Source organism: Coloeus monedula (genome assembly GCF_965178545.1).
Source record: "Coloeus monedula genome assembly, chromosome: Z".
Classification (NCBI taxonomy): Eukaryota; Metazoa; Chordata; class Aves; order Passeriformes; family Corvidae; genus Coloeus; species Coloeus monedula.
In genome coordinates this window covers 12,710,978-12,783,066 of record NC_138822.1, presented here as the reverse complement: position 1 = coordinate 12,783,066, position 72,089 = coordinate 12,710,978, and the positions used below count along the sequence as shown (strand labels likewise).

The 72,089-nt window shown below is 39.2% G+C and overlaps 1 protein-coding gene across 1 annotated transcript; it reads left to right on the top strand.

Annotated features, from left to right (window-relative positions):
• Positions 1–34,789: 34,789 nt before the first annotated feature.
• ZNF475 (zinc finger protein 475) lies at positions 34,790–45,638 on the top strand (the record flags this gene model as incomplete). The annotated part of the gene is given in 4 exon segments (XM_082301150.1): positions 34,790–34,969; positions 34,973–35,476; positions 42,103–42,283; positions 45,487–45,638. Coding segments are annotated over 4 exon segments (1,017 nt in total).
• Between the last annotated feature and the right edge of the window lie 26,451 nt (positions 45,639–72,089).

Sequence of the window (72,089 nt, the reverse complement as noted above, 5' to 3'; positions counted from 1 at the left end):
TGCAATACTTTTTTCTCTTCCCTACAAAACAAAACAAACAAAACAAAACTAACAAAAACCCCCCCAAACTATGCCTTGTTTATAATTTGAACACCTCCACTGAAGTTGTCATTTAGGACAGCACCTGTACTAAGAAAACATCTGTTAACACAAGCATGAATGAAAATGTTTTAAGCATGAAAAATATTGACTAGAAAACTAAGAAAAAGAAAGCAAAGTTTTATTTACTGTTCTTGTTCACTCATCTTTATAAGGTCCCTCACTTTTCCCTCCTGGCTGCTTGCTTCATGAGGGAGGATCAGGGTTGTGCTGAAGTGCTGCAGCAGCTTTGAAACACCTTCTGAAATGACCCCTGCTATTATCTGGTCTTTGGAGTTTCCCTGGGTTTCTAACTGAGAAAGGGGCAAGTTGCTGTAAAGGAACAGCTTTAGATGCAGCCTCTGTTGGGCTGCAAATGTATTTATCTAACTTTGCTTTCTTCCTGCCAAATGATGGAGTGATACTGGGCTAAGCAAACCACTAGTAAGTGTCAGTAGGGAGGAAGAGATCCACTTACTCCCTGGAAACATTTTGGGAAGTTTTTGTATCCATGCACCTGAACACAGTCTGATGTCTTTTTCCCAAGGAGTCATCAAACACATTAATTAGGACAAATTGCTAAGTCTTCTCTTTTGTTACATGGCTTTTGCTTGCTGAACACTGGGATCAGAATGATTATTGCATCGCTTGAAAAATTCAAATTCCTTCACCATTCAAAATTTATATTCAGAACACATTATCATAGCTGGAGTTTCTAAAACTACATTTAGGATCCACATTGTAGTCAAGAGGCGTACTGGATGGAGGGACTTCTCAAAAAAAGCCTGGTACGGGGGGACCACAGGGCTCCACATATTTAGTCTTACATCATGATTTGCAGCTTTTGCCCAGGTTTAAAAGATGTCAGGTAAACTATATCCCATACCTGCAGAAACTGGCCAGATTCCTTTCTCTGGGGTCAAAACATAGCAAACAGAGGCCTGAAACAAGGGAGAGATTTCTACTGCAGTTAGTGTGGCCCAGGTGGTCCTGTCTTGCCTGTCCAGTCCCACTGAGTCCTGTGCACCCATGACTGTCTGCTGCACCTCCACCTCTATGTGATGAAACCCTTACTGAAAAGTACTTCTCCCAAAAAGCCTGAAAATAAATATAGAGATTACTGGTACATTCTTTCCTGCTCTTTTGAATCACTGGTGACTGTGTAGCATCGGGAGAGCATGTCTTATCTCTAGGTTTTAAACTACCATTGAGACAAATCTGCCCTCCTTTTTATTTTTCTCCCTGTGGCAGCACCCCGATTGTAAAAGTAATTCTCTCATAAACAATAAATTTTGCCCTCTTGAAGAATGTAAGATTTAATTCAGTCATTTTCTGTGACCAGAAGAATGGTCATGTTGTTATTCATATCCCATGCAATCATGTTTTTATAAACAGGTATTTAAAACGTCAGAAGGACAAGCAGTGAGCAAACTGTGTAGGTTAAGTGTGAGAAAACAATATCCTGGAGAAACATGAACCCAACTCATCTGAACCCATAAAAAACTAAGCATTGAGGTTAAACCATAAAATGTGGTGGGCAGTTTCTCACTGCAGTAAACCACTAGACTATTAGGTATGCAGGCAATATGTGTTTGTTTGCTCCCGTGGATACTGAAAGTATTCTGAATTCCTCAGGACTTTAAATATTATGTTATAAAATATTAAACCAATACCTTTAAGACAAAAACAGAATCCAACACATGCCACCTAAATTACTAAGGTTGAAAAATAAAAAATCAGGACTCGAGCTTCTGAAGGATTTTTTTTTTTTTGGTGGAACATATTTCCAATTCAGCTATAAAAAACCCCAGTTTAAACCTCTGCACTTGTTTATACCTGAGAATAATGATGTACCTTATTCATTTGCTTTTGGAGAGGGTTATTTTTGTTTCTGCTGAAGCAACTTTTTTTTTTATTACAGCATCTTTGAAGTTAACAGTTACCCTGTCTTCTTAAAGGGAGTATCCTGTCAAAGAAAACTAAGAAAATTATATGGCTCAATCCAGCAGGACAATTTATTGTTGTTTATGTCTGCAGTGGACTTAACAGCAACACATAAAGCATCAAGCATTTTTTTTTCTGAGGAAACCAAACAAATGCTGTCCTCCTTTTGTTAATGAACACACAGATTTTTCAGAGTTCACCAAAAGTTAAACCTCCTGAAAGAGATGAAAATGAACTAAATAGGTTTCTTAAAAAGAACATGTGCTGGGAAAGAAGCAACTCAAGACTGCATTCATGTGAAGACTGTTGTGAAAGCAATTTCTTAGAACAAGATCTTTTTCAATGGGTTTTCCACTTCTAAATGCTGATTGTTGGGGTGGAGTGTTTTTGTTGTTTTCTAATGCAAATTTCTGTGGCATTAATTCTGGGAATTTTTCCAGTTAAACACATTCTTCCGTTTAGCGCAAGAGGAAATTCTCAGCAGCAATTCTGAACTGTTTTCTATTTTAGCAAGATGGATGAGAAAACCTTTGTTTTGTTTTGAGAGACCCTTAGACCTACTGGATGTAATGTGGTAATATTTAACCCCAGAACTGCAGCTTCTTCAGAACCAGTGATGGTGCAAATAAATATTTATCCCTTGGTAAAAAAGAAAAAAAAATGGCATACCACTCAGTAACTTGGGTCTTTCTAGCTATCAGCAATATTCCGTGTGCTCATTGCCCTCTCCTGGTTTCCTCTGGTAATTTTTCAGGTTTAATATATCTAAAATGGAACATTAAGCACTCCCTGGACAGATTTTTTGCCTTTGCCAGTTGAATATATCACTCATGAACACATTTTTTTCAGGTAGCACAAGCGGCTCCTCATCAGCGTGCAGGTAGCAGGCTAAGAGGTTTCACTGGAGTCAGACCTGTGAGCTTTTTGCTCCCTGTGCTGCTGCAGCACCTGTCTGCAACGCCTGCTTACAGCCATGCACACAATTCTTGAATCTTTTCTAAAAAGAGCTTTTGGTAACATCCTGCCTTAAATACTTGCAACAAAAGGAAGCCGTCATGAAATAATAGATCATTACAGGCAGGGATTCCTCAGAGGGCAAAGGTGTATGTTTCTTCATGAAACACATGAAGCCTGGTTTCAGCAGCTTGCTCAGGTCAGCACCCAGGCAGGTTCTGAGTATCTCCAGGGATGAAGATTCCACTTGCTTTCTGGGTCTGTTCAAGTGTTTCACAACCCTTGCAGTAGATAATTTTTCTTAATATTAAGTTTCCTAAGTTTTAATTTGATGAGGTTGTTCTTTAGAATAGGACCTTTCATTTCATAGAGGAGAAAGCTGACGTTTTCAGAGGAGCAACAGAGATTAAAAGTCATGACTGGTGCAGAGAAGGGGAATAGGGAGATATTTTTTTAGTACTCAAAAATATGACCATTGCCAAGTTTACACTAAAATGGTTTTTCTCACTAGCATATAATTACCTTGTGAATTTACTACTTCTGAGTAATGTAGAGGGCACAACACTACCTTATTTATACACATATTTCTTTTGTGTGTGGGTATTTTACGCATGCGTGTAGCATATATAAAATGTACAGTACATTTCATTGAGAAAGTTATTCTCTGACCTGCTCTCCCGTTTCTGTGAAATGAGAATGCTGAAGTAGTAAAAGAGACTTTGAAGGCCCACACCTGAGGAAAGACTCTCCCAGGAATGGAAGTGTGACAGTGAGCAAGCCAAGTGTCTTGCAAGGGCAGCTTCATAAGGGTCACATCAGCAAGCCTAGGGGTGTAACTGAGACATAGTAGAGTCTACATGGTAGTGAGTCATCCCAGATTTTCCTCCTTTGAATGACAAGACCCTGTGTTTTATAATGCAAAATCAGCATTTTAAATTTATCAAATCCCCAGGTATTTGCTCTGCATGAAGATCTACAATAATTTAAGCAGTTTTGGATCTCACAAATTTGTACACTCTCACAAACATGCAGACACAGTGTTGTGAAAGCCAAAATATTGGGACATTCTTGAAACTTCACTTTTCCTTTAGCTATGTTATTTATTAATCTACATTTGAAGATAATTCCATTCAGATCCCAAACTGTCCAGGAGGTATGTTGGTGGTTCCAAGACCTCCCAGGAGTAAGAAAAGTCTTTAACTTCTGATGGGATGTGACTTTAAACTGGCTGTTTAGACTAAAGAATTTGTCTAAAATAAATTCGTAGTGCTCCCAAAATAATCTGTCTGCCAGATTTAACAGACATTCTGGTAGGTTTTAGTGGAAATGTCCACATCCTGGAATCTGGCTTTTATATAACATGGTAACACTAAAAGGGGTTAGAACTCTTGGCTGTCCTACAGCTAAAGATACACAGTGACTATTAGCATACTAGCTACAAGGAATCATACCCTACGTTTTTCTAGGTAGATCCGTAGCCAGAGTACAAAAGAGGCTGTATCATGTGCCACGTAGAGGGAGTGGTTATCTAAGGCACATCAGTGTCTTTGAGTTCAAGGTGAGAGGCTCTTGTAGTTTAAATTGAAAATAAAGAGCTATTCCAGCAGTGGTTACAGGCAGATTATTTGTTATGTGTCTACATACTTCAGAACAATCCAAATCCATGACAAACTACATGACTCTGAAGGAGACCTAATGCATGAAAATGGTTAGAAAAGTATGTGTTACTTTGTCTTTCCTTCAGTAATCTTCATGTTTGTCCAGGAGTACACCCAGCACCAGATCCTCTTAAACACCTCCAGGGATGGTGATTCCATCACCTCCCTGGGCAACCTATTCCAGTGCCTGACCCCCTTAACAGGGAAAGATTTTTTCTGATCTCTAATCTGAATCTCCCTTGTCTCAGTTTAAGGCCATTTCTTCTGGTCCTCTCACCGCAGGCATAGTACAAGAGACTGATCCCCACCTCACCACAAGCTCCTTCAAGGAGGCACAGCAGGTCACTTACCATTTCCTCCTGGATTGTGGAGGCTTCCCTGATCTCCCCATCACCAATTTCCATCTCAGGGAGCTGGGTATCTTGAGGACAACTGGTTTTGATACTAAAGACTGAGGCAAAGAAGGCATTAAGCACCTTTGCCTTTTCCTCATGCCCTGTCCCTATAGTACACTTTGCTATCAACAAATGATGGAGACTCTCCTTGAGCCTCCTTTTCTGCTAATGTATTTATAGAAACTTTATTGTTATCTTTAACCATAGCTTCCAAATCAAATTCTAGTTGAGTTTTGGCCCTTCTAACCTTCTCCTTGTATGACCTCAGGACATCCTTATAGTTCTCCCAAGCTACCTGGCCCCCCCTTCCAGACATGGTAGATTCTCTTTTTCCCCTAAGTGGTATCCTAACTTCTATGTTTAACCAAGCTGGTCTTTTTCTCCCCACAACTTGTCTTTCTACACATTTGGACAGCCTGTTTCTCAGTATTTAACAGTTTCTTTTTAAAGCACACCCAGCCTTCCTGGATTCCTTCACCCTTCAGGAATGATTTTTGCTACTCTCCTCATAGCTCCAGGGCCACATGTATGTGTAAGATCAACTAATTCGATTTTTCAAATTGTTGCACCAAATTAATACTCAAGCAGAGATTTTCAATATTTCTAAAATATATTTTTAACAGAATTTTGCACTCTAGGCTCATTTCTAAGTGTTTGTTTAACTAAGAACAGAAAGCCCACTAGAGATTGAAGAGTGCAAATACTTTTCTGTTAAAAACTGTTTTAAGTGTATTTAAGAAACCATAAATGCAAAGCAATTTTAAACAGAGAGCTGAAGATTAGCTAAAACAGTACAAGAGAATAGGTGCAAAGCACTATCTTAAATGTAGCGCACAAGAAGGTGGGCAACATATGGTCAGCTCTCTCCAACTCTGTGGACGTTAACTACTAGAAGATACTGCATTATATGGTGAACAAAGCTCCATGGGTGACAGCCTTCTTTTAAACTAACTAACCCTGTTGCCCAGCACAAAAGTAGGAAGTGCTGTGCTGTTTAAAGTACAGCATGTTATGTGAGTTGAGGGGAGAATTAGGGTTTCAATAACTTGCAACCATTATATGTCTAGAAGTGTTTGAGAAAGAAAGGATGTTAGCCTTGGCATGCAAGACAAGTGATAATGTGAATGAGTAACTACACCCACATAAATTCCCCTTTATACTTGCATCATACTCATTGATGAAAAAACTATTTATAACTTATTTTCACATCAAAATAACATGCATATAATAGCAAATTACTTATCATGTATAAGCAGACAAACAGAATTTTGCAAGGCTGATAGTATCTATATTTATGCTGGTAGTATTTATATTTCACTTAGTCTTCACCTATACAACTTATTCAATTCAAATTAATAAGTTATCAGAAGAGTGTTTTTAACTCTCAAACAATTATATCTTGAAATGTCCCCAGTCTAAATTAAATCCAAGAATTTTTATATAGTTGAAACCAGACAAAATTCTATATAAAGCTTTAATTATACCTGTAAATGGTACCAAGTGTTTTTTTGGAGCTCCATTCAATCTGAAGGTCTATGATTACTCATCAGGATGATTCTATGCTCTTGGCTCAGTTGTGGTTATCCAAAATACAAATTTGTTCTGAACTGTTCATCTTTTTGGGGGCATAAGGTATTGCATTTTTTTTTTTTTCCATCAGTTCTTTTTCCTCTGGCTACTCTTTGCAATAGCACACCCCAAGTGTGCATCTCTGCTAAGCCATTCTATCAGCCTCTATCACCTTCATCCCAGCTTCATGGACATGATTCCTCCATTGGTTCATACTACTGTGATTCCCACAATTTGCCAATGAGGGATGCCACAGCTGGTGGCTCTGCCATTCCAGACTTTTAGTCAGTACAAACCATTTCCAAAAAACAAACAAAAGCACTAGTTACTTTAGTTGACTGCCTAATTTAACAGGAAGAGAATATTCCCAAATATCATTGCAGTTTAGAGTCAAAGTAAAGCCGAACTATTATTTGTGAAGCAAAACACACCTGTTTCAGCTAGATGTACAAGGATGAGTCACTAGATCCACAAGGATAAGATGGGAAAATCCTCCAGCAAGCAATATGAAGCAAAAAATGTTGGCGCACACAGTCTTGCTCATAGCTGTCATTCTTAACCTCGTTTTAGGACAGGACATGATGCTGTATGTGTATGGCTAAGTTTCACTTCTTTCCTTGCATAAGGGAAAAACAGGTAAACCAGACAAAACCAGGAAAACCAGAAAAATTAAATACTCAGCTTTTATTAAAGTAGGTCACCTTACATCTAAAGCAAGTGAATAAATCATAGTTTGCCGCAGCCTCCTCCAAGAGGAGGACTGATAGGTTATGGCCTAGACAAAAGGTCCATGTGGTGGGTGGGGAACTGTGTGAATGCGCCAAGAGGGTGGTAGCAAATGGTTCCTTTTAAAACTGGAATCCTGGCACAAGTGGGTTCCCCCAGGGATCAATACTGGGCCCAATGCTCAGTTTAATAGCTCTGTAAAATCACCCCAAGACAGTAAGTCACCCAGAAAATGGGATAAGGTGTACCTTGATAAAGTTTGCTGATGATTCTAAACTGAGTGGGGATGTAGACACTTTGGAAGAAAGAGCCACCCCTCAGGAATCATAAAATCATAGAACATGCTGAGTTGGAAGGGACCCATCAGGATCATTAAAGTCCAACTCCTGGCCCTGCACAGGACACCCCAAGAGTCACACCATGTGCCTGAGAGCATTGTCCAAACACCTCTTGAACTCTGTCAGGCTGGTGCTGTGACCACTTCCCTGGGGAGCCTGTTCAGTGCCCAGCCACCTGCTGGGTGAAGAACCTTTTCCTGATATCCAGTCTTAACCTCTCCTGACACAACTTCAGGCCATTCCCTCAGGTCCTGTCACTGGTTGCCAGAAAGACCAGATCAGTGCCTGCCCCTCCTCTTCCCCTCACCAGGAAGTTGTAACTGCAGTGAGGTCTCCCCTCAGTCTCCTCCTCTCCAGGCTGAACAGACCAAGTGACCTCAGCCACTCCTCACACGGCTTCCCCTCAAGGCCCTTCCCCATCCTCGTGCCCTCCTTTGGACACTCTTAACAGCTCAATGGCTTTTCTGTGTTGTGGTGCCCAAAACTGAACACAGCACTCCAGATCTGTACAGGCTGGAAGAGTGCGGTAACAAGACCCTTATGGAGTTCAACAGATACAAGTGTAAGGTTTGGCACCTGGGAAAACATAATCCATGAGTGCAGCAGGGGCTGGGATCTACCCAGCTAAGGAGCAGCCCTGTGGAAAGGGACCTGGATGTCCTTGGACAGGCTCAGTGAACAGGCCTGCTATGGCAGAGAAAGCCAGGGGGATGCCAGGCTGCATCAACAAGGACATCACCAGCAGAGATAGAGGAGTCATTACCTCACTCTGCTCAGCACTTGTAAGGCTACCCCTGGAACACTGTGTTCAGTTTTGACCCCTGCCATACAAAACAAAAGACATGGATAGGCTGGAGAGAGTCCAGAGAAGGGGCGCAAAGAGCCAGGAAGCCTGCCAGATGGGAAAAGACCTAGGGAAAACCTAATCACCATGTTCCAGTATTTAAAGGGTGGCTACAAAGAAAATTGTGACTCCCCTTCCACAAGGAGTCCCATGGAAAAGATGAGGGGCAATGGGTACAAGTTATTCCTGGGGATATTCAGTTTAGGCACTAGAGGAAAGTTTTTCACAATGAGAACTATAAGCCATTGGATTAGTCTCCCCAGGAAAGTTATTAATTCCCCCACATGATTGGGGAATTTGGCTGAACAGGTTTCTGGGTCATCTTGCCTACACTGTGTTTTTTGCCAGGAAAGTTGGTCTCCCCTTGGTCTTCCCTTCCAATCTTACATGATCGTTCTATACAATAGACAGTAATTCAGTTGCTAAGTAAAACGACTACTTAGCAATTTAATTATTTCTATGTACATTATTTCTGTGTTATGGTTTCAGCAGGAGTTGAATGCACAAAAAACCCGACCTAAGGAATCATTACTGTATTTTAATAAAGAAATTATTTTGATTGTAAACATTCTGGCAAAACAGACAAACAGCAACTCTATTGATATGAAATTTAAAAGGTTGACAGCCATATAAATTCTTTTCCTACTCTAGAAGAATTCAAACAGCATCCTCTCAATGCTTAGTCAATCTGACCCTGTCCTGACCTGCAGGCACTCTATAAAACTGATTTAAAATAGTTGGTACTTGATCCATTGCATCTCTCCTTGTGTGCTAATAAGTACTAAAAACTGGAGAGACTTTACTTTATATATACATTGAGTGGCTCCATACAAATCACAGGTCAGCAGGAAACTGTCAGAGAAGTTTCTTTAGGATTGTACCATTCTTGAGACATATTGGCTATACATATCCTCTTTTTCTCTTTCAAAAATATATTTTTCTCATTTCCTCCTATTGGTGTTTTTTGCTCTTTTGCTGTTTTGAGAAATATTGAGTTCTGAAAAGGCAAGAAAAAAGGAGACAAGAAAAAATAAATATCTCCTAGAATCAAATACATGAGAACTGGAAACCTCTTCCTCTGAAAACATTAAAGTGCTTCAAAAAGGCAATTAAATGTGAAAGCATTTCCTTGTTTACTTCATCATACTTCAGGATCTAGTGCAGCCACAATGTCTTCACATTGCAGATGTAATTTTTAACTTTCAGAAGTTTCCCAATTGTAGATTTTTCTGTTTTCTTGGCCATATGATATACTGCATTTTAGTGCTCATAATTTGTGTAAAGTTCAGGCTATTTAGTATTAAAGGGCTGATACAGGAAGGATTACTGACACTAGGAGTTCGGAACTTCTTTTAAAACCTGAGGATTCTGTAGTCGCCTTCAGAATTCCTTTCTTTAAAATTTGTTATAGGTGTAATATTAAACAGATGCTGATTTTTCTGTAATGTGTTGTAGGAGATTGGATCAAATACGCTTTAACCACCACTGTCCTCAACAGATTGCTTTTTTCTGCCAAGATCTGACACACAAATCACTTTCCATGCCTAAAATGCTGTTATTACTCCATTAATCCTTTTTATCTTAACTCTACGTTCCTCCCAGCTTTGGGACTCCAGTAGAAAAATGGAGGGATCTTGTATGATACAGATTTACTGGCTAAGTTACAGGCAGGTGAACACTCTGTCAGACTAGTTCAGTCTGCACCAGTGCATGGGAGTTTTTTTTGCCATAGATAACTGCATCTGAGGCTGTTTGAAATGCCTCATAATGTCTAGAGTGTGCATGTCTTTAAGTCCCCTTCTTCATGTCCAAGTTCTTTCTCTTCATGCTCTCACTCCCCATTTCCCTTTTTTCATCCCTCTCTTCTTTTACACAAGCACACAGACAGACAACTGACTGAAAATCTTTGTTTAGATGATTAAATTGCTGTAGATAAAGTATTTCCTTTCTGTTTAATCTTCCCACCTAGTTCAATCTATGATGTAATGTTTTCCATAATGTTTTCAGGAAGATGAGAGTAGGATGCAAAGAAATGAAATTTGCTGGGAAAAGAAGAATGCAAAGGGTAACTTTGCAAATCTTCAACACCAATACCACATTCCAATCATTAATTTTTGTCACTTTGCCTTGCATAATGTCACAGCACACAGTGATCCAGCAAAACAAGTATTATGGCAGGCACTTCTTTGCACAATTAAGAAATACAATACTCTATATTGGTACTGTGTCCACAGCAAGGTTTGGGAGTGGTCTCTGCAAAAGGAGACCAGGGCTGCCCCATGCTGGCCACAGTGGATCCATCACAGGACATGGCTGAGCCCTTCAGCCATGCTGCTGGTGTGTCTGGAAACACTTATTTTTAAAAGGGCAGAAAATACCGTAAAAAGAGAAGGAAAGAACAAAAATAGTGAGAAGGAAAGAACAAAAAGAGTGAGAAGCAGAACAAGGTAAAAACAAAGGTCAGACAAGCAGAAGGAGGTCCTCCGCGGCAGAGCAGAAATTCCCTGAATACCACGGAAAACCCATGCTGGAACAGGTTTATCCTAAAGAACTGGAGTCCATGAAGAGGACCCACACAGGAGCACAGGAACAGTGTGAGGAGGAAGAAGCAGCAGAGAGACAGCTGCTGTGTATTTACTGCAGCCCCTGCTGTGCAGCTCAGGGTGGGATAGAGGAGTCAGGAGTGAAGGAGTCAACGTGGGCCTTGGAATGGAGGGTAGGAGAGTGGTTTCTCTGACTGTCTTTGTATCTCATCATTTGGATCTATTTTAATTGGAAATAAAAGAAATTTATTTTCCCCAAGTATGTTTTCCCATGACAGGAACTGGTAAGTAACCTCCTATCTTTATCTCCAACCCGTGAACTTTCTCAACCTACTTTTTCTCCTGTCCTGCTGGAGGGGAGTGGTGAGCAGCTGGGTGGGAGTTTGGCTGCTAGCCAGAGCTAACCCACCACAATGCATGACTGTGTTACTGTGGCATGCAGAGGTCGAAGTTGTCATTAGACAAGGAATGACCCTTGACTGTAAAGATTATGCAGGAAGACCACCCTGGAGCAAGATCCAGAATTCCTGTGCCACAAGCTTGTGAAACAGCTACACAGCCACAGCCGTTTCTCTGATACGCTAGAATACATGTCACTGGGGAAAAATGAAACCTTGACATAAAGAAAACACACACACTTAATTGCTACCTCATATAACAAGTAATTACTGATGTATATTGCAGCTTTCAAAAAACTGGACTCCATGGACTTTCTGTGGTGAGACACTGCAGTCAGGATAACTCTGGCATCTATGAGCATTCATCAATCTAAAATTCAGTACAGGAAGAGTCCCTTTTCCTAAATTTTCTCTTGTCAATAGCAGAACATTGCAAGAAAATTTGACTCCACTGAGATCATGATAAGGTAAGCGAAGCCTGGATGTGAAGAATATTTCAGGGTTATGTAGTAATTCAAAACTCCTCTTTATTGTCCACTAATTTTCAGCTATTTTTATGTCCTTAAAAAAAAAAGAAAAAAAAAGAACCAGAGATGCTGAAACTTATCCATAAATGGCAGCATTCTTCCCATGCCCCACCCTGCCACTCAGCTTGTCCTCAGGAATAGGCTTTCCTTAACATCAAATAGAATCCAACGCAGCTTTAAACAAAGTCTTCTTAAAGCACCAAAGAAAGAAGAATGGCTCATACTGGGATTGTTTCCTTGGATTTAATGTTTTTAATTAAAAAAAAACAAAACACAAAAGTTTATGCTTAAAGCTTCATTCTAAGCATATTCAAAGTGCGTGCCCTCAACAGCTGGGGATGAAAACAGTTTTATCTTAGGGGGCACTGGGTAGGCGGCCAGTGTTGCTACTTGCTTGGGAATAGTTTTTCACTCAGGAAATCTGTCCATCAAATTTAGTAATGATCTGTGTTTAATCTGCTGAAAAAGAAAACAAGCTCAGATATCTTATGCTTCTCATCTTTATGACAGGTGTATCAGCATGAGAAGTTTATTTTTTTTTCAGTCTGAATTTATTGTTCCAGAGATATTCTTGCTGCGTACTAATGCCCTATTTTCATGAGAGGTTGCAAGTTCATTACCCTGGGATGTTTTTCTTAACTTTCACTGTGATAGTAAAAGCACCTACACCTCAGCTTAAATATGTAAATCATTCTTTATCTGAGTAGTGGCAAGAAGTGTCGCCTTAATATTTCAGAATAAAAATGTTAAAAAATGAAGAATGAAATATATGTAAAATCATTTTGTTTACCCAGCTGGACCAGGCCTTTGGTAGAAATCGTTTGAAGTGGCTGGATACTGATGTAATTTTGGAAAATGCATTAAACAGAGAAAAAATGTTTTTCTTTTGTTATAAGTCAGTACCAGGAGGGAAGGAAATACAGTAAAAATTGCCGCAAGCAGTCTCTCAGGGGAGCAACAAAAATTGACTGCTTAATGGATATGGCCTTCTAATAAATTCGAACAAGAATTTATTGAATTTTTTAGGGATATGCAGAGGCTGTTTGTAGACAAAGAAGTCTGAAAGAGTTTGTATTTTATGTAGATCTTATATGTAATTTTATTAAGGAGTAAGTTTAGTTATGAAAGAAGTCTTTCTCTTAATAATAAACAGTTTGATTTAGTAATTCTTCTGTAACAAAAAAACCTTGCACAGAGTAATGTACTGAAATATGTGATTTCCCATCTGATTAGTTGCTGTTTTCTAAATATGTTTGTTATTGAACCTTCAGTACATTTCTCTTGAGTATTCTTTTCATAATGAGGCTGCTTGAAGGGACTACCAGGGTCTCTGCTTGTACTTTGAGTAGACTAGTGTTTTCCAAAACAGGAAAATGTTTTGTTAAGCAATGCTGAGGTCAGACATAAAATGACAGTGGCTTCTGACTGACTGACTTTATGTGGTTGAGGAAATCTGGATGTTATTCTTGACGAGAAGATGAAGTGATAACCTACACAAAACTTTTCCTTGAGGAGTATTGCCAGGAACTGTCACACTGCACTCTGTAGGATAACTGACTCAAAGATACTGAGAATAATCACTCTTTTCATCTGTTTATAACATGGAATACATTTGTATTGTTGACACTCTTATATACCAGGGTCCCCTATGATGCCTGGGAGGATTACACTTCCAGAGAACCTCATCAAAGGGACATCAGATTTCACAGATCTAGTCAGACAGACAATTGCACAGGAGCTTACCCCTTATTGACAGCCATTTAATATTTTACTAATGGCATTATATCACCGTCATCCAGAAGTTTCAAATGAGAAACAGGTCCCTATATACCCTGGTGACAGCAGAGAGAAAACATGCGCTCTCAAGTTCACAGTTTGGGTATATGATTAAAGACAAAAGGTACAAGTGGAGAACTCCTGTCAGAAAGAGAAGTTACTCTTAAAACCCCACCTATCTGAGTGTGTGAGGATCACTGCTTTTACTGAAAAGTTAAATAACTTCTGATCCCAGGATTCTGCTGAATCTGGCCTGTTGGCTCACTGTACACCTGCAAAATGCTGAAGCAACAGGGAGAATGAAATGCTGGCCTTTGGTCTAATTTACACCCAGTGAATCTACGACTCCTCTTACACCTCCCTTACTGGCCAGCAAGGACTGCTTGTCCACTCAGAAGACAACTAAGAAGAGCTCAGTACTGATACTGTACTGAGTTGAATCCCACAGTTTTAAACTATGGATGGAACTCATCTCACTGAGATAATAAAAATGGCACTATCTAGAGTAAGAAGTTATTTTCAAATTCTTGCCTCCACAAGGAGTTGCCCTTTGTAAAAGCAATGATGATGGGTTTTGTGCAGCTTATTCTATAGGGACGTCATGGGCTCAGCATTTAATAAATGCAATGCTTAATTGTGATGCTTAGCTGCTTTTTATGGGATGGTACATAAAAGGAGGAAAAAAGCAGACATTTAACAAGACCTGACTGAGAATGGAGGAGGTAGGAGATAGAAAGTGGCAGGAAGTCATGGTCCAGTGTTGCTTTAGACACTAATGCAGCATGTTCATTACACTATTTTTGATTTCAAGCAAGTTTTCATTCCCCTATTCTGTCTGTGACCATGAAGCTATAGGATTACATATAGGAAAGCCAGACTGTGAAAAGTAAGAAATCAACCATGAAAAGATTATGAAAATTGGATGTAATACAAGACTGAAATAACATGAGAAAGGAACTCGTAAGAAACAGCATGAAACCCACAGTGCCATTCATTAAGTGCCTCAGGTGGAGTGCAATGGTTTGCCTTATGGAAGATAGAGCCCATGACTTTTAACTTGGTAATTTCCCTTTAAGGATCAGATAAACAAAAATGTCAATGACCTTGGCAACATGACCCAAGTGTCTTAGTTTCACTAGGATGAACTGTTCTTGGAAAAAATTCTCCCCTGTCTGAGTCACAACCAGGTTTTTCCTTCTGGAGTAGGAATGTGTGCTGTTCTTCCCCCTGCTCCCTTCCCAGCTAGCAACGCAGGCAAATTCCAGCTCACTAGTCTGGCATTTCAATTTCTGTAGGGTCTTCTCATGTTATGCCAGTGTAGAAGCTTTCACATTTTTTGTAACATTCTTTTGAAACAGAACTCCTCCAAAGCACCTTGCTAGAGTCCAGTAACTGAACTTTGAAAAGGATGGGGTTTTGTCTTTGTTCACAAAATGTGCAAAAGTAAATTTAATTCTCTGTGGCATATTAGAGAGGCCTGCGAGCAGTAATTGCAGAAGTGGTTACAATTAGGCTTAAGAATACAGTGGCAGGGATATTCATTTCGGAAACAAGGTGGTGCACACCATGCCACTTAAACATTAACTGCATTGTGTAAAAAGGTATTTTTACCTTCTGTTGAACAAAAAAAGCAAAAATGAATGTATTCTTCAGTTCAACTGCATTTAGTGATTTTTTTTGTTTCTTTCTTTCTGTTTTTCTTTCCACAGGCATATAGACTGCCCATGCAGGAAAGAAATCATGCAAGTATTTCACATGTTTTTGAGACAGTTAATGCCAATTGGCAGTGCTTTGAATCATTATGGAAGTGTCCAGAGCACTCAGTGATATGCAGGATGTAGATCTGGTGCCTCCCTCAGGTCACGGGAGTTATAGTTTGAACATTCTGAATCAAACAAAAACAACCTGCTCAGCAAACCAGTAAATACTGAGATGGCTCTGCTCTCAAACCCCCTGGCCTGACACTGCTCTGTCACAGAAGCAAGTCATGTTCATCTCCAGGCTGGAGTGTCCTTCCATCCCAGTAGCTGTCAATGCATTTTGAACACAGTAGGTTAAGTTCTTGTGCTAGGACACTGATGTGGTAAGTAGGTTCAATCCTTTCCCTGCATCATGCGATTTTTTACTGGGGTTTCTGGCCTCTTAGTCTGACCTTCAGGAACACCGTTTTCTCTAAACAAAGGAACGATACTGTATGAGCCGATTCTGCATTACACCACTTTGAAATAGCTTTTAATAGCAGTACTCCAGCCAAAAATAATTACGGTGAATTCTCCATTATCTGATGGAAAGAAACAAACATAGCAGAAAAACATGGATGATGCAAGTACCAGGAGCAGTCATGGAACCAGTTCTCACAAGATTAGCCAGACCTAGGAGTATTCCTTCACTGTACCCCCCTGACACTCCAAACTGGAGGAGGAGTGCACTCATTCATGCACAGCACCCGACCTTACTAAGTGCACCACATTTCAACAGAGCTAACAAGCTTTCTAAGAATCCAGAGTGCTCTGCAGCACAGTAGGAGACAGATGATGCTTGATGTGGCATGAGCACAAGTGCATAAAAGCTGCTGGCGTTGTGCTGGCAAAGAAGAGCCCCTTGGATGCAGTTTCAGAGGGTTCCACAGTACTGGTTTGGTGTGTGTTGCACAGAGACAACAAATCTGGCTCTCCACTGAGATAATCCCAGTCCAAGCTACTCTCTGCACAAACTTCATTATGCCCAAAGATAATAACCCAAGGAGACTGGGTAGGTTCTTGCAGAGCCAGCACTGTCTTGTCTTCTGTGACACAGTTAATCAGTAGCACAGATCCATTACTGGCAAATAGTCAAGGGCGAAGTATACGGAGAAATATGTCATGCTTGTGCCGCTTGATTTCTTGATGTTTGCTGTCTTGCCACCTGCAAGGAGGATATGAAAGTCGAACAGCAGTGTCTTGTCCATGAAACCTTGAGACAATTCTATTGCTCTCTTATTACCTTTAACAACATCCTTACGCATCTTGAAGGCAAATCTGGAAGAGTCTGCTACTGGCAATCCCTGCAAAGAAAATTAGGGGAGGTGAAAAGGAAAAAACAAGTATGAAAGGATGATAGAAGTAATGTAGCTTGAGTGTGTATCCAAAACTGCCAAACTGATACGCTGTCTTTAGGAGTCAAAGATCTCACATGTTTTATGAATAGACTCAAAACTTTAAATCATGGTATTGTACTGATATTATAACTGATGCCAAGTGAATAAAAGCATAAGCCCCACTCTGACCTCTAAAAAAATACTGACAGTGAAAATGCAAATGTGTCACAGCATTTTTAGAGTTGACAGCTAAGTATCACAAAGTGGTTGTTAATATTTTTGTTCTTTGTAACACAGGCAACCTCAAGAAGGCCCTCAGTGAGCTCTGAGCTCCTCTTCAAGTTTCTTTTGTAACACAGTTAAAAAATAAACAAATTCAGCATTTCCCAATAACAAAAATTATAAAACAAACTATGGAGACAGGATTTGCAAAATTTTCAGCTGTATTTCCAATCATCATAAGGTAAACTTTTCTAAATTATTTGATCATGCAATGTTCTTTAAAAATAACCTCATATGCCCTCTTTAATCTATATTGACAGCATTCATATCACAGAGCACAGTGAAATTAAAGTGAAATGGCTGAGCAAACAACTCATATTCTCAGTTTTCAGAAAAAAAAAAGGATTGAGAATAGTCTTTAATTTTTCCTAATTATTTCCTTTAAAAGTCTGGTTTCATGTATATACAATATCTTCCTTTTCTTTTCTGAAGCAGGTAACAAAAGTTCCATTCTTCTAAAGGCTCAGGAAAGGTCCTGTTAGTTATGGTAACACCAAAAAGTCCTGTTCATGTACAGCCAGAAGCAGAGCATAGAAGTCTGCTGCAGAACTAAGGATAAGAAAAAGAACTACAAGAAACATGCTGTCCATACAGCTTGTGAACAATTCAATAAAAGGCAACTATAAATTCCTGTCTGAAGTGTCTAGATAATAATACAGGTGCCCTCAGCCAAGTACAGAAAAAAGCAGAGCAAACAAACAAAATACTCAAACTGCCTACAAAATTAAGTGAAATATTGTTCTAAATCCTTTATTTTCTTGTTATTAATATTTCTGGTTTTGTCTCCCTCCTGCAGCTCTTGGCAAATACTGAACTAAAACTATTTGGAAAAGCAGCTCGTTCTTCCCACCTCATCTGTGCCTTTTCTTAAGCCCCAAAATCATTAAGCATTGTGGTCCTTGCTGAAATCCTGTTTACCAGCGTTGCTTTGTTACGTGGGTATTTTCAAGTTTTCAAAGGAACTTTTTGTTCCTATGGAGTGAGGTCTCCTCGTGTCATTCTGCAGTCAAGTTAGCCAAGGTGCTGATAGCCCCCTGCAGTGAAAGAACATGAGGAGAGTGAAAACCGGGGGAAACAGAGCAGTCTTTTCAACTGTCAACATTTATTTAAATGTAATCATGAAATTTGGCTGTTCCTTGGGCCATGTGGTGTCTGCCCATTCTGCAGGGTGGGGCTGGAATTACTGCTGGCATGAATTTGTTTGGCCTCTTATTTTCATAACCCTTCGGAGCCACACAAGGGGAAAACAAGAGGCTACATAAGTACATTTGAGGGCTAAATGTTTGTCTGGCATGCTTGCATCATACAGGACTTGGAAGGGCCGAGGAAATCCTCTGAGCTTAGGGAATGTGAGGTGAGCTGCATAGTTTAATATGCAGACAGACAGCTGAGGAGATATAGAAAAAGAAAATACTCAAGCAGGTACTGAAAGGGGTCAATACGTGGGGATCAATGTCAGAGGAGAAAATGGGTGAACGATTAACTCTATTGTCCTCCATAATAATGATTTCAAATCCACTTATGGCAAGAAGATTAATGGGACTTCCCCTTCGATGAGAAAGGGATATGCCCCTTCATTTAGCTCAGCTCTCTGATTTTCTGAAGCCTTTTGTGGCCACTTTTATTCCCCCGCAGACTCTGTGGTTTCTCCTATAGTAATCTTGGCCCCTCCCTCTTCATAAATCTTCCTGTTTATCTCTCCTCCCACGTCCTTTCAGGTCCCCTACTCATGCTTAGCCAAACTGTCATGCTGCCCAGCTCTCCTGATGAGGCTGCAAAGAGGGGTGTGGCTGCTGCTCCTGCTTCCCACCAACAGGAAGGATGACTTTAGCAGGTGACAGCAATTGGAAATGGCTCCCATGCTCTGTCTTCAACTCCTCTGCTTCTCTTCAGCAGCAAAAACTGACTACAAAATAATGAGAAGGATGGGAGAGCCTAGAGAACTTGCAGGCTGTGGTGGTATCTAGAGAGGCTGGGAGAAATCTAGAAGATGATTCCGAAGAAGTAGAAGAAATACTGAAGGAGAACTGGAAGTGTTTTTCACACGGGCAAATTAGAAGATCAACACAGTGCTTCCAGTTACAAGTTACTCACATATATTTAATAGTAAATGTGGATATGGGTCTGCATAAAACAAGTGTCTTGCAGAGTATCACCAACAAAGATCAATGGTAGGTGTAGTTTTTTGGGGACATGACCACACAACAGAAATAGATAAGTGGCTTAGAAAAGAGAGAGAAAATGCTCAAACAGTACAGCTGGGCAATGAGACAAAGGGTGAGCATGCTGAGAAGTGAGAGGGAAAGCAAACTGGCAGGGAAGAGAAAGAGGATGAAGAATGAAGCTGGCACTGGCAGGTTTGCCACAGAAGAAAACATTAGCAAAGTCAAGTGCTAGTACAAAAATTAAAAAAAAGAATACCAAAAAAAAAAAAGTAAGAGACGAAGATTACAATATGGGAAAGGAAAGAGGAGGCAGACAGAAGAAAGGGAGAGACCAATGTGGCAGTGACAGATTCTTTCATTTATTATTAATACAAAGGTGATGTTGATCTTGCAAAGTGGCCACTCTGCTTCTCCCACCAAGACTTGGTCTCTTTCAGAACATAAATCCAGGTCCTCAGGAGAGGGCTCAGTGGATGTTTTACATGTTTGGCATCTGATGCATTGACAGACTGCACATGGGAGGCCTTCAAGTATTTTCAGACCCATCTGAAGACTGGAGAATCTCTGACTTTCTTCACGATTTGGTTGAGTGCAGAGAGATTTTAAAGCCCATGTCCCATTTATAACATGCAGCTGTTGTTCTAGTGACATCTTGGCATAGAAGTATGGGATAAAAACTGGTCTAAGTGCAGCTCTTGACTTTTTTTGGCCGTAATTAAATTCTGGATCTTACTTGTGAGGGATTTTTAAGGAAGAACTGGAAATCAATCCTTTCTGCTGACATTATTCCTGGTTTATTTACTTCAAATGCAGTTAATGGAGGGAAAAAGGCAGAGGATAAAGAATCACTTGCAGCTCTTCTGCTTGGAGATCCATTTTGGTAGGGCTACTGTCATGAAACATGAAAGAAAAAGGCTGGTAGATTAAAAACCAAAAAACTTTAGCATGTAAATGCAAAAAGAAATGGTAGGGGTTTAAGTCACAGAGGCTCAAATCCCTGTGGGGGCCACTTAGGAAGAATTACTTGACTCACAGATTTTAGAGCCAGAAGGGATCAACAGATTGTTAATTTGACCTACTGTATAACACGGCCATAGTATTTCATCCAGCTAATTTTGCAGCTAGCCTAAAGCCTTGTCTTTCCTGAAGTCAGGTGGGCTTGATATAGAGATTTGAGTGGCTGAAGAACTCAATGCATGTTAACAGTTTCTCCTCTGATAGTTTATTCCTTCTTGTTTAAAATACGTTGATTTTATATTTAACTTTATACATATTCAGCCTCTTTTGTTTTTCTTTTTGTTGTTGTTGCTGTTAAGCTTTTTCTTCTTTGTTGGATGCCTTCATTACCTATTCTTTTCTTGATGTGAAAGATGCTTTTGAAATGAAGAGTGTACGCTAGGTACAAAAGACATGTGGAAAAAAGGGCATCCAGACAACACTAATATGAGTGACTGGAATGGAGAACATCTGTTGCAAGAAAATGGTCTCGTTCTGAAGTATACTGTTTGTATGTAGCTGGGCTCCCCTGCAGCTGATGCACTGCTGTTCCAATTTGCATCTAGGTATTGATGATCGGGGCACAAACTCGCTGATGGCTCGACACTGCAGTTGCAGGGTAAAGGGGGCTTCCCTGGAGGCAGGGTGATTCCAGCTCTTGAGACAGCTTTTGGCAATGGTGGCTGCCTATGTGGGATGTAATAAGAAGGGAAAGAGCGTGAAATGGCAGACTGTGTGAGGCTGCAATGAGTCAGCCCCTCCGAGGGGGCTGGAAGAAATGTATAGTCTGTATAAAGGAGCCCTGGGCTGCCCTGAGCTGGAGGCGAGGAGTTTGGGTTTCTGCAAATCCAATTCCTCTGATATTCTTGGCAGTCAGGGGAGGAAACTCACAGCAGAGAGCTCTGGTGTGTGCGGAGTGATGATTCTCAGGCTGCTTTCTGGGAAGGCAGGCCAATAAACGTGGCTACCATGTCCTGCAACAACAGTCCTGAAGAGGGAGCATGAACGAACAGCAGTGTCTAGGGCAATATAAAACGCATCCTATGTGATGGACTGAGCAGTGATAGACTAATGGCTACAGCACTGCTCAACCACTGACACGAATAATTCACATATAGATGTCTTTAATAACCAATGACTTGGTTATTGTGCTAATTAAAATTGTCCTTTCTGCGATATTTTTTTTTTTTTTTGAAGTTCATCATCTTACAATCTTCATGCTGACATTTATTCTTCCATTTGTTCTTCTAAATACTGGGTTTTTTCTTTTTCTGTCCAGACATAAGGGTCCTTCCTCCCTTTTACTGCATTTTGGAGTTTCAAAATTCTTTCTCAGAATTTCCCTTTCTCTTGTTAATGATACTAATTCCAAGCATCTGACATTTTTCCCCACCAGTCTTTCTTATTGAAAAGTATTATCAGAGGTATCGTAGGAGTATAATTGTGAGATAAACACAGTTCTGGTGAAAACAGCACTAGGTATTTTCAGGTGGTCACACGGGGAAATGTCATTAACACTGTGTAATTTGCTTGGAGTAGCCCAGCCTTGGAATGTGTGGCAGTATTTCACTGCATGAAAAATGATTGTTGCTTCAGCTGCAGCCATATCCATCTTCCTGGGAAAACTTCCAGCTTCAAAGGGAAATCTGGTTGTACAAGTTTGAACTGTGTTCTTAGCTGCAACATAATCTTTTCTGTCTTCTAGTTGTCCATTGGAAACGGTAATGAAAACATGGCACACGTTCCTTTCAGCCTCAGTGTAACCTTTCTCTTCTTCAGGAAAGAAAAGTTACTGAACCCAGAGGGCAATTAATTTACTGACATTCCTTCAGGTGCTTTGAAGATATGCTCTGAGGGAGGGCCTGCATGCTGATCCGTAGAGTAAAGCAAAAGGGTGGCACCTACCAAGGCAATGTCAAAAAAATAAATACATTGGTCTCCTAAGTAATGTCTTCACAACAACTAAATCATATTAAACATGGACTGATTTCATGGGCTGAATAGTCAAGTTCTTAAATCGTCAGTTACCAAAACACGTTGTCATAGGAAAATCTTCAGTGGAGCTAATGTTACTGCTTTGCACATAGGAGAAAAGAAATACTGGTAATGGGAAAGACATACAACAAACATTTCCAAACTTGCAGAAAAGCAAGCCAGAAAGTAAAAGTAATGTATAATGAAATAGACTTCCCTCATTTGTTTTCTCTCCATGAGCAAATGAGCTATAATAAACAGTAAAAATAAAGAAGTCCTAGCAATTGATGACCTCTCACCTCCACCCCATCCAAGCTACTTTTAAAGGCATTTTTCATACTCTTGGTTTATTTATTGTTCCTCTGCTGCTTCCAAGTTGACCTTCAGATAGGATCCCACCCAGAGTTTTGCAGGAAGCAAAACAGGGCAGCAGAAGCAAAAGAGTTATTAGTTGGAATGATGGTTACAAAAATATGTGCAAAGTAATTGTATCAGGGCTGTTCCTGTCTTGCTGGGATACAAATATTTTTATTGATGTTTGTCTCAGGCCCTTTGGGAAATTATCAGACTCATTGATATCCTATGATAAGTTTCCCATCGCTTCTCTATGATCCTTCCTCTTGTTCCAGGATGCCTTAATTGCACACATACATGAAATGTAAATTACTTCGTATAATAAAACCTGTTCTAGAGACTATCTTGTCCACTCTGGGATAGAGCCTGGCTTGAAGAAGATACACAACAGAAAGCAATTAATTTCTGCTGGTTTTCTTTCTCTGGTAAAAGTAATTACTGTGGTTTTTGTTTGTATTCTATCTAGTCAGCAAGAGTTGATAATGAAGTATGGAAAAGATACAAACCAGAAGAGATTAAAGGCAATTTTGTACTGTTCAATTTAAAATAACACAGATCTGTACCAGTCAGCTGCAGTAAACCACATGTATGGCATATGTAATATAGCAAACATTTTTTAGGGTTGTCCTTTTTTGTTTTTTTTAAATACCTAAACATCTACATACATACAAGCATACACACATACACACACACATAATACGCCAATCAGGAATTCAGCTGGAATTTTCTCACCAATTTTTAATATGGCATTAATACAAATTTATACAAAAAATTACCAGGTTTTATATACATAGTAACTTATTAAAAAATCGGTCTATTTTATTGACTGTACTTGTAACAGAAAATTGATTTCATCACCTTGATGAGAACTTTGTTAAGGATTTGGGGTGGGCTTTTAAATTAGGATAGAAGTATTCTTTAGTTTGTTCCTCATTTCTGATGATTTGAAAACACTTTTATTAATTCAAACAAAAAACCAGTAAGATGTTGGGGTCTTTTTCCTAAATCTTGTTCTGTGATTACTCTCTTGCTATTTTCAGACCTTTGAGTTGACATCTGAGACAGCTCATGTGGAAACAACAGTCATAACCTGTCTACCACCTAAAATCATACAATGGAGAAAAATATTTTTTATTTTCTGAAGACACATAGGTGAATGTAGGTGTTTACAACATGCAAACATACTTTTATTTCTATTTATAAACTTTCTGTTGGATCTGTGAGGCAAAGGGTAACTTTAATCTTAGCACTTCCTAGATTTTGACTCTGTAACTGCACTATTAATCTTTAGTGTTTATTTATCTGTCACATACAATGATCAGAGTTTTGTAGCCTCAAATAACTTGAAACTAACAGTCTTGGGTGATAGAATCAAGGCTGAAGGTGAAAAAATTTTCTTGTATTTTTGATGGCATCAAAGCATTCTGAAAATACTGTTAAAAAGAGGGTCAGCATCTTAATTCTGTCAAAAGCTGGGAGCTCTGTGTCATGCTGACAATAAATTTGGTGCAATACAAACTGTGTTTAAACCCTAAGGCAAAGTGCAGGTTAAATATAATTTGCTTTTAATCCAAGTGCTGCTCATTTGATGAACACCCTCTGCCATACGCAGCATAAAGGTGAATTAACTCTTGAGCTTACTGGTGCTGCAGTGTCAGAAGGCCTTGCCTGCTATCACTTTCCTTCTCTGCACACTGATGTTTTGAAATGCAACTTGTTCCAATCAGGCAACTTGATTTAGCTTCTCTGAAAGCTTTTTGTAATTTTAATTTTGAGTCTCAGGCCTGAGAATTCACATGGTTGAAGGATGTGGTGTTGTAAAACCCTTTTGACAGGATTGCTTCATGTTTGCCTTACCAGCATACCCGACACACCAAAAATTTCCAACAGGTACTAGAATTTGTTTGCAGTAGATCTCTGTTGCTTAGCAGAACACAAAGACTCTTGGCAAGACCCTATGCAAATGATGCCTGTTGTGTATTTTAAGGTCATCACTAAGTGACAACTGAAGTTTGTTATGCAGAAAGGGGCAGCATGAAAGTGGCACTGCTGGCTTGCTCTTGGCATTGCCACCAGAGAACACTTGCCATGGGAATGTTCGGATCAGCAGTGTTTTCTTGTACCAATCATTTATCATTGTTTCTGTAGAATTAACTTCTGTGGAAAATATGGAGCTTGCAAAAGTTCAATTTGGAAAAGTGTTGAACACAGTCTGGTGGAAAAGTGTGAATTTTTGAATGAGAAGAGTGCCTACGTGGGAGATGGATTTAGGACTCCTCATGCTTATCCTTGTCTGCTGCTCGAGCTTCACAATGATGCCATCTGTCCCTTCTCACCTAGCCAAGAGGCGAAAGGGATTGAGAGAGTGGTCCCCCGCATGTATGCAGACCTGAGCAGGGACACTTCCCACAGAACACTGGCCGGTGTTCAGCTGATCAGACGTTCCCCGCAGCCGCATTCCCTGGCAGCAAAAGACGGGGTTTGCCCCAGATCCGAGGGGCTCCCCGCGCACCCCACAGCGCCCGGCGGGCCAGGGGCGGGGCTTTCGTGGCTGTGACTGACAGCCGCGCCGGCCAATCGGCGGCCGCACCGGCGGCAGCGGTTTGCATGCGGCGCGGCGTTGCCGTGGTAACGGCGGCGCGCGGGGCCGGTGAGCGCCTTCCCCCCGAAACGGGCGCGCTGAGCCGCAGGGCAACGGCACAGAAACCCAGCCCGCGGGGACATGAGGGAATTTTGATCCGAGCGGAGGTAACAGATGTTTAGGAGGACATGAAATATTAGATGCTGGTCTCACGAGCCTTGGATCTGAATAAGCCTGTGAACAGGGCGGTGGAGAAGTGGTTGGGTGAGGCGGAACCGTGCTTTTCCTTCTCTCCCGAAGTCCAAGCCACTTTTCTGCCTGGCCAAGAGGCACGGGATCCTCTGCGCTCATAACCCAGTTCTGCTAGTTTGCACCTGATTTCCCCGTGAAGATGGTACTGACAGCGTGCTTGGCCTGAGCTTCAGTCAGCCAAGGTTTAAATAATGCAGCCCCATGTCCTGTCCTCATCCAGCTAAAACAGTGCTTGCCCTGAGTACCAGATGGCCGGATTCCTGCAGAGGTCAGGGGCCCAGTTATAAATAAGTAGAAAGATCAATCAACAAAGATTTGTGTGACTTTCTACCCTTAGACCAGCTAGCTGGTAATAAATTCATGCGTTTTAGTGCTTACTGTGATGATAATGCATTTGTTCTCTGGAATTTGTTTCCGCAGAGGCTTGCCTGGCCTGGCAAAAAGGGTGCATGAGCATTTTCCAGGTCAGAGGTTCTGACTTCTTGGTTCTCCACTCTTCTAGGGGAGTGGACTGAGTTCATTTATGTCTGTCTTTTAAGGGACAGGAGAATACAGCTGCAGTACTCATGGCCAACAATGTGGACATTGAAAGCTAGAAATGTTACTCTCTGTAAAAGACAGCCCTACCTACCTGGCACATAATTACTGATTGCCCTGTATAACAGAAATTATCTCTTTCCATTCTGTTCCTGGAAAACATGTAATACATAACAATAATGGAAAGGCTTACTAAAAAGCCATTTTACTTTGCTTTGTTTTGTTTGGAAAGCACAACAGAAACAGAAAACTTTGCTGTCCAAGTGTTTACCTTAAAGCTTACTACAAAATTTATTCTTAAGGTACTGTCTGCTTAAGCAACTGATTGCTTAAGTTACAAACTAATAGCATTTCTTTCATTACAAATTTTTGTATTTTACTAAAATTTACTTTTCTGTCTACTGAACTCCATCAGATATTGGTCTATAATAGAATGCACTGGTTTATAAACAGGTAAAATTATGGTTACACAGTAAGGAGCTCAGACATGTCTTTTCATTTAAGCCACATTATCTGGGGATATTTCAGGCTTATATTCCATATGTATTTCTGTTGGTACATGGAATTTAATCCTGTTCACTAAAGAATTATAAGACAGAAAAAAGGGCAATATGGACCAATGCTTCAAAAACAAGATGAGAAAAAGATCATTAAACATGACAAGTTACAGAACCACCAGGACCCAGGAGTATCAGGTAAAACTTGATGACCTTTATCCATCATGTCCTCTCACACTAGTTGTAAATTACTGTTGATTTAATCTGGAGGAGAAAAACACTAATGTAGAAAAATGTTGCTTTTAAGATTTTTTATGAACAAGGGCTTTCAAAATCCTGGATATGGTGAATGTTTTGATAGCCCTCCTAACATGCTTCTTTGTATAACAGATTTAGTGGGCAGCCTTTTTTTGTGTCACTACATCATGAGTGTTCTGCAAAGTATTAGGATGTGCTGTATTATTATTAGTGCAAAATACAATAATGAGTATTTAATAATGTCTTGTTAGGTTTTCCAACATTTCACAAAATAATTGGAATATCCAGAGTTTTGCTTTTCTAGACATTTTCCACTTCATCTGCTATTCTAGATTCCCTTGGTTTATCTTTTGTGGTATTGTGGCTCTCTGCTAACTCTGTTTAATTTTCGTATTTTAATAGCTGGTCTTTCTTGCTGAGTTTAGTAATTTCCATGGTAATCAGATTATCTATCTGAGTATCCTGTTCATAACAGAAGTACCAAAAACCTTAGTTATTGAATAATTTATTAGCAGATGCACTGTATTCTAAGATTATTAAGACTGATTTACACTGTAAAAAAAAAGAACATTTACCCCTTTGGATTACTTTATCCTGTATAATGTAACAGTGTTACTGCAGTTTATTGAGAAAAGTGTCTTTCCATCTCTGAATCACTTTACACTTGCAGTGACAGGCTCTCAGCACATGTGCAGTATCATCCTTCTTCAGATTTCTGCTGACTTGTGCCAGTTTGTTCAAGCTGACATTCTTGGCTTCTATTCTTTTTGTTTCAGACCCATAACTGAATATGCATTTATCCATCCACCTATTTTTTTTCCCTAAGGATGAGCTTCTTTCTTGAAATAATTGCATAGTCATCATCAAAATCACTAGAAAAAAACTGGTTCTGCACATATGAGTTCCAGGAATGGAAATGCTGAACAAAGGTACTGGAGCAAGAAAGTACAGGTAGCTGACTTTGAGCTGTGTAAGCATACTTGCTTCAATGTCCACTTGCTCTCATACTTCCGTGCTGTGGGCAGGGTTAACGTACCCAATCTGTTCATTATTTGGTGCATATCTGATATGCCATCTAGGATTTGCAGGGTAAATTTCACAGATACATACTAGTAACTGAAGATGATTAAGAATGTGATCTGTAAATATCCCCAATGTCACCCAGAAAGGGAATATATCTGCTGATTTTTGCACAAGAAAAAGTATGGAGGCAGTAATATTATTCCTTTGGAATATGACATGAATGTGTTAAATAATGGTGAGTAAAACAGGTAATCTTTACCCTGCTAAGTTGTAAAGCATCACTAAGTAAGATACAAAACCCAAGAACATTCTTTCTAGAGCAGAAAGGATGTCTGAGATGTGAGAAAATGGTGTTACTGGATTTTGAATTTTAAAAGTTTTTGAATTTTAAAAGTGTGAAAAGTTACATTATTTTCAGTAAAAATGTTTCATTTTTTCCCATGTATTTTAACTAGTAGCAATTATAATTTCTTCATATAATGTTAGGATTTCAGTCAAATCAAAGGAATTATTTCATATGTCTAGGCATAGGACATAGTAACATGAAAGAATTACTGGGTTTCTAGAACCAGTCTCCAGCTTTCTCTGGTAACACAGTCATAAAATTAAATCAGATAGGCTGATTAAGTAACATAAATGTAATTACTGCATAATTATGTATAGGGTCTTCTTAAATGCCAAGTATACACTGGCTGCTGTTCATGTCAGGGACTTTTTCATTGACCCATAAAGTTTTAGGTAGGAAGATAATCAGATACAAAGAATCACATGGTCATTTCATTGGTCAGAGGAAAATTACAAAAAGCTTTAACTAGGTTGATTGTCTCATTACAAAGAACACCTTAAGGAGTTCAATATAAGTATTGTATAGACACCTCTGGGTTATGTATTTTCTTTCTCTTATATTGTAATGGACCTTTGCACACACACACAGACACAGGCTCAGAGACACACACAGTTTCTCTCTTGTGCAATTCATACAGGTACGTCTTTGAGGAGACTTCCAGTTTTGTCTAACCAACACTTTAAACAGTGGGAAAAATGTTCACTAGAAAATTCCCAGATGGTTCTAGCCTGTTTGCAAACAATGGCTTTTTAACTTGACATACTTGGTTTTGAGTGTTCTTGTCCTGTCCTCCTGTCTGGCTGCATCCACTTTAAACAACGGCATAACCACCACCCTCTGGGCTGCAGGTCACATGGGGAAAAAGGTGTATGTGCACCTGATCCTCTGCTGGAGCAAGCTCCACACTTCTGAGGCGCATTACTGCTAAGGCATTTAAGCCAGGCTACTGTGATACTAGATACTAGATACTTTGTTACAGACCAACAAAGTCTTGAAGCTGACAGAAGTGAGGTATATGCCAATATTTGTATGTTTGGAGCTTGCAAGTAGTTTCTTGAGAGAGGAGGATGCATAAAAACAAGGATCATGCTCCACTGTGACAAGATGAAGCATCCTGACTAGTAAACTTTGGATTTCCTACATCTCAGTGATATTTATTTAAGTTCAATAAAATAATATATTATTCTTCTCAGATGACTGAAGGAAATTATTAGTCTCTAGGACTAATGAAGGGAGACTCCTTCAGCCATAAACTGTGGAGAGAATGTAGTGCTGAGCTGGAAAAATGTGAGGTTTTTAATATGTGGTTAATTTGCTAAAAATATTGTTGGACACATAAGAATGTTTTTTCCTTTTATCTTTCAATGAAAAACAGATCCAACAGTAAGATACTGCAAATTGTCCAATATTTTTGTCCAGCTTATGTTTGAGCACTTTTGTGTTAACGGATTTCTAAAATGATTTATAATTGAGTAATACAAAACATTTTGCACAAGAAAATATAAAGCTTAAGATGATGATTTAATTTCATTTGCTTTCCCTTAAAGAATAATGGGAAGCCTCATAGAAAACATTTTATTTGGAAAGAGCCTGAAGCAAGGTTTTCTGGGACTCAACAGAGGATGTCAGTTTGGTCCTTTCTGACACCTCTTTTACATGTAAATGTAATGAGAACCCAGGAAAGTGGAGAAAAAAGACTTACCTTTATCTTGACGGTAAAGTTAGGGATCAGCCTTAGAAAATCTTGTGACCAGACTGATTTAGTATTGGGGTGCTAGAAAATCTTAATTTAGTTTCCTTCTTTTTCAGACTTGCTGTGTTATTCTTGGCAGATCACTTATTTCATCTCTCTCTTTCTGTATCTTATGTCCTCTTATACTGAGTTTTCTCCTTTGTCTGTTTACACAATCCAGCCCAGACTGAAAAACAAGGATCTCTGGGTGCCCATATAGTACAAGAAGATTTTGCTTGTTGCTTCTCATTTAAAGCTATTCAAGACATTTCCAATTTATATAACAGTGAAGTTAGGTATTAAAAGTAAAATATTTTCTTTTAGAATAATTGTGAATTTATTCCAATGTACATAAATCACCCTTATTAAAGGACCCACATAACAACGTGGTGTCACAAACAGAAAGCTTATGGCTCCAATCACTGCAGGGTGAACAGGCAGAATAAGTATACAACACTGAGTGTAGTATTGAAGAAAGGGAAAACAAAGGGAAAACTCAGAGTGAAGTGAGGTTTTGTATAAATGAGGGTTCACACAGCCAAGAGTTCTTGAATCTGAAATGATGAATTAACCAGTTCCTTTCTCCAAGCTAAAATTAGTCTATTCTTTTTTTGGCACTGACAACCTGATCTGTTGCTGAGCTTCTGCCAGGCTTTTGTATTTGCCACCATTTTGGAGCCATATGTTTTCCTCTTCATTTAATGTGTGTCTGTGGCCTTTCATCCTCTCCCTCAAGCAGATCAACCCATGCAGACACTCCCATAACTCTGTTACAGGAGTCTTGATTGTGTAAGCACTCTACAGTTATAGATGACCTCTCAAAAGAGCCTCCTGGATTTAAGCCACTGTCACCTGAAGCAAGTATTCCATATAAGTCCTTCTCAGCTTTATCAAACATTTTTTCTAAAAATAGCAAAGGAATTGGTTCCCACTACTCATTTTGCTTGTTTATGGTCTTCCCTGAAAATTGTCTCTGCTTTTAGATGAAGCCAGGCACATCCAAGGGGAATTTTTTTGAAATTGTCTCTGCTTTTCGATGGAGTCAAACATGTCTAAGAGGTTCTTGGGGTTTTCTTGACATGCAAGCTTGAAATCTCTGTGACCTTTGTTTTAGCTCTGTGTTTATTTGGTGCAAGGATTTATCTTCTGTGCTTGCAGATTAGAACAGTGACACTGAACCAGCCATATAGATTAAACAGAGTTTACAGCCTGCCACAACTACACATGGAAAGGCTGTGATACCAGTCAGCATCCATAAACTGTACAAAAACATATTCCCCAGATTCTCACAGCTGTTTCTGTATCTTGTCCATTGAATAAGCATGGTTATATCCTGGTAGTAGGAGGCTTCATGCAATGTGTTCGTCCATAAGGTAAACTCTGGGGTTTTTTATAGCTGGGAGGTCTCCGTGTGGAATTCTAGCTAAGTGAAAAGCAGTAGTGTTGAGGATTCATTGGAAACAGCCAGTTTAATCCCCCAGCTAACACAAGTATGTTTTGTTCAATTCAGTCAAGGAATCCAGGCTTATAAAATGACCTTATAATGGTTTTTGAGGAATTGTTTACATGAGAGAATCAAGAGAGATGAAAAACAGAGAGGGTCGCTCTTCAGAAATGGGCTGCATGCAGGAAATAGGAAACGTATGTGTCAACTTTGCTTCCAAGTTCCAGCATTGACATGAAACAAGATGTAAAGAAGGCTGTTTCAGGGAAGAAGTTTCCACTTCTATAGGTTGACTCACACACGGCAGCTAAAAGAAGGCAGCACAAGTGAAGCATTGTTAATAACGCTATTGTTGCAATTTCTGGCAGGGTTAATAATGCTATTGTTGCTGTTGTTGCAATAATATTATTGTTGCAATTGATTAGGTCAAGCTTAAAAACTGTGTGCAAGAGTTCCAGTTCCCACTTCAGGACAAGAAGATGATAGATGTACTGAGCTATTTGTGCTCTCGTCATTCTATTCTATTTTGGTTAGACTGAAGCTCTTAGCCTGGTTCTAAACTAGCCATAGTATTTCACTTGCTTTTAATTAAATTGAACTTCTCCACTAGTTGTAAGTGACCTGTTGCTGCAGTTCATGAAATTGTTTTTAAATATTGTCCTCAGTGGAACTTGCAGAGGAGAGAAATGTTTTCCCATAGCTATACACAATGATCAACTGTACCTTTCCACTTTATTAAAATATGTTGCAACATTTTAAAAAGAAAAACATAAGGAAGTTTTATGTTTTGAATTGTTAAATCCCAGTCCTGATTTACTTCCACATCTTTACCACTGAGCTTGAGAGAAGATTTGAACCGCTCATACGCCTTTTCATTTCACACTGAATTTATAGGAAGTTTCCAAATAATAACAGTCAACTTGGCAGGAATAAATGTAGACCAAATGGTGTAATCCCCACAAGGAAGCATAATTCTCTTATGAAGTATTTACAATAGCAATCTTGGAAATCCAACAATAGGTTATATTGTTAATAGATTGTTTATAGCATCTTTTATTGACTGATTCATTCCTAATGGCAACAGATTTAGTCACCTAACATTCTTCATATGGCAGGCAGTTCTGTGTTCACTGTTGCTTTAAGAGTCCTCTCAGGTATGAGAAAGTTTCATTCTGACATAAATCAATAAATAGGACATAAATAGGACCTTGCAAAGTTCAGAAGTTCCCTGAAATGTTACTGAACTTTCTGATGCTCCCTTCCTGTGACCCGCCAATAACCCTTATCTCCCCTGCCATTATGACCCTTTAATGTTTCCCTGGCTCTGCATTCCCTTCATCCTCCTAAAGAGCTTGGCTACTTCCCAACTTGGATTCATACAACAGGCCACTCTCCTTGGAAACTCTCCCAGTCTTTGAAACAGCCTTGCAGTACAGTAGCCTAAATACTAGTTTGCACATTTAATTTCACATACTGCAGAGCCTATTATTTTGGTATCTGAACTAAAAATTCCAGTGCTATAATTTTGTGTAACTGTCAGTGTACATTATATGCACCTGATACACCTGATAGCTTCAGACATGAGAGGATACTACAGCCACATACTTTACCCTATTTTTCAGCAGACTGCAGTTAATCTAATACAATTTTGGACGAGGTGTTAATTTTGAATGCGCAAAGTATAATGGCCCTCAAGAATTTTATTTTTAACAGCTAACTACAACATACTTTCTCACAGGGATTTGTTCCAGTACAAATCACAGATTGGCTCTGATGGTCTTCACATTTTCCAGTTTACCTACAAATAAATACGAGCTTCACAAGAATTTTTTTTTAAATAAGAAAGTATCCCAAGTGTCCCAGAAATATGGAGCTTTGTGAGTATTTAAGCAAGCAGTGTCAATGCAGCAATCTAAACATTTTTGTGTGCCTGGCAAAAGGATGACTACTCACATAAACCTGGTGACAACTTGTTTTTTCACTGTTGCCCCTGTATTTAAGATATCCCCCAGAATATTTGTAAGAGACAAGAATGAGCTCAGTGCTTCTGAATGTCACGGACAAAGTTTAAGTTTGTCATCTCAGAGGTAATGACAAAACCATGTCATTGCCTTTGGGTATAGTAAAAATCAGCCCGTGGGTTCAGAGGTGGGACAGATAAGGGTAAAAAGGCTGTTAAGTGGGAACAGCATCTTCAATGGTGACACGACAAAAAGGCAGTAGAAAGCAGATCCAGTTTGGATGGTTGCAGCAGAGGAAGTGAACCAAGACACAAAGACAGCCAATGTGGATATGATTTGTGTGTTAGGAACCCCCTACAAGTTTGGAAGGTGAGATGAAGTCTGGAATATTTAGTAAGAGTGAGATGACTTTAGCCAGATGTTTCTTCTATTACAGATAAAGTAGATTGTCCTTGGCAGTTACCTATCTATGCAATGTGCTAGGTTTGCACACAAACCTAGCACATTTTTGGGTTTTTTTTATTTTTCCTTGCAATTAAAACAGTAGCCTCTGCTGTTCATGTGTATGGTCTGAATTGTATTTTCTGATCCTTGGCAGACCAGCACAAAATATTGTAAGAAATGAACATATAAGGGATAAAGCACAAAGGGATAGACTGGACAATGAAAAAATGAAACCATCTGGAGACTAAATAAATGCAGTGCCCTTACTCTCTCATCCAGCGTGTGCTTCAGCTCCCAAAGCACTTCAGTAAGCCTTATTAATAAACCTGCTCCATTTCATTAATAACACTCGTATACTGGGAGAATCAAGACTGGTCAGAGAGTTTGAGACACCACTTCACAAGTGCTGAGTAGAGGGGCCTAAAAATGTCCTTCAACCAATAGACTGGGAACACTTTCCTTTCTGACTGTCCCTTTGTAGATTGGACATTGACATCTCTCCACTAAGGGGCTTTGTCTTATGTCTCTGGAGACAGGGAAATTATACTTAAGTATCAACAGAAAAAGCTTATAAACTGAAGACTGCCAGAAATACCAGTTCTATCAGTAAATGAAAATAAAGCATATTGATTATACTCCAGAGCACTTGCATTTCCAGCTTCAGTTTGTGCAAACCCATCTTCTGTCATGTCCTTCATGATTTTACATCATCTGGGACCAGAATTTTATATTTACACTTTCAGCTGATAATTATGGGTAAGAATATATTTGATGTTATTTATCTGCTATTTAAAAATATAACGGGTTAGTAAGTTTAATTATTCCTTGTGATAAACTGATGGTTGGTAACCTTAGCTAGAGAGAGCACATTTATTAATTTGTACTAATTTCATTTGTTTCAGGGTTGTGTAAGAACAAAAGACAGAAGGAAAACACACAGAAACCTGCTTTCTCTGCTGTAACAGCCATTAGGTTCAGTGTTCCAGCTTTGAACTCCCTAATATATTTTGGCTCATGAAAATGGATTAAGAAGATACAGGATCATTCTTAATAACAGACTTTCTCAAGCCCTTTGTGTGTAGGAGAGAGAGAAGTTTCCTGAAATGTTATACCCTTCATGGAAACAAATGTCAAGGAAAAGAATGTGAACAAAACTTGGAGGATTCTATCAGGTGCTGAAGAAGCCCCTAGTATCTCTAACACCTTCCCTTTAGAGCAGGTTTCACCATCTAATGTGCCAGATCTTCCCAGGATTTTTCCCAAAGTAGTACATCTAGAAGCTGGATCCCAGAAAAGGTGACCAGGCACTGCAATAGTATCACAGCCGCCAGATTCTTCAGACATGTCTCGAACACCCTTCCCCAGAAGACCTCCCTTCAAGGTGTGCTATATCTGTGGCAGAGAATTTGGATCAATGTCTATTTCTATACATGAACCTAAGTGCCTAAAGAAGTGGCATATTGAGAACAATCAGCTACCAAGGCACCTTAGAAGGCCAGAGCCCAGGAAACCTGAGGTCCCTGCTGGTGGTTCCTATACACTTGCAGATGAAAATGAGGCAGCTTATTACAGTGCTCAAGCCCAGTTTGTGCCCTGTCAAAACTGTGGCCGAACCTTTTTTCCTGACCGTCTCCCTGTGCATGAAAGGTGTTGCAAAGGAGGTAGCAAACAAGGCGTGAGGCTACCTGACTCTACCGCACATAAATCTGGTAATGGACCGAGATCTGGAACTGGCTCAGCAAGTGGTGATCCATCTAAGGCCCATCAAGGAATGAGGAGGGCTGCACCAGGTGTATCAGACCAGGTAAATTGCTAAGCATGTGCTGTGTGAAAGGGTGTGCATGCATCTTGATGCTTGGCACTCCAGGGCAGACTGGCTTCCCATCAAATTTAAAATCACTTTTTTTTCAGAAGGACCCTTTAGCTCCATGCAAATGTTTCTCTGCTAAATAGAGGATAAAGAAAAGGGAAATACTGGGAAGGGAATAAAGGAAATTACTTCTTCATATTTATTTTTATTTTCCTTTTGAATGAGAGTAGTTGGGTTCTCTGTTGATCTTTAAGAGTTATATCCTCAAGAGGGACCATTGCTTGATATAGTTCCCTAGGAGATTCTACTGACCAGCTTAGGCAATGTTTGGGTGTTATATATTTTAGGATATATTAGGTATTCTTAGTTAGTTAACACAAAATGCAACATTTCATTGTCCTGTAAGCATCCAGCACTTCAAAATATGATTTTCATATTTTACTGTTATTCTTAACCTTGGCATGGAACATGAGTTTACTGAGGACTGCATGTTCAAAGGCAGCAGCTCTGGGTATAACAACAATAAAATAAATAAGACTGCACATTTTTTTCCACTGAATTTGATTCAGAATCCAAGAATAAAGAAGCTGATTCACATTATCCAAAAGCTACACGGAGTTTTGGAAAATGGGGTATTTTTTCTGCATTTGTTTCTGCACAAACTGTCTTTTGGCCAGGAGTTTTGTAAGATAAATGTCTAAATTTAGGTTCAGTGTCCAAATTAAATGGCTTTTTTTTTTCAAATGCGGGTTGGAATCCTGATTGCCTACATTAGTTTTGAAAATGGGATTTAGCTCTCTCAGTCAGCAAAGGAGTGGAATGCTATGCAGAGCATTTCTAAAGATGCTTTAGAAGTCAAAGTATGTAACACGTTAGTTTACCAGCTGCTGAATAAAATGAAGATAATAGCATTACCCTAGCTCACGTGAGACTAAAGACATCAGGAACCTTTTTTTTATTATGCTATATGAGGCCACTAATTGATAGATTTTGGCAAACTAAGGTTCACTCCTCAGGTCTTTTATCAGCAAATTTTACATAATCCACAAGCAGTTGAAAGTGCTGCACAGCTGCATTTATAGCTGTAGGAAAAGTAATGCTGTTTACACTACATTGTGCTCTTTACCAAAGAACTGTAATTGCTCTAAAGGTGGTTGTTCAATGAAAGGCAAGGGTGTGAAGCAGATAGTTAAATCCATTACACATTATTCTGTAGGTTAAAAAAGAGAGGGTGGGGGGAATTTTTCATAGTTATAATACCATCAAAAAAAAAAAAAAAGTTTAGAGTGTGGTTTGGCACTCACAGTGACTCTAAAAAATGTTACCCTCTTGCACAACGTATCTGCTCCCTTTGTGAATTCACTCACATCTGCTGACTTGTTGAACAACAACATTATTACCACTTTTTACTTCTGTGAGCTCTGCAGAGCCAAAATGGAATCTGTTCAAATCTGTTCTTCCTTCTCTGTGAACAACAGGTTTCCTCATTTACTTCCAAGCAGTTACAGTTCATCAGTTGCAGCAGAACTAATGAGGCTGTACAGATTGCAGTTTGTAATTGAGGGACTTTATTATTAACAATGACTTTTAGGAAGGGGTGATGGATTTTACCTCTCTGAGGTCTATTATTGTATTATTTTTAGAGCTGTTCTCTAGTACAGAGTTATGCATTGAACACAGAGGTGGGATGGGAAGACTGAAAGAAATATCCTGTGATCCAAGAGGGTTCTTCAGGACTTGTAGGCAGATTATAAGAAGTTGTCAAAGGAAGCCACTTTCCCATAGGTTTAAATTCTCTGTGAGAGGATCTTCATTTCCAGTTGAACATTTTGAAAGGTCCACACATTGAAGGGTGTGGAAAAGCATTAAGCTTATGGTATTATGCAGATTAGCTATGAACAGGGATAAGGTCTATGTCTCCTCTACAGTCTTCCTCTTTTTCCAGCATATAGTTTTAATTTTGTTCATCTTACCAGCTACTCAGCTGCTTATTAATTCTGTTAAAAAGTAGTGCTTCACTAGCAGTGGAGTTAAATGGTAACTGTTTTGGTCCTCTCTGGAAAGCATTTGGGGAAGCCCCTGTCTCATTTAACAGACATACTCACTGTGACAGTGAATTATTTAAGTACTTGCTTAAAGTCCTGATTCAACAAAACATCAGAGGAAAGGAACAACTGAAAAAAAAAAAAAACCACCAAGCCCTTATATAAGTGTATTTAAGAGAAGTAATGCTACTATACAATCTATGCAATGAAAGATGCCCTAAATTAAAAAGCTGGATTTTCCTCATTTTCAAAATAAAGTTCTGACTGATTTAGTGGTACACCACATTAAAGGGCATTTTAACTTTACAGCTGCAAGCACTTCTCCCTATATGCCTCTGCCTGTATACCCTGGAGTTCTCTTCCCTTTAGCATGTGGCATCAACTAGGCCAGTATCATTACTGACAAACTCTTTCTCAGTTTTGCACCTTTAGAGGTGGAGATTGAACAGCCTCTGTAAACTATCTCTTCCAGTGCCTGTCCTCACTCTCAGAATCAATGAAATATCTGAGTTAATCATGTCTGGCTGTGTAAAACAACAGCCTTTGCTTAGAGACTCTCAAGGGTCACATCAGCTCAGAAATTCTGCTTTGGATTCTGCTGTGATACTCCAAACAATGGAAGTGGTGTCTGGAGCTACTGAAACTCAGACTTGCAGTAAAACAGAGCCTGTGCTCTATTGTTTCATAGACAAAAATGTGTGATGCATATAAGTGAGCGTCAATAAATTGCTATGTGTTTATGAGTTTTGAGGGTTTTGACAACAGATAACGCTGATCTTAAAAGCCTATTAGATGCTGCTGCCATCTGCTGTTTTCCTCTTATCTGGTTAACTACCTAAAAAGGTTTCACTGATCTTCCTTTGCTGAATTGTGATGCATTTTAACACAGCATAAATCTTGAAAATTTGTGTAGAAACAAGCTTGATGTTGTATTTTACTCTAGAATAAAGCCATGTAGCATCTTGGTAAAGGGAAGACTCCATCAGATGCAGAATAATTCTAAGAAAGGTGGGAAGTCAATGATGAGCTTTTTCTGCTCATCATTTTTTTGGTTTTGAACATCCTCCTAGAATACTGGCAAGTAAATTGTAAATATAGAAAGTTAGATGATAATGGACAGTGAAGGGGTGGTTTGAATGAAAGTATTATCATTAGGAATGACTGAGCTTCCTTCCTTTGCTTGTACACAGATGCCATATTCATTACACTGACTTAATTTAAAAAGAAAGCACATCAGGAGCAAAATTGGATATTTCAGTGCTTCCAGTGGAATAGTATTTTTAATTATGTGCATCATCTTGCAGAATTACCTTGCTGTTCAAGGAAATTTCCTACACAGGCATATGAATAGTTCCTATCATGAAGGCTGTTGTGTCTGTTTCAAAGATTTGGTAGGCTGGGAAGTGCAGCTTCAGATACTCATGAGAACCATGCTATACCTTGTCCCTGATCCTTATGCAAAATGTGTTTTACTTGGCAGAGAAGAATGTGTGGAAACGACTGCTTTCATACAATACAATGCTGCTGCTAAGTGCTTGTACCAATCTTTTCCTGAGCCTCTAATCCTTGGGCAGTTCAGGTCGATGACAAGAGCTCCGTCCTAGGGCAGGATGCCTCCCCTTTTTCCATTAAAATACATGGATAATTAAACAAATAAGAAAAGGCAGAGGTGTGTGCAGTCCTGGGTGATAAATATTTATGTAGGGGAGTTTGGAAGTCAGTGTTATTGTGTGTACTTAAGAAGAAATAAAAAGCTTTGTGCAGTATGGAAGGATTTGACCTCATATAACACCATAACAGCAGCCTGGGGCTAACCTTAAGTAATGTCAGGTCTATTGAAAATACATAGTTGCATAGCCCTCTGAGCTAAATAACTTCATTCATAGTCACGCAGACATACTTAGCAGTCTTGGAGTAAAAAAGAAAATACTGAGACACCAGAGGAAAGCCTAACTACACTGTTAGGTATTTGTAGGTATTTTTATAATAACACATATCCTCAGGAACAGACCTTCCCTACAACCCTTTTTGAAAGTTAAAAACAAAGCAGTGAACAGACAGCCTAGCCACTGGCCTGTGAGTAGTTTGGGTTGGAAAATTCTGGTGTTTCCAAAAATAGTTTAGTTTCAAACTGCGGGCCTCCAGATGTGATATTTTGGAAAGGCACACTGAAAATAAAAAGAAATGAAGGGTAAATATCATCAGCTGTAGAAATTCCAAGTAAAGCTTATTGTATCTTGGATTCCACAGTTAAAAAAAGAAAAATCTGTTACTACCAGTTGTTAGGCTAATCTCTTTCAGGTTTTAAACATGTGTGCAGAGAATAATTGGTGTATATAATTGTATGTGTGGTGATGGGTCAATCTCAGTATTTTTCTGGAATAAAAATAACTCTATCCTAAGAGTGATCTGATTCCTTTTAATTAATTCTGCTTTCTGCTGTTGTTTCTGTACCGTTTTTAATTGTGGAAATTACAAAAGACAGACATTTCTAATTGAAAAGATTTCTGCATTTGTACTACTAGGATTCCTTTTTCCTATTCTGTTAGTATATAAAGAGTCCCTACAAACTGAATGTAAATCAAATTGCTCTTTCCTAGTTTTCAGCCAATAAGTAACCATTTAAATTAATGGCAGGAACCTAGCTAATGAAAACTAGTGGGGAAAGTGTGTTCCCAGTGATTTTACACCTAGCATGTTTTTAAGAAACCATTTCTAAAATAGTATAACCGTATGCACAGCAGGCATGCATACTGAAAAGAGTTCTTTGACCTCAGGAGTTTAGATTATAGTCTCCTTATCTAAAGGTCTCCAGAACCCACAAATAAACATAAAGTGTTTTCAGAAGACTTTGTATCTGGACCCAGAGTCTTACTTCAAAATCAGACAAGTTCTATCTCACCACTTGAAGTAAAAAAGTAGGTGAAATTTGATAATGAAAAATTATAAGGTGTTCTTAAAACAGCTGTTGCTGTATTCATCTAAAAATATGAGAAGGCTGTATTTTTATATCTATTAGAAAATATGCTTATATAAAATACTGTGTTATCAAAGATAGCAAGGAAATTCCATTTGAAAGTCAAGAGGATGAAAATGTCCTTGGAGAGACTGTCTTTGGATGTTATATTTCAAGACACTGTGAGAATTTTCCAAAGTCCACCTTTTCCCAGCAAAACTACACTTTATGGAGTAGTATTTCTTTCATGTAAGTGAGATTACATGTGTGATACAGGAAGGCAATCTTATGCAGATTGTTCACTAATGACATTTTCAGACTGTAGCATAAATGTGAGAAGAGCTGCCCAGAATTTCTTGAACACATTGATGGGCTGACAGAAAGAGTCATAAATACTGGAACAGGTTATGCTTTGTTTTACACAGCAGCAGAGGAAAAAATGAAACCCCCACCACTCTTGTTTGAGCGAGAAAGGTTTCCCGTATTTGGTCTGGCGTGGCTGTCTGTCTAACTTGAGGAGGGCAGGGAATAGCTCATCTCTTACTGGTATTCTGCAGTCAGAAGTGTAGGAAGTGCTGGCGGTTGTGAGACCCATCTGTGTCCCTCAAAGTGCTTCTCTACAGCATGTTTTTGTCCTACTTCCTGGAGCACGGCTGGTACTGACACCACGCCTAGCCCAAGACTCGCCTAAGGATACAGCCAAGTCCATAGTCTGCAATACCACAGTAATTATACATTTTTCAGCCTTAGATTATGTATTTGTGAGGTTTGGGGTTGAGGAATCTTTTTCTTCTGTTGTTGAGCTGTTTTTGTCTGAGAACAAAGTAGATCTTCAGTGTGGAAACAATTAGTTGCTTAGAGTCCAGTTCTGCCCTTGCTGCAGTCACTGGCAAAGTTCACACTAAGGCCTTTGGGAAAAACAAACAGTAGTTCCTATTTTGCCCCTCATCCTGAAATATCTTGGATTCGTTTTAGTCTTTGAAGGCCAAGAATTCCACCAGCTAACTGACCTGTGGCAAAAGTGGGGTAAGGAGCCACCATCACCTCTTGGGACAGCTGCCCTCACTCTCCACCTTAAAAGCGATAGTAAGGCTGGACACAGCGCTTTGAGCTGTGTTCTGATGGAAGATGGAGCCTTTCTGTTACTGTACGAGACATCAATAGTTCAGCTGAGGAAGCTTTTGTTGCTGTTTTCCATTTTACTTCTGCTTGGAAAGTAAAAAATGGCTTCAACCATTTAAGGTGGATGCTGCATTGCAACCTAATGAAGCAGAGGAGTTGTTTCTGCATGTGAAGACTTAGCATTTTCTTGAATTCAAAGGTATGAAAATAAAGGAGATGAAACTTAACACAGCTAAGTATTGATTAGTCACACACATGAACTTTCAGCTCATCATCTGTAGAACAAACCTGCCTGTTCCAGGTGCCCAGTTAATGAGGCAACATCTCTTACAAGCTTCAGGACTGAATCCAAGCAAAACCAGACTGAAAGAAACAGTTACAAGGATTTCACAGATATCAAGGTCCTTATCTACATGATTGCTTTCATACAAAGTCATTCTGATTCAAAATTAATATTGAGAACAATATTTCTTCTTCTTCACCATTGTTATTTGCAGGCAAAAGTGGTAAGACAGCCACCAACAGTGATTTGCTACATATGTGGCCGTGAGTATGGAACAAAATCTATTAGTATACATGAGCCACAATGCCTGAAAAAATGGCACCAGGAGAATAACAAACTCCCCAAGCACTTGAGAAGGCCAGAGCCCAAAAAGCCTGAAGTCAGAACCGTGCAAGGTAAGCTACAGACCAAATTAAGAGGGATGAGCAAAAAAGTGGGAGGAATAAAAAAAACCAAAACATATTTTAAAGCAATAGGTAAACAGTTTACAAGTACTTCATTCTCCAGTTTACTTTCAAGAGGTTGTTTTAAGCTTTCCTTCTGTGAAGCATCCATCCATAGAAGTAAGAGTGGTCATTATCTTTGGAACACGCCTTCTGGGACAGTCCCCTCTATGTGTCAGTATGTGCTGAATCAAAACACAAATAGATTAGCAAGCCGCTTCACAGCTACATCACTACCTTTTGACTCCTTCTAACACTGTAGACAGGCATGTCTTAAAACAAGCAAAAACATCCAAAAATAACGTGCAGACATGACGCAGAATCATTAAAATAAAATACCCTCAGGCAACATAGGTGGAGATATTTCAGCCAGATTCTTCTATGGTCAACATCCCATAGATGTTATTGATCCCTTTTTATTTACAAGTCTGAGAAGCTTTCATTGTGAGACAGTGTAATATAAACACAGCGGAGAAAAAAATATATGCAGTATAAAGTAAACACTTTCTTTGTGCCAGTTTTACATGTTTGTGCTGTGGGTTCTAAGATTCCACTTCTTCAGATCAACAAACACTGATGATTCCCAGCACCCACAGAGATGGGCTGCCATATGTATCCCAGGGTTGTATGTTAACTGTAGGATGAAAAGGAATTCCTATCCATGCTTCACCTGGAAGCTGTTCCCAGGACTTCCCTATTCTCACATGAAGTTATTTCACCTTTCCTGCTGGATTCTTTTCCTGGCTCTGCCAGCTGGTCTGAGCTACTTTGGGCCAAGTTTGGACCACTTCCTCACAGGCATTTAATTCACACACACTTTTTTTTAATATTCCCCACAATTTCCTTCAGCTTCCCCTAATGTCTGGAAAAGTAGACAAAGTCTCCTAGAACTCACTTGTGAAAGAGTCATAAACTATATCAGTTTACAGCAGTACAAAGAAATATATCCTCAGAAGACATGTAGGAGAGAGCAGGATCACTGAGAACACTAACCAGATGTTCAAAATAATAATCAAAGTTCAAATAATATCAAATTGGAACTTGGTTAACAGATGCCAAGTGGCATAGTTGAATCTGCAGTAAAAGATGGGTTCAAAAGGTATCTTCATTGTATTTGCTTTTTTAGATGTTAAGCACTTTTTAATTATTACACATTGTATGGTAAAACAGATAGGGAAAATGAGAATTCCATGTGAAAGAAGAGGATGCAAAAGGACAAATCAGGTTATTTTGAAATACACTATTCTTATTTTGAAGGAGTGGAAGTAGAAAGACAACCACTCTTTGAGAAAACAATCTAGCAGAAGGCTCCCAGATATGAATCAGAAAATTGTCTCATTTACCCAATGAGTCATATCAGGCGCCTCACATCTCCTGTGAGGTGTTGTGTGCCCACAGTTCCTCTGGGGATACTGACCTGCTTCCAGCATCTGTCCCTAGATGCCTGCTGATGCAAGCCTGATCAGTTCTGTAGCTTGAGCTAAAATTGTTGTTCCCCCTGCAGCTGCCTCATACTCCTGGCCTTGAGAAAATAATCTCAGTGTTGTTCTTTTTCTGTAATACTTACCCTTGATCATGTGGTAAATGCTGTAACTGACCTTGAGACCACATGCATGTACTGCTTGTCTCACAGTTTCTCAGCTCAGGGGGGAGGGATTACCCCTGTTGTTGAATGAAATAGACAAAGTTCAAAAAAAGCTCAGAAATATTAACAGCTTACGTAAAACTTTTTATAACTTACATAAATCTTTTTCTGAAAACTCAAGTGTCACAGGAAGACAACCACTGCCCTCATTACACAGTGTTTTGTTTGTGGAATGCCTAACACATGCCTGCAAGGAGAAAGTCATCTCTCTTTCTCCCTCTCCTTTTTTTTTTTTTTAATATTCCATAAACTTTCCAAAGTACAGAAAATACACATTCATTTCCTGCAAGCAAAGGGGATACTTGTCTCAGCCAAGAAAAGAAACACTACTTGGTAGCTCTTCTAACAAAAAGAACATTAGGAACAGGCATATTAAGAGATCTAAGGCTTATTGTGGTTATGTGAACCATTGGATATGAATCATATTAAAATTGTATGGGCCTTTAATGAAGAGCTCTATCATGTGCCAATGACAGAAACCATGGAATATTTTTAAATGCACAAATCCTTTTCTTTTAAAAAGTGTCCTCTGCTAACAGTTCAAAGAAAAGAAAACCAATATTTTTCTATATTGTCATACCAAATAAGAAGGGTGAAGCAAATACATCTTCAATTTGAACCATGGGGATTTTTTTCTGCATGCACTTCAAATGAAAACCCTTACGATCTAATTCCAGGTATTAAGCAACCTGCCTGGCCTTTTTGCAAATCAGTTTGAAACAACACTGTGTGAAAATCCATTTCAGAAGGAAAGTCCATTTCAAGATGAAAGTAAACAAGTTTTGGTTTTTTTGACTCAAATTAAATTTTGAAAATACATCTGGCTGTTTGAAGAATGCTCCTGAGTTTTCAGAGCAGCCATTCTTCCCACACTGGAAGATAACTGAGGGTTAGGCTGGATTAGTGTTTAGATGACAATGGATTCATTAGTGCAGTGACCTCACAGGAAGCTGTGGCTTAAAGGTACTGTAGGTTTTGTCCGTAAGGTTTTAGGCTTGTCTAAGATTTACTCCACTTTTTAGTATAACTTGCACAGACTCCAACAGGAAGAAAATTGGGCCCCTTGTCCAGAGCAGTACAAAGAGCATATTCTCAAGTACAATACGCTCCCACCCATTGCCATGGTCAGATAACACATGCTTGTTAAACAGAGCTTGAAATAAAGCCAAAAAGTGAATTTGCTGGTAATAGTATGTATGCAAAGATGTTAATAATTAGCTGAGAATGCAGATCATAACACACAGCATGATGTTTTCTCTGTACTCTCATACAATACAAAATGATTCAGTTTGAAGTTAATTTAATTCAACCCCTGGGACAAAAAACAGAGTCTTTTTAATATATTTTTTACTCTTTTGCTTCTTTCTTTTCTTTTTCATTTGCAAAAGCAATATGGTTTGGTTAAACTGAAAGGCTCAGTCAACAGGTATTTCCTGAAAATATTTTCCATAAAGAGTTGAATGTGGGTCTCCAGAATGAAAGCTGATACTCTCTTTTTCTAATTTTCCAGCCAAAGGTTTCTATGATCTTGATGCTTTAAATGAGGCTGCCTGGACCAGTGCCCAAGCCCAGCTAGTTCCATGTGATATTTGTGGGCGTACTTTTCTTCCAGACGGACTGATCATCCACCAGAGGTCCTGTAAACCAAAACGGGGAAAGTGAAGTGGATGTAACACACATGCATACAAATGCATGCCTAGTCACACAGACACAGACTCACACACATTTATTCTAAGCTCAATAAAACACGTGTGTGTGTGTGCATGTGCACACACACATGAATACACACACAGGCACCCGTACCTTTCAGACAGACCATAAGAGAATAAAATTCATCTGGAAAGACATGGTTATCAAAACTGTGTTATGTAATGATATCATGTGCTCTCTAAAAGTCTCCAGAGTAAAAATCAGCAGTTGCTACTGAAGTATGAAGTCAAATACAGAAAATTAGTTCTTTGAAAATTTTGGTTTTCCTCTTTCAAAGAATCTCTGGTTAGTGTAAGGACCTGTAGCTGAACTTGACTAATCAGAGAACCAAGTAGCTCCTTTAAGCTTGTTCATTTTCCTTTGGGTTTTTCAGGGTTTTTTTTCTCATGTCCTTGTGTAACTGCATCTCATGAAGCCCTTGACTGCTACAATTGAAACCATCCCATATAAAAAGATCCAGTCACATGGTAGAAGCAGACACAGGTTTTTTTTTAAAAACACCCAGAAGTGCCCTCTTCTTGCTTAAGAATGATACTGACCATGTGATTTATCTTCAGCTCAGTAAACTGATCATGCCAAAAAATTTGTAAGTCAGAGAAGCACATCTTGGCCATGAAGTTGGTAAAAGAGAACATTTTAATGTCAAGACAAAACAAGCATGATGTGCCAGATGGCTGGCATAAAATACCACTCTGCCCAGTGTACCAAATGTGGCCATAACAGAGTGCCAGTGCTGGCACAAAGGGTAGGTATTATACCAGAAAGCCATGGGGAAGGTGTTTGAAGGTGCTATTTTGAAAAATACTGTTACGTTATGTAGAGGAATTAGTGCCAAAACATACGGTATATGAATAGGCTAAACACATGGAGGGAGTAATACTCCCTTTTACAAGGTACAGCAGAGAGCAATTATTATTATTTTACTTACTCTGAAGCATTTTATTAAGTGGTGAGGTTATTCAAAAGGTATGACAAAATCCAGTACAAGTTGTGAACTAGCAATCTAGGCTTCCTGATAGGAAAGAAACTGCACCTCGTGTATGGGCTTGAGGCCTAGAGTTGTCTGTTATGTATTATGTGATTGAAGTGACTTTTCTCAGAGCATTCACACTTACTATTGTACTTACAAATCAGAGGAAGTGAATGCTTTCATACATACTAAAACGAAATATGGGTACCAACAACTTTTCTTTTCCAAGCTATCAAGCTGTGTGATTTGTGGAGTAAGTGAAACAAGAAGTAATATCATTGTTCTGTTATTAGAGAAACACCCCTGGCTCCAGCCCTGGCGGGCTGTTAATTCAGACTGGAGAAGTACAAGCATTCTTTGGTGAAAATAATTTCCAAAACAATCAATGGTACCTCAGCAGCCCTTTCATCTTTGGAATGAGGATTGTATAGTCTGAAGATAGATATCTTCAGAAGTCAAAGGTTCAGTTCTACAGAACAAAGCTGTGTAAACCCTGCAGATCTGTTCTTAGTGTCTCCAGCATAAGGAGAGGTGCTGTTGGAGCTGGATCAGTGCCCTCTCTCCTCCTTTTGGCTGGGAGAAGGCATGTGGCCTGAGGACAGAAGAACAGGGGCACTGGTTTGTGATTGCTAGACTGGTTCCTAGGAGCTACTGGCTGGCACCATATACTGCAAGCCCCTGAGGCTGTTCTAAGTCACACCAAGTGCTAGTCCACTGACAAGTGGTTTGATAATTGCAGGATTATGGATGTCATACAATCTCATCTTTGTGTCCCCTCTTCCTCTTCTTGGAATACACCCTTTTCTCAGACATGTTAAGTACTTTTTGGCTACCTCACCCTCATTGGGTCATTGAGATTCACTACAGTCACTTCAAGAGCAAAACGATATTTTAAGGAAATTAAGCCTTTGCTTGGCATTAAAAATTTAGCTCTGCCTTTTGGTGGGATTCACATGTCAGAGTCCTTGTGTCATTCTGAAACTTGGACTTAATGTCTTGATGATTTTAAATCTGTCAGAAATTTCATACAGAACAGTTTTCTGGTATTTCATTGTCAGCTCTACACTTGTATATTTTTTGTTTTTTGGAATTTTTTCCCAAAAAGCAGTGAATATGCCTGATGAGCTGAATGTTTATAAACAATAAAAAAGTACCAATACTAAATGTACATTGTGTCTTACCGAGAAATACCATTGTGTGGGAACTCCTGAAGCCATAAGCCTAGAGTATGTTTTCCACATCATCTTTTAAGGAAGTCAAATGAGGATCTGGCAAATTAAGAGCTGTCTCTGCTAGTAGGTGACTGCTGCTGAGCTCTGAATTTAACGTGGGATTTGAGAAATGACAAGTCTTACCACTCATGGAGTCAAGGCAGCATTGGGCTGTGAGGGTGGATGGTGAGACCAGAGCATGCAGGGACTCAGCTGGAGGCAACAGCCCTCAGAAAGATCTCAAGGGTTGTAGCATACCCTTCCCTCCCCAACTTCATGGAAACAATGATTTCCAAAATATATAGAAATATAAATATCACTGACATAGGAGTGCATATTGCTCCATTTCAGACTGTCACTCACATCACAAGACTTCTCTGTCACAAGCTTTTCTGCTGAGCTCACCAGCTCTGGTGTGTGTGCCAGTGATGACGGTAAGTTCAAAGCAAGCTTTGTTCACTAGGAGAAGCACTTAGAGTACCTTCATGGTTTGCTCTCAACAAAGTTAAAATGAGATCTTATGAGAATTTTTCATTATTGCTTGGCATGTATCATTCTAAATTTTTTTGCAGGGGAGGAAAAGGAAATGAGAAATTGAGCTACTTTGCTTCCTTTGTTTCTGTACTTTAGTGATTTGTCATTTAACCTTATCTCATCCACTGTCGGCTCAATGTTATTTCCAGCTGAATCCCATGATTCCTACTGACACAATGCATTTAAAGAGCTGGAAAATATCTTCTGGTACTCCAAAACCAGTGACATTTCATCTAGTTTCCCACAATTGTGCTGATAGCATTCCTGGACAAAATATACAGAAAGTCAAGACATGGATTGACAAGCAAACTTCAATGACATTAAACAAATGAGCATGTATTTCCAGACCATAAATAAAAGCCATGGCTTATGTTTCAGTTCAGCCATTTTAACCTACCAGTTCCAAATAAAAAATGAGACATTTTATAAAAGCAAATATGAAGATCACAGTCAAGCTAGAAGAGTTTAACTGCCGATTTCAAAAATTGGGCATTAATGAAAGAATCCATAACTGCAGAGAAGTATTATATGTCAAGTGTTATAATTTATTGAGTTGGGAATGTCACAGTTACCATAAAAACTTCAAAAGATCCTGCATCTTAGGGCAGTAGTAAAAAATGCCTAATAGGCCTGAACAAAACAGTTTCATAGACCCTTTTTCTTAAAGACTGCAAGGACTGAATAGACCACAGCTTGAGGAACAAAAATATTAGTAAATGTAATCTCGGTTTCTATTAAAGATAGTGAGCATTTATATGGATCTGTGAATTCTCTTTGCAGGGCACAGACTTGGAAAGCATATAGCACCATGTAGAAATGATGTTTTCAGTATCGACTACTGACATTTTGAATGCCTAAGCTTTAGTCCAGGGTTTGTAAACGTGATATTTGATTCTGTACACACTGAAACTAATCCTGTAGTAGTATATGGGTACAGGATGATCAGATGCTGACACATGTATGTGTCTTAATCAAATTAGATTGTGCAGTTTTTTATGATGGCACACAAGTTTTCAAAGCCTATGTTTGCTTAACAATAGAATTTCATAGTTGAGGATTTTGGCAGGGAGCTGGTCCGTGAAGAAGGAATTCTAGGTAGGCTTTTGTCTGAATCAGTATTGTCTTTGAGGGTCCTGTGATTAGTTTTGCTTCACAGTCAGTGGGGATGAGGTTTCTGAATTCTGTACTTCTAAACTGTATCAACCACAGTGGGTACAAATGCATTTGCTGTATCAGGAGACATGCTACCCTCAGCTACACAGTAGGATTGTGCAAAAGCAGGATTCAACAGGGGCATGAAGTCCACCAAAAAACAAAACCTTCAAGCCTGGAAAACCCTCCAAGAAGTTGCCTGAAGGACTATAAATTCTTGTGTGCTGCTACTGTTTATTGCCTGGTCAGTATTGCAACTGACATACACAGATTATTGTTGACTCTGGAGCATGGAAGGGTTAGGTACTCCTCCTAAATCTGTATTTCTTAAAAAACTTCTATCATTTTCAGTTAAGAAAAAATTTTATAATCTTCATAGAGTTGAGAAGAAAGAGTTGACAACAGAGCAGGAAAATTTACCTGACAAGTGAGACTCCAGGAGGCCAGACTGTTTAATTTTCAAAAAAAAGATTAAGTACTTCCCTGATAGTCCGTACATATCCAGATTAAAGAGACTTCTTCCCAGAAGAAAACAACTGAACAATTTCCAAGCAGGAATTTGTTGCTAGTCAAACTCAGAAGTAAGAAGCCCAAAACTTTCAAACAGTTTACTGAGATTTTCAGTAGATTGTCTATCGCAGGATTTTTACAAACAAAACTTTTTAAAAAGAAGTATGCATAGGCATAGGTCTAATATGAATAAATTTAGGCCAGCCTTGTATTACACTGTAGCCTGGAGAACACTGGATTTTCTAAAATTCTTCCAGATTATCATGAAATATAATATTGACATACATTTTTCAGGACAAAAAACAGTTTGTGGAAGTCTAAAAAAAATATTACAGGTAACCAGTGGTATCTCTGGGTTAGGTGTTCAAGAATTCAAAGGCAGTGAATCAAAAGAAGAAACTGAAAGATGCATATATTTTAAAAATGGTGCCATCTCTCCAATAATGTGAGCCCCCCCCCCCCCCCCCCCATCAAACATGTAAATAACAAGAGTGAACTGCTGTGTAAGGTAAGAATGTTTAAATTGGGTTAGGATTTGTACCTGTGTTTGGAAGCTGAATCAGACTGCCAAGTCAGGTTGTGATAAGGAGTTCTTCAGAGCAGCATTGAGAGATTTCTGGACAAAAAAAATTTAAAATACAGTCTCAAATGGAAGATAAACTGCCAGTCTCATGAGAAAGAGGAGATTGATTTCAAAACAAGTAAGTGCTTTGCCTTCCTTGCTTTCACTGGCGCCTTAAAGGGAAAAAGATTTACCTAGGTTAGCTCATAGGACTTGTAAATCTAAATAGTTAGGAAACTGGCTGTTTCAGGGTAGTTTCACACTTTATTTTTGTGTTACATCCAATTCAAAACAAGTCATACTTACTGCTGTCTATTTATACCAGGTTTAAAGGCTGGAAAGATGTAAAATAAGGGCTCTGCCAGATACAGCTTGTGATAAAAGCAAATTTCCAAGACCTTTCTCCAGTCTGCAGGCATCATACTCCCTCTTTGTAAAAGTGCTGGTTTGTTAGCTACCATAGCTTTCCCTATAGTTGTTTTCCTCCCTGTGTCCCGCCTCTACAGTTTAGGCCTATTTGATTCATTTGGACTTGCAAGAGGTCTTTTCTCTGAATACCTTTTGGAGAAGTTAAACTTCTCAGTGTATTGCCATGAGGCTGCAAAATGTGTGCAGCATGGAAGAAGCCAGAGTCATGAACATGGATCACCCTCTACACTCCATGTTACAAATCTCTAAGCTGGATGCACTCTAATAATATAGCAGAGCCACATGGAGGCTTTTTAATCCCTTAATATGAAATATTTACATTATATCATGCAAAAGATAAGATGGAAAAGGAGTGTGCATCTTGAAAAACACAGTTGTGACTATCAGAATAAAGAGGCTCAATCTGTTCAGCTTCTCAAAGAGAAGACAGAGAGGCTGTTTGATCTGTCATATTTCGGCTCTGAATTTTCATAAACCAAGTACAAGGGTAGAAAGGATCACTCACAGAATTCCACTTTTGCATACTTAACCTTGACATGCCCAGGATCCCAAGTATGTTTTGTGAACTTCATCTCATGTAGGTAACATAACAGACTAGATACCAAATTCCTCATTGATGTGGCACTAAAAATACCCAGTACAACTTCCAGAATATCAGCTTTAGCAAAGTTTAGACTTCTGAAAAGACAAGGGAGGACACCCATGTCAGCTTGTCTTGGCTCTTTTGAATAATTCTGTGGAAAATAGCAGCAGATCCTCCAGTGTTTTCCATGCAGTTTGGTCTGTGAAGCTGACCCAGCTGCCAGAGAGAACAGGCAGTTGTCAGGAATGTGACTATGGTATGAAGTGATCTGGACAGGCAGTTTCTTTTCAAGGGAGGTAAGAGGCCTTTCTCCTTCTACTGTGCGTCTGTGGTCAAAGGAATTATGTGCCTAGGTATCTCAAGAGATCCAGCTGTGTTTTACTAGAGAACTGTAAGCTATCTAAATGATGGAATGAGCTGTTGGCTTGTGCAGGAGTTTGTCACATGTTAGGAAGGATCTGAAGAAGGTCTGTGGGCTTGATGATGAATACAGGACAAGCATAATGTTAGGCAGCATAGTATTTCTAAGACTGAAGAATGAATAGAGCTTCTATCCAGTAGAGTTTCAGCAATTATTATGTGTGTTATGAATGTCTTGAGGGTTTTTATTAGAACTAAGCAAGAATTTCTGGAGTCTTATCAGAACTATAGTTTGATTTTTTCCTGACCATGATCCTCTTAAGTATTATTAGACTGCTATTCTAAGGGAAAATTTGTCTATGGAGAAGGGGAGGTAGTAGCCTAAGTCCCAAGGTCCTTAGTCAGTGACTCCAGACTAACTTCCTTGTCTAGGGGGCACACTAAATGTCAGCATGTTCCAGGCAAGCCTGGAAGTTTCACAGTACTCCAGACAAGATCAGGAGGACAACTCTGACCCTTAATAGCTGGCACTTCTTTACAACACAGTTCCAGCAATCCAGCCTGAAATAAATGGAAAGATAAACTCAGTTATTTGAAGTCAAAGTTTAATAAAACACAGCCCTTTTTCTGTTTTTTTTTTCTGTTTCTTGAGAGTGTCCTTAGTCCAGTTTATAGCCTCCATCTGTCTGTATCATCCACAACTTGAGTCTGCATTTTTTTCCATGCACGAAACCTGTTTACAACACCTCTTTTTGTAGATAGATGGTTGTTTTGCTTGTGACTTGATTGGCTCACTTATGGGGTAGACTTTTGTATTTTCTTTTCAAATTTATTTTCATCATGTATTTTCACTCTTTTAAATAAAATCATTTAGAAAATTCTGTACAGTAAAATTACACTGATACAGGTAATTAGTTTAAAACAGCCATATGAAGTAGCTATTCTTTTTTTGTCCAAAAGATGCAGTATCATCCTAGTAAAATGAACCAGCCCTTGCAGAACCGTTTAGAGATATTTTTCCTGGATAAAATCAACATGAAAGTATATCAAAGTTTCACTCCTCTCATTAATGAAAACAATCATGAAAACCCAGCTGGCATTGGGAGTGACAGTCTTCAATGCAAGCAAGATGTTGCAATGAATAAAGAGTGGAGCAGGAAAAGGATGCCAGTTCCACATTGTGGTAATACAGATGTTTCTGATCAGTTCCACTTGAGTCAGTGTGGAAGTTTTTGCCTTTCTGAGAGGACAGAAGCTGAAGCTGTCCAACCACACTGCCATGCTATGGTCTGCAGCACTGCATTTAAATGTCCAGCTAACTTACCAGCTGATAAGCTGACCTTGAAAGCATTCTAACCATGATGATCCAAATAGGCTAACACATTCTATTTGCAGACAGATTTTGCAGTATGCATGATGTTCCTTGTTCTGAACTGCACCTGGCTGAACTGCCTTAAAAAAAAAAAAAAACAAACAGGTATTTCCATTCATGTTGTATTTCTCAGAGTGCATCACCTAAAGTCTAGGAGAAATAGAAGGTTAGAATCCTTTGATGAAGGTCAAACATACACGTGAAACATGTTTTTCAATTATATGTTTTCCAAGAAAAGCTTGATTAGACAAGATTAGACAAAACTCTGACCTGGGAATTGGAAAGAACAAAGAAGTTGCACAGATAAAAACTGAGTATGTTTAGGATTGGGTCTTTTGCTAGTTTTAAGAAGTTGTTTGTCCTTGTTCAATAGCATAATGGTCAAGGCACCAAAATCTCTTTAGGAGTAATAGTAGAGGGCCAAACCATATCTTTGATTTTGAATTTTTTAAAGTATTTTTCCCACCTTATTTTTTATTAAAGCCAAAGAATTTTTAGATTCAAAAATCCCCCCAATATATTGCATTCTTTGATTTCATTTCACTTGTTTCCTAAGAGCTATTTTGTGGAAGAAAGAATACTATTATCACAGAACATATGACACTTAAATGGCAAAGTCCCATATGCAGCAGTTTTCTACTAGTTCCCACTCTCATGATTCTTCTAAATCTAAAGAGAGAAAAGGTGTTCAGGAAGCACTTTGTTTGCTGCAAACTTGTCATCGATTTGGACCATTACTCACATCTACACCAATTATGCCGCATCTTGTAGATGAACTGCATTGCATAAAACAGAACTAAATGATGGCTACATTGACACAGTTGATTACAGCTGGAAACTGATACAGTCTCACAGTAGCAGACACAGCACTCTACAGTATTTGTACAACAGAAGTGACTAAAACATTCAGCGTGGAAGTGATGTAAATTATTCTATTAAAAAGGGTTCAAATACTTTTTGTTACCCTTTGTAATATTAGCTATCGCACTGTAGCAAAACAGCCCCCCCTATTTAGTATATCAAATATATTTTTGTCCCCTCTTGTAAACAGGTACTTTCACATGTGGTAACAGTTACCAAACATAGACCTTAAAAATGGATTTACTTGCATTTTAGCAAAAACCAGTTTGAATGGTCGGCTTTCTGAAGAGGGGTTTGGGGATTAGTGAGAAGTAGTCTGTTGGAACCATTAGCACATTAACACTGATAGTTTTGTTTTGTATTTTTTTTTCTGTAACTCTCTTTGTTCATTCAAGTTTAAATTATTGGCAACCCCGTATCTGCAAGAGGCACTTGAAAAACAGTGTTCTTGCTGATTTGTCTTGTGTGCTCATCAGGCAACGAAGCCCAGCAGGTGGCAATATAAGCACTTCTTGTAATTTGAAATCATTGAACCCTTGTAATCCAATAGCATTATGTTTTAGCCTTTCATAGGTCTGACTTACGTGGAAAATAAGCCTCAACACTGAAGGTGATTCTATTCACTAAAATAATGCAAATTCCATGTGTGAGAGTCTGGCATTCTTTCCATCTCGGGATTCTTCTTGTGTCTTTGGGATTTACCAAGTACTATTGCATTCATCTCAGATTGAACAGTGTCTTGTAGCTGCTGAGACCAGATTACATCTAGAAACACACCTCAGATATTTTCTTTATTTCTGTAAGTTGACGGAGTGAGCTCAGACCAGAAATTTCTCTTAAAGTGATGTTCTAAGCAGGTTTTACATATGAATCACATGAAGTAAATATTCTCATATGGTTAGGGTTTCAAAAGTTTTTCTCTATCTGCAATTAATCAGCTTCCTTCAAAACTATGACCTCCTTCTGCAGTATGACTTCAAGGTCACTCCTCCTGGTGGCTAACACTGATTTCCAGCTCCTTTTGTACATGAATATTCTGTTTAGAGAGGAGTGAAAATACTTGAGATTGGAGTAGAATGTTTTATTTCTAAACAGACTCAAACAAAGAGTTTATGGGAAATGGTATGTGAAGGGTACAAAGGATGTATTGAAAGAAGATGTTTTAGCCATAAACTACTCTCATAAAGTATCCTGTATATCTGTAAATGCTTAGAGAAATACATTGAGAAAGTGAGTTGCAGTGGACATCAAGTTTTCTTCCAGGCTTCTGGGTATGGATGTAACTGGAGAGTCCCCCAGGGTGAAATTAAGAAAGAAAAGTGCTTGAGAGCCTCTAGGAACTCCACACAGACTGCTAAGGCATCTGACAGACGCTAATAACTGTAATAGTTTTCACAAGCACTGCTCCTTCCCTTCAGGGCTCTCCAAGTACTTTAAAACCAGCCATTAGTTCAGCCTTACAGCCTTTGCCAGGCAAGGCTCATTAACACCACTCTAAAACTGTGAAACTGATTGCTGGAGTGAAATGTTACAGATAGTCGTGGTGTCCTCTGCCCACCCTAACCTCCAAGAAATGGACCCTGACTCAGTGGTTTGCTAGGAACTCAAGGTTTGCAGAAGCCGGATCTTCTGAACTATAGCAGGCAATGTAGAAGTTAATGTTTAATGTTGCAAACCAGTGCTAGAATAAGTCAGATGCAGATAGATCAATATGACTATGTAAAATCTTTGGCATTTTCTGTAATGCTGACGAGAAGCAGGTCTTTGCGAATGCATTCCCAAACAGGGATCATGGAGAACAGAACTGGTTGCTTCTGTTCATAGTAGCACTGTTGCTTGAGAAATCTGTTGAGCAGCCTGCTCGATGCCAGGTCTTTTATTCCTCGGTAATATTTATGTAATACCTGCTACTCACACTCATGTCACATATCTGGAGTGAAAGATGCCCACCCTACAGACAGCAATGTATGAAGGAGAAGATAGTTCGCTCCAAGCATTCCTCCTGACTCCCAGAGGTCCCTGCTCAAGAAGGAATCCTTCAATAATATCCCAATGCACCATGTGCCAGGATCCTTATGCTATATGAGAACAAGTCAGAGGATAGTATAAACACACTCATCTAACATGCTGCTCAGTATTTTCTTAACATTTAGACACTTAGCTTTCTGGTATATTATATTATTTGGTCTTTTGGCTCTAATTATGTTTTTGGTTTTGTTTCCTATTTTGCTCTTTTGTTTTCAAAAAATAATAAATAAATTTTAAAAAGGAAAACGGAAGAATATAAACCCCACAAAATGTGCTCTCTCAGGCCCAGTCACAGTCCTGGTCACACATGGGGCTCAGAGGAGGTCACTGTCTGCCTTCTGATCAGGCTGTATCTGGAGAGGGCATGTGGTTTTCAAGATGTGTTCCCAGAGGCAACACCAGGAACTTTAGCAGGTTGCTTCTGCTGGCTGAGGCCCTGTCAGTGAGAGAGATGAAGACCATCTCCTTTCTAAGTCAGACTGTCTGACAGACTCTCATGAGAAGAGACCACAGTCTGACAAGCGAGTCTCAGCGCTGTGTCACAGTGCTACTCGTGGTCTGTGACTCCCTAGCCTTGGGGCCCAGCCTTCAGACACAGACCCATGTGGAAGAAAAGCACCAGGACTCTGGCACACCACCACCATCTGGGTTTGATGAAAACAGCTCAGAGGCGAGGCCACCCATTAAGCTTTGGGCATCAGCATCACCCTCTCAGCAGCTATTCAACATTATGTGGACTCTCAGCTTGCAGTCAGGAGCCCCATGCCTGTGAGCATGCATCTTGGCTGATGTGTTTCGACCTGGGGAAAGAGAGGTGGGAAGTAGCTGGGAGAAGGAGCACATTTGGGGATTGCTGGGTGGAACATGGGAACTGTTAGCAGCTTCCAGCCCTTTCCCACATCACTCCTCCCTGCTGTGTACCACCCACGGGCTGCACAGAGGAGCTTATTGGCTTAGTGGCAGCTTCCCATGCCCAGAATTGCCACCACTGTGTCACCACTTGTCTGCCCCCATCACTGAGTGATGCACATGGTGACCGAAATTATTTCCATTGTGTGCTGGCCTCCCTAACAGCCCTGCCAGGTGTCCACAGCCTGCTGCAGACCTGGCACACCTGAGAGATTCACAGGGACCAGTCACAAAGGATTGGATGAACATTTCCAAGAGATTTGGATTCCCAAATTTTGAAATATATTGAAGGATTATAATGGTGCTTGGCTTACTTTTCCTAAGAAGGGGAAATACATGTTATGCTCATCACTGTAGTGCCAATAAGGCTCAAATCTCTTGGTGCCCAAGCTACATTTGTTTAAAAACCTGGGTGTGGGAAAAAAAAAACTTAGTCATGAAGGCAAGGAGGTGAGCCTTTTGGATTCTAGCATTTTATTTTTTCAAGCCGTTCTGTTTCATCTCTTTTCTTTCCTTCCTTCTATTTCCATTTATTGTCTATGTATATGATCATGTCTATATTATCTTGCTTTCAGTTTCAGCAGATGTACTTTAAATGTTGCCAAATCTTGATGGGTGGAATGTCATTGTGTATGCTCTACCACAGACTCAGAATTTTTGTGGATCAGAAACTTGGTGGAATATCATATTTTGAAAAAAAAAAAAAGAAACTGAAGCCTGAACTTTGGTCTTGTTTACATCAGAGAATACAGTGAATTGTTTTTGATTTCTGTGCATGTAATTGAGATCAGACTTTGGCTGTAGCTGTGTATTTTGTCAAAGGCAGAAGACCACGGTCACCTTTGGGATATAGATTAATTATAACCACCAGGCTGTCTTTCCGGTGCAGGTGGTGCATTTTTATATCGTGTTTATTTTCCCTAAGTATCTAACTTACTAGATTTGCAGACTTCCCAGTCTTTATGAAGTGTTCTGTAACAAGGAAGAAATTAATGGTCAAAATCAGCAATGAGCCACAGAAGTCAAATCTAGACTGGATCATTGTAAGAGCTGTGTCTGGGCAGGATATAAGGGTTATAAGGTTTCAGCTTATCTAATTACTATGGAGAAGAAATGGACTGGAGGAAGATGTTTGGCATCTGCCAATGTCTGCAGGTGCTCAGCACCAATTTAGGTAGAACCCGGTGTGAGTACTCACAAGTGTAAAAAGAAATTGGACTATTCCCCACACATGCATGCAGGATTACAGAGAACAGCAGGAATAGCATTTACAGAATCCTCCTGACCTTGAATTCACCTCATCCTTTTTCAATACATAAACTACTGTAAATATCAGATATGACATACTGTGGTTTGATGCAAGCCAGTACAAAACTGCATTTAAAGGATTACCTCCTCTTTTAGTGAATGGGTAGAATCAAAGATGACCCAATTTCCACTGTTTCTTACATGCACCAGATATTTGCTTCTACAAGCTCTCAGTTACTACTAGAAACACAGCATATTTTGTGCAGTAATGACAAAGAGAAGAAAAGGCTTGCATTGTACAGAAGAATACAGAAGGTTTATTTTTATCCTGGTAATACAATTTACCTCAATACCTACAGGAAACCCCAAGCTGCCTATTATTTTAAAGGTGGCAAGAACTACATTTAAAGGTAAAAGACAGCCTTCCTAATTTCTGCTCCATTTCCCTACAGAGGAATGGAAGATGTGGTTCCTGTGGTGTATTAGAACAGGCAGGGCCAGTGAAGGTCCCCACAGATGCTGCTTCCAAGAATATAGACACACACTTATTAAAATGCTGAGCAGGTACAAAGAGCACCCCTGAACCTGGTTGTGAAGAAGAACATGCTAGATCATGCTAGATTATTATCTACATAGAAGAAGTAACTGCTAGATGGTACATCAGCAGTGATTCCCAACAGTCCCTCTGTATTCCCTTCCTCTGCAGTATCTCAGGATGCCAGGGGGCACAGCTGCAGCTTTTGGAGGCAGACATGTGTTAACCAACTCCACTTCTGAGATCCACCCCAGTTTTCAACAGCAAGAATGGCCAGCCTCAGTCTCCGTGCCAGAGTCTCCCTTAGGGGGATGATGTTTCCTTTACTCACCAGGTGTCTGAAAAACTAACACCCTCCTTGATCTGCGGCATCAACCTTGCCCAGATGCTAAAACCAGTACATCAGTTTCAGCTGGGTTTCTTTCCTCACAGAACACATCAGTCAGGCTTTATCTCCAACAATCACTCTCCACGTGCTCTTGTGATGGCCCAGAACAGGAACAGAGCCTTCAGGTCAGATTTTGCGTTGGAGATGAAAGGGCTATAAAATCTGAAAGTGATTCCAGAAAAGAACTAATAAATACTTTAAAATAAAATGCATCCTCTTCCTCCACAAGCATGTTAACTATACGTGACCTAACCAGTAAAAAATACACTTGAGAAAAAACCCTATCCTCTACTGTGGAGATGAATACTTCTAACTCAAGCCATGAGAAGATTTCCTGAAGAAAGGACAGATCTACAAATACCATGGGCAATGTCAGGGTTTTACAAGTGATAACCAGTTAAATATTTCACAAAGGATCAACTGAGAGGGACACCGGATATTAAGAATACTGAATTATGGGTTAGCTTTTGCCAGACACTTGTCTTTTATCTTAGTTCATATCACAAGCTCCAAATTCCAATCTCTGTATCTATAAATTGTTCTAGGAACAATAATAAAAGAGTGCAGGTACTGTGCATCACTAATGTAATTAATGCCTGCCAGGTATATAGAAAAATTTACATGAAATACTTTCAAATTCACAAAAGTATTATTTTCTGTTCTCTATTTTATGCCTGAAAAAAATTTTAAGTATGTAGATATACAAAATTTTTAAAATACATATTTTTATTAATTACTAAAAGCCAGTGAATATCTAAAGAGAAAATCACCCAACTTCCAGACTTAATAGTTATACCTCTGCAAACAAGCCAATATACAACAGTAGTGTGCCTCTGTGCGTTTGTGGAAAAAAATTAGTCAAAGAACAGGAAGAACCAAAGATTACTTCAGAAATGATCTAAGGAGATGAAATATGTATGGAAGGCTTTTTTGTTTCAGCATGTCCAAAGCTGTTCATTGCATTGTTAATTTACTACATTTTCACAAAGTGTGAAATGTGCTCAAAATACTGGGTGCAACACAAACGTGTCATTGTTTAAATGTTGATGTACAGTATCCGGAAACACTGCAGGGATGGATTTTATCAAAAAACGGGCTGGGTGAACCTGGCAAGTTGAAAGGTATCAGTAGCCAAAAGATTATCATTCCCTGGTGGTTTCATTTTTACAATACCAGCTCCACTTTATTTTTGCTCTGTTGGAGCACGAGCTATATGCTGTTGCTGGAAGGAGATACTCTGGTTTGAAAATGAGGACAAAATCTCGGAGCAAGCAGAAAAAGACTGTTGATGTCTGGAGCACTGCAGAGGGTCTGATCTCAGCTCCATCACTAGTGTGCCATGCACAGCCATGTAGTGCTTCAGCTTCCAAGTGGGATACTGCTACTTAGCTTTCCCAGTGATGTTATTTCTCTGTCTCAGGCATGCACTTCATTGAGGGGATTGCAGAAGTTCAGTTTACAGTGCTGCTGTTGTTAGTCACAAAGCATAACAAACTAAAGACTAACTGCTTTCTTGTGCCACTGAAATGACCTTTTCCATTCTTTAGGGCCTTGGATTTTATCTCTGTATCTGCTCTGCCTTTGTGTAAATTTGTGTAAAGTCTTTGTAGCAAGAAACCCCTGAAGCCAAAATCCTGACCCTGGAAGCAAGAAAAAAAATTGCCATTGATTTTGGTGCATGCAAAAGATTCTGGGACATTACCTGATATCGTTCTTTAAATGAGTTGAACTATAGTAATTGATTATCCTCTGAATGGTAGAATAATGTTCTGTGTTTCTATCAGGGAAGTAGCCATTATTTTTTTCTGTGGCATGGAGTTGCAAAACAGTCTTGGCTCATTACACACAAAAGAAGTTACAATGTGTTAGCAATAAATGCTTAAGTGAAGCAACTCTAGATTTTCCAAACAATACCCATAATCTGGGTGGTTTTGAAAATTCTGCTTTTTTCTGTAGATCCAAATTTTTCACCATATCTTTTCAATCTGCCTTTTAAAAATTGCTGTAGTTATCTTACCTCTAAAAGACAATTTATTTAGATTGATGGATGGCTTGCTGTAAATTTTGTTTTAAATCTAAGTGGATAATAATAATAATAATAATAATGAATAATTCATTCCTTTGAGCCATGATTTCAAACTTTAACAGAATAAATTCACCTACACTTTTCAAATCAAATCAAATTTCATGATTTTTTCTTTATTAGAAAATTATAAGTTCCACTAATTATTCTCTGGCCTTTTATGCAAGAGGTTTTTCAGTACCTTTGATCATTCTTCATTTCTTGTCTTTATTGCCTAATGTTTTTCATGTACATTAGTTTTCTCTCCTTCATGGCAGAGGAATAAAACAACTGGTGATGCTGCACAGTTATAATCCCTTAAGTGCTTTATAATAAAACACAAACCAAAGAGTCACTGCTGTGTGAAATAAATGTAAAATACTGGTCTGTATAAAAATTGGTTTGTGGCACAATAAGAACGCTTCAAAAAGAACACATTTAAAAGGCAAAACAAGAAAAGAGGTGGTGAAAGATTATCTCATCATTCTCCTAATGCACCAGTGGCCTGCATAACTCATGCTAGCCTTTAAAATGGAGCTCTGATTTCATCCTTTTTATTGGGCTTTTTTATATTCCTAATTTGCCAGCGCATGTAGGAACCGCATTCATTAAAGGTTTGGAAAAGAAAAGACTTGTTTTCTTTTTATGCTTATACAGTGTTTACACTGTCTTGGAATGTTTCTCCAAAGCATACTTGTTTCCAAAGGATGATGGCACTGGGCCCTTCCCTTGGTGAAGTGGGCAAACTAAACAACATCATTTTTCAAGCAAGCAGCATCAACAAAAAATAAAAATATAAACATTATGCGGAAAGTACCCGATTTCACTGTTCAGTCCTCCTGACTGAATGTTCCTTCTGATTTGAATTTATGCCCATTGAGACCTCAGTTACGCAGTGCTCTGCATGTGTTCAGACAGCAACGCACCAGCAAACATCACCACAGCAGAAATCATAACATCCTTTTTCTCTATGTGCAGTATTGTTCACCTACATTAACCTGTCACATTTGAAACACTTAATTTACAGTGTATGAATAAAAGGTTTTGTAATTGCGACTAATGTCTGCATGTTGAAAAGTTTCAATAAGAATGATATGGAAAATAATTCACAGAAATAAATTAGGGTTTTTTTCACCTGCACTTTGAAATCAGTTCCAATAATGCTAGATGAGAATTCATATTACTGCTGTGACCCTCATTTAAGCTACAAGACATATGCAGCTACCTTTACCCCAGCTAGTGGCTTCTCCTTGGCAATGGTATTTTGTGTGAACAGAATCAGACTTACTGTATAAGACAGGAAAACCTGTCCTGCAGCTTCTGTGTATCAAAGTACTGACACAAAATGCCTCTAAAGCTGCTATAGCTTATGACAGAAGCCCAAATTCTAGTAGTTCAAAATGATAGCCAAGGCTTGATGTCATCACAGCCTGTATAAGCCTAAAATAAATACACCAAAAAAAAGGCAAACATATATTGAGTTTTCTTGCAGAAAAACCAACAAGCACACCTTCGTACTTGGCATTTAACATTTCAGAGCCTGTTTCATGCTTAAAACCAAACCCAAGCAAGCCAAACCCCACACTTGTCAGAAACAATGTACTTTCATTTTAGAGTACTTTTAAAAGGTAACAAAACAGGAAAAGATGTGACAGGCTGGGCAGGCTGACAGCAACCCTTTTTTGTGGCAATTCAGTTATGAGAACATACACCAAGACTTGGCAGCTCCAGATTCAGTCACATTGTCTGCCTTTGGGGATGTAAACAGTTCCCTTTAGTGTATTCCAGCCACCATGCAATCCAATACCTGGGAAGTCTGGAAATGGACTTGTGAACTGTTTCATTTTAAAGTCTTCCACTTTGTATAATGCACAAAATAGTTCTTGAAAGACAAAAGTTCTTCCTCCCAAGAGAATGTCAAAGGCATTCATCAATGCAAAGAGCTTTTGCATCCTCCTTTGCAAAAAAAAAAGCATTTCATGAAACATGAATAATCTCCTTAGAAGCAGAGGAACTTTCTTGTTTGCCTCATCCTTTCTGAAGTGACCCGAAATTCAAATCTATTTGCTGCCTGAATAGTGTCAAGCTGAACTTGTCAATCATTCCAGGATGAACTGTATCATATTTGAGACAAAAGGGTGGTACTACTCACTTAAAGCCACACCATTTAGATAGTGACACTGCAACCACTGATGAAATCTCCAAAATTTGGCCTACCAGTCATTAACATCAGCAGGATTCTGGATGTTCATCAGCAGGACAACAAACCTTGGAAATGGGGAGCAAACAAAGGGTAGAAAAATACTTTGCTTTTTTTTTCCTACTGATTTTACACGAACTCAGATATAGTTTAAAACTTTTCCTTTTTAATTTTTATCATTAAATATACATTGAATAGATAAAGTGGATGTTTAGAGTGTCAAGGTCCATCTTGTCCTTCAGTTCCTGAGGTCAGTGCTTCAGTAGGTCTAACATAAGAGCCAGAACATCAGCTTACCACTTCTTTCTCTCAACACAAAGGAAAATATTTAGGGTCTTGATTAAGCCCTGCCTGCCAGCCATGCCCATCTGGGAGGCTGAATCACACCATGATTAGTGGCATAGCTGAAGGCCTGGGTGACAGACAGAGCACAGCACAGAGCTTCTGCGAAGGGAGGAGCCAGAGCATCAGAAAGAGCTGCAATGAGGATCCTGAACCCTCATTAAGCTGGTGGGCACAAGGAGTACCTTACACCCTTCCCTCCCCGCCAGTAACAGCTGCATGTGACAGAGCCAGAGAAGCCAGAACAAGTGTTCCTTGCGGCCTCCCATACCTGGTTTTAGGAGGTAAAGGATCTCAGGGCAAAGGAATGTCTCAGTGTACCAGCAGGAATTTGTAGCTGTTGTTGCATGCTTCCCATACCATCCAGTACAAAGGATAATTGATGTAGTTTTTCCTTAATTTTGAACATTGCACATACAGTAAAAAAAGATAACTCTTATTGTCCTTGTACAACTTCCAAAATCCAAAAGGATCACTTATATCCATAGGAAGCAAAGCCTCTGCCATTGACACTTGCCTGCGGCTTCTTTGGATCTGATACATTTGGATCTGACACGTGTGGAGCCATTAGCAGTGAGTGCCTTTTATGAGACATTACCTCTGATATTTTTATCATACTCTCCAGACATTATATCATGAGAGCACTGTCAGTGTGGTGCTGTGATACAGTATGACATGAAGTTTTTCCATAGTGTAGCTGAAACTGTCACAAGAAATAGTTTTGCATGGGTGGTATGTGAGGGCATGCAGCTTGTATGCTGGGGGAGTTGTTTAAAGTAGTGAAAAGCATAATTTTGTAGTAAGAACCAGGAGACTTGGTCTGCATTTTTTTTATTGTTGCCAATGGCAGCTTCTTTTATCCAAAGAGATTAAAATATGCTCTTAAGTGCCTGCAGAGCCCTGGAATGTGTGGTTTACAGCAGTATTAAGAACTGACCTATAATTACAAATAGACGTGGCACTAGTAATTTATTTGGTAAGCTTCTGAAATGCTGACTGTTTCATTCCTTCTTATAGATAGAATTTAGGTTGCACAAAAGCAGGCAAAGCAAGAGGTCACGGTTCCCCCCCCATCGCCCCTTCCCCCAGGAACTCAAACAAAGCATGTTATTTTTGGATGAGGCCTGTGTCTGAATGTTTTCTTTCCTTCAGAATCCAGGGCACTGAAACATCCATGGCTCTGTCTAATCTAAGCTGAAACTGGTCAATTGTTTCTTATATGATACTCTTAGTGACAGGGGTTGTCCACTTCATAACAATGGTCTCTGCAGATAAAGCCAGAGGTCAACTCTCTCAAAGGAGACCTTACAGTGATTGGGAATAGCTTACAGACACCACCTTGCTGTACAAACTCTCTTTTAGAAAGCCTTGCAACCTTTGCAAGCATCCAAAAGGTCCAGACACTCATTGCTTTCCCTGTGCCATGTGAAATTACTGAATTATCGAAAGTTTGGCAGAGACTAGTCAGCAGAAAATGGAGGCCTTTGTCTTTACAGTTCATTTGATGCACTTGCTTCGTCACTCATGTAAGACTGAAATGTACCCATCACCTGTGACCAGAGAACTAGCCCTCAAAATATGGCTTAAAGAGTGGAACTGTGAATTCTGTCTTATATAGATGAACTAGTGACTGATTTTGTGGCTATTGTCCTGAGTCAGCTCTACAGTTTTTTAAAAGAAATCAAATTTTTGGTAGTATATTGAATGTTAAGAAGTGAAATCCACTGTTATTTTCATCTCATATGTTGGCCTACTTACCTCAGCAATGACATATTCTGAACTGGAATATTTGAAATTAAGTATTACGGCAATAGAAGAAAACTAACCTAACAGTGCAGCCCTGTGTCAAGAAAGCATAATTTGAGAATTTTAAGAGTTAAATAAGAATTCTTAACGCAGTCCTAAATAATGATGGAGGTAATTTCAGGATTGATATATTGGAAAGAGGTAGGTACTAGCTGAATTGGTTGCTTTTATGCTTTTCTGCCACTTCTTTCTTCATGCTTCTCATAATTAATGAAATTACATTAGCAGAAACTGACTCCTTCAAAATAATTTTTTTTGAACATGAGAGTTTATCTTTACTGAATATTATGACAGGAAACATGGTAGTTAAACTGCATGATCTGTTTTAAACAGTATTTACTGTAAAGTAAGTGTCATGATCCCGTATGCTACAGGTAGCAGCTGGAAATGGAAGATGTTCCAAATGCTTGCTGGAGAGAAAGCTGGAAGTATGTCTTCCTACGCAGGTGCAAGCCCTACTGCCTGTGCCCCAGCAGGCAGATGATGATGGCCTGTTCCAATCTGGAAGTGATTCCAGCAGTGATAGTCAAGTGCTGTAATTCAGTAGGGCCTGCTGAGAGTTTTGCTGAAGGGCAAACATGCTACATCAGGCCCACTGCAACGCCAAGGTATTGTAGCTTCAGCCATCAGCCTCTCACACAGGCATGCTCTCAGAGTCAAACTCAGAAACTCAATTCTAATTTTGCCATTCTTTTGGTATATTTAAGAAATTGCAGTTAATTCCATCACAGATTTTCCCATGTACGGTTTTTAACAGGAAATCAACAGCAACAAAAAAGAGTTCAGTTTGATGGTTATTTGTTATAAATAAATAATGGAGAGTATCCAGCAGCAACAGAAAAAAAACTTCATCTTTTCTTCATGGATATAAAGGAGGTAGCATGACAATCTTTGCAGGAAAAAATCACATTAAATTTGCTGTTGTAAATGGGGAAGTAACAAGAGAGATTTAATTTACAAAGAAAACATGTTGTCAAAGACTTCTAGAAGAAAAAATATTTAGGTTCTGATATTGGAAGAGCTTTACTCTTTCTAGTTACAGTCATGAAGCAAAGCTAGGTGACAGGAAAAGAGAATAAATCTCCATGCCTTGGTTAAGACTTATTCCCCAGGCTAAGGGTAGCACAGCGTGGATATTTTTACCTCCATACTGTTCAATCTTGGTTTGAGTTCTTCTATAATGCATTTCTAATTTGCTATCTTTTCCTTCATTTTGCTGCCCATTTTGCCTGCAGCCTGCGTACTTTGGCTGGTTATCCCTTCAGTCTTCTCTACCATCCTGTGCACACAGAGTCCTTCCTCTCTAGTCTGTAACAACCTGCTTATTACTGTGTACTTCATGGATTTCTCACTTTGAATCAAATTTCACCAAGAATATAGTGAAAGATACAATGAGTGACTTTTTGGATAGTGTTGCTGGATATTTATACTTTCAGAAAAGGTGAATGCAAAGGACAGGTGAATTTTTCATGGTATTTTCATGGTGTGTTTGTATTCCAGAGGCATACCAGTTTGCTGTGATGGTTACAGCTGACCAGAAAGTATGAAAATTCTGTGCTTGCAATCCCTAAATACACTGAGGTGTATCAATGTTTCAGGAGGGAAGCTGGAGGAGCAAGTAAATGTGTTCCTTTTGCCATTTCTAGTCACCTCCAGTAACATGTCCAATGCACCCAACCATTAGGGTCTTCAAATATTTCAGCTCATCATAGAGTACAGGTGCTTGCATTTGCTCTTCTCATGTAAAAGCAAAAATCATTGCAGTAAATAAAGATTGGTCTGATGTATTGTCCTTTATTTACCACAAAAATTTCTTTTTAAAGCAAATGAATGTACTTGCATGTTCAAACATGAGCTGATAGATCTAACTCCTGCCCTACTTTTTAGACTGCTAGCCTCCTTGACTGAAAATCCTATGTGATAAAGTTTTCATGAATTGGACTTCAAGGATTATAACTGAGAAAAACAGTGACTTATAAAGGTGTTCTTTCATGCATAAGGAGAAAGGTTTATCCAGCTTAATCCTGTTACAGACTCTCTTTGCACAGTTTGTACTATTACCATGCCACGGCTCCCTAATACTTCTGTAGCTAAAAATCTGTCAGCATTTCTCCAACATTCATTGAACAGCACCCACCCTTATTCTTTATCTCTCTTGAATTTCATAACCATATGTGTTTCAAATAATTTGCTTTGACTAAACAAGGCACATAGGTATTTATACCTGTAATTGTGTGGGATTGTATGCTGCTTTATGTAGATTGGAAATGTGCCATAACATCAAAAATATGAACAGAAATAAAACCAAAAACAAACCAACCAAAAAACCAGCACAAAAACCCAAAAACCAAGTGGTAACAAACTTATTCCTTGGTTTTTAATAATGACACATTGGTGGAATGAATAAGTGTCTATTCCCACCAACTATCTGCATTTTTTTTGTCTTTCCACATAATGTCCTCCCTAAATGTAAAAGAAAAGGAATGAGCCTAGGCTCATTCCACTCTGAAATAAAGCATTGCTTTTAAGACTGTCTGTCTAGCAAAACTGAGAGACCTGATAGTATAGGAGTAACCTGAAATTTGACCCCATTACTACAAACCTGAACATATTTTAAACAGTGACAACAGCCTAATTTCAAAAGTATAGAACTATGTCAAATAAAAGATTTTCAATTTTAGCAGGTTTTGCACTCTCTAAATGCCTCAGAAAGAGCTGAAGTTTATGGGTCTGTTTCACGGGATCTGCAAAAAGCAAGCACAGGTTAAGGGCCAAATAAGTTGACTTTTGCAATAGGGAAAAATGACATCTTTCAAGTAAAATCTTGACCCCAGTGAAGTCAGTGGAAATTTTAGTTTTTTCTTTTCACTAGAGCCAGAATTCCACTCTGTGTGAGATCCTTCAACACTTCAACAAACACTTTGAATCCTGTACATCTTCTTAAAAAATATATATATATATATGTGAGAGAGAGAAGCATGCTGAAAAGGATCATTTTAACTTAGTTGAGCCACTTCTCTTCATCATGGATTTACTGACAGTATGCAGCTTACTCTGAAGAGCAATGTCAAAACAACAAAGCAAAATAAGAATTGGCAACATAAAATTCTTGGTAGTTCTTGAGGGGTTGAATTGGTCCCATCCATTATAGAAATTGGAGCTGTTAATGTATGTTTCATCCATTAAAAAAAATTCCATTATCTTAAAGCACGATAATATGCCAACAGGGTGAACTAAAACTCTCCAACTGGTAGATGGCAGATTAAAACAACTCAAAGAAGATATATATTATTTCTGTATACTTACTTTTTCCTTGAAATCTTAAAAATAGTAGGTTTCTGTAGCCAACCATAATTTTGACCATAAACCTTCATCCACTTAGATAATAGGGTGGTTTTTCAGTGTATCATGATGTTCACAATATATGTAAAAGCTTCTATTTGTGACTACTTATGTTGGAAATCTAGTTTGACTAACTCTCATATACAGTGCTTTCTAATGAACATGAATAGTCTAAGCATATGATGAATTTGCCTCGTCTGTTGTTGATGGAGTAGTTGATGCAATAATTGAAGCAGAAGTTAAATTAATTCTACTGCAGGGTAATCCCCAAGCACTTGATGCTTCCCTAGCACATTTAGCCTAAGCCATTCTGCAATCAGAATGAAGTAGAGACTCAGCTATAAATGGCTTGTGTACGTTGTCATTTCTTGCCATGGTGTTGTGATTCTGACCATGAGGGAAAATGCAGCATGAATATGGAGTGAAAGTATGGAAAGGCAGGATTCCATAAATTATACATCGAAATGAAAGGAGCTAAAGTAGGAGAAGGAGATTCAAGATGAGTGATAAATAGATCATGTATACCCCAGAGAAATTAGGTGTGGCAAGTAAATTTTTGTTTCTTTTGGACAGCAACTACCTGCAAAGTTATGCTCAAGATTTTAGGTCAGATGAGGTTATTTTGCTCATTAGCTTTTTCTTGATAATATTCTTATTGAGTTTTTTTTTTATTTATTCCATACAGGAGAATGACATAAACTAGAAAAAAAAAAAAGAAGACACAAATAATGCAAACAGAAGGGATATGTCAAGTCAAGGATGAAATCTAAAATAGCAGCTGGCTGAGACAACGTTTGGCAAGGGGAAGAACAATGCCAGAGATATGCATCTCACTGCTGAGCCAGGATTACTTCATATTCAACTGCATGAAATGTTTTACCATTTCCTTTAAGTCAGTAAGGCATAGAAAAACCATCCAGCAGTGCAGGGACATGTGATATTTCTATGCAATGTCACAGCAGACAATTGAGAACAATCTGACGCTGGCAACAGCTTTGGATTTTTGTGTAGAGAATCAACCAAAGAAACATGTGGAAGAATACTTCTACCTTACAAATGTCAGTTTGGTGCCTGCACGGATACTTTTCCCAGTTATTGCCAACAAAAGGAAAATAACCCATGTTCTCAGGAGCATCAGGCACAGCATCACCAGCCGGGCAAGGGAGGGGATTGTCCCGCTCTGCTCTGCACTGGGGCAGCCTCACCTCGAGTGCTGGGGGCAGGTCTGGGTGCCACAACACAGAAAAGCCACTGAGCTGTTAGAGAGTGTCCAAAGGAGGGCACGAGGATGGGGAAGGGCCTTGAGGGGAAGCCGTGTGAGGAGTGGCTGAGGTCACTTGGTCTGTTGAGCCTGGAGAAGAGGAGACTGAGGGGAGACCTCACTGCAGTTACAACTTCCCCATGAGGGGAAGAGGAGGGGCAGGCACTGATCTGGTCTCACTGGTGACCACTGACAGGACTCAAAGGAATGGCCTGAAGTTGTGTCAGGGAAGGTTTAGGTTGAATATCAGGAAAAGGTCCTTCACCCAGAGGGTCGCTGAGCACTGAACAGGCTCCCCAGGGAAGTGGTCACAGCACCAGCCTGACAGAGCTCAAGAAACGTTTGGACAATGCTCTCAGGCACATGGTGTGACTCTTGGAGTGTCCTGTGCAGGGCTAGCAGCTGGTCTTGATGATCCTTATGGATTCCTTTCAACTCAGGATAGTCTATAATTCTGTGAATACACTTTATAATTACTCCATATGGCCTGAAATTCCTTGAAGGAATTTCTGTTGCAGTTAACACTGCTCTGACCTATTTTCTCTCTGAATCTGCTGACTGTGTTCCCAACCCTCTTACATGCCATAATCAAATTCTTACCCACTCACACTGGACCCAGTAAAATAATTTTCTTGAATGTTTCCTATCTTTCTAATTGTGCCTTCCTTTTCAGGAATCCTTCTACTTTCTTGTTCTAACCTGTGTTTTGAAAAAATTTGTGATGTCAGTCTGTAATCTTGACAGGTGCTGAGACTGCAAATTCCACAGCTTTCCTTAAACTGTGTGACTTCAAAGGGAGATGCAGGATTTTGGCACACATCAATGTCAGATCACAATTACTCTTGTCTATTTTATCTTTGAAGTTCACAAACCCTTCTTAGCTAAGTCACAGTTACCTACCTCCATGATCTCCAGTTCTTGAACTTTCACTTGTATTTGATTTTTGCTGATATCACCCTTAAGAGAAAGAACTAACCTCAGACCCTTAAGTCAGGTTCTAAATTTTGCCTTTTTATACATCACTATTTAAATTAGATATCCAAAAAGTAATAGCTGTCAAAAAAGCTGACAAAAAACCACCTTGGGTTTTTTGGCTGGCCAGGAGACAGCTTGTTTTGGCTAATGGAGGATGACCCATGACCCTGTGAGCCTTCAGGCTTTGTAACTGCAACGTACCATACCTGGCCCAGAATAATCTTCCAAAGGGCAAAGGATTTGATAGGCTATTGCTGTACAAATTCTGATAATACTGAGTAGGTTTCTGGGTTAAACTCTAATTCTTGGTGCAGATTGTCTGAAATGTTCAATTTGGGCTTGTCAATCACACAAAGGGGTGTGGGGGAAGGAGGGCTAAATAGCTTGGTCCTGATGTTAATTCAAGGCCAGCTCCCAAAACATTTAAAGTCACCAAAAGGCATTTCTAAACTACACAGGCTGATAGCAGCTCTAGAGGAAGCATGTGCCAGGTTTGCATATCCCAGTGCAGTCATGCCAGTTTCCAGTTCTCGGACTGGGAGGACAAACAGTATGTGAGGAACCACCTAGATGCTAATATAAGGCTTCCTTGGGAATTCAGAAATTCTGTTCTGGTAGATGACAAGTTTCAAACCCCTTCTTAATCCTCTAATATTGCTAAGAGTGTAGAAGAAGGAGAGAAGCTATAATTTCACATCTTCATTTTCTAAGCTCTCAACAGGAGAGAGAGCTGTTCTGGAGTTTTCCTCATTATGCAAGCACA